Genomic DNA, 72,089 nt, shown 5'->3' with positions numbered 1-72,089 from the left:
GTCATTTTGATCCCATAGTATTATTAACCTCAATAACCATAATTTACACTCATTTTCAGTCTATTCTGAACACCTCACACCTCACAATAATATTTTTAGTCCTAAAATTTGCACCGAGGTCGCTGGATGGTTAAGCCAAGCGACACAAGTGGCCGACACAAACACCTGGCCCATCTAGGAGTGGCACTGCAGTGTCAGGCAGGATGGCACTTCAAAAAAATAGTCCCCAAACAGCACATGATGCAAAGAAAAAAAGAGGCGCACCAAGGTCGCTGTGTGACTAGGCTAAGCGACACAAGTGGCCGACACAAACACCTGGCCCATCTAGGAGTGGCACTGCAGTGTCAGACAGGATGGCACTTCAGAAAAATAGTCCCCAAACAGCACTTGATGCAAAGAACAAAAGAGGCGCACCAAGGTCGCTGTGTGACTATGCTAAGCGACACAAGTGGCCGACACAAACACCTGGCCCATCTAGGAGTGGCACTGCAGTGTCAGACAGGATGGCACTTCAAAAAAATAGTCCCCAAACAGCACATGATGCAAAGAAAAAAAGAGGCGCACCAAGGTCGCTGTGTGACTAAGCTAAGCGACACAAGTGGCCGACACAAACACCTGGCCCATCTAGGAGTGGCACTGCAGTGTCAGACAGGATGGCACTTAAAAAAATAGTCCCCAAACAGCACATGATGCAAAGAAAAATGAAAGAAAAAAGAGGTGCAAGATGGAATTGTCCTTGGGCCCTCCCACCCACCCTTATGTTGTACAAACAGGACATGCACACTTTAACGAACCCATCATTTCAGCGACAGGGTCTGCCACACGACTGTGACTGAAATGACTGGTTGGTTTGGGCCCCCACCAAAAAAGAAGCAATCAATCTCTCCTTGCACAAACTGGCTCTATAAGGCAAGATGTCCACCTCATCATCATCCTCCGATTCATCACCCCTTTCACTGTGTACATCCCCCTCCTCACAGATTATTAATTCGTCCCCACTGGAATCCACCATCTCAGATCCCTGTGTACTTTCTGGAGGCAATTGCTGGTGAATGTCTCCACGGAGGATTATAATTGATTATAATTAATTTTGATGAACATCATCTTCTCCACATTTTCTGGAAGTAACCTCGTACGCCGATTGCTGACAAGGTGAGCGGCTGCACTAAACACTCTTTCGGAGTACACACTGGAGGGAGGGCAACTTAGGTAGAATAAAGCCAGTTTGTGCAAGGGCCTCCAAATTGCCTCTTTTTCTGCCAGTATACGTACGGACTGTCTGACGTGCCTACTTGGATGCGGTCACTCATATAATCCTCCACCATTCTTTCAATGGTGACAGAATCATATGCAGTGACAGTAGACGACATGTCAGTAATCGTTGGCAGGTCCTTCAGTCCGGACCAGATGTCAGCACTCGCTCCAGACTGCTCTGCATCACCGCCAGCAGGTGGGCTCGGAATTCTTAGCCTTTTCCTCGCACCCCCAGTTGCGGGAGAATGTGAAGGAGGAGCTGTTGACGGGTCACGTTCCGCTTGACTTGACAATTTTCTCACCAGCAGGTCTTTGAACCTCTGCAGACTTGTGTCTGCTGGAAAGAGAGATACAACGTAGGTTTTAAATCTAGGATCGAGCACGGTGGCCAAAATGTAGTTCTCTGATTTCAACAGATTGACCACCCGTGAATCCTGGTTAAGCGAATTAAGGGCTCCATCCACAAGTCCCACATGCCTAGCGGAATCCCTCTGTTTTAGCTCCTCCTTCAATGTCTCCAGCTTCTTCTGCAAAAGCCTGATGAGGGGAATGACCTGACTCAGGCTGGCAGTGTCTGAACTGACTTCACGTGTGGCAAGTTCAAAGGGTTGCAGAACCTTGCACAACGTTGAAATCATTCTCCACTGTGCTTGAGTCAGGTGCATTCCTCCTCCTTTGCCTATATCGTGGGCAGATGTATAGGCTTGAATGGCCTTTTGCTGCTCCTCCATCCTCTGAAGCATATAGAGAGTTGAATTCCACCTCGTTACCACCTCTTGCTTCAGATGATGGCAGGGCAGGTTCAGGACTGTTTGCTGGTGCTCCAGTCTTCGGCACGCGGTGGCTGAATGCCGAAAGTGGCCCGCAATTCTTTGGGCCACCGACAGCATCTCTTGCACGCCCCTGTCGTTTTTTAAATAATTCTGCACCACCAAATTCAATGTATGTGCAAAACATGGGACGTGCTGGAATTTGCCCAGATGTAATGCACGCACAATATTGGTGGCGTTGTCCGATGTCACAAATCCCCAGGAGAGTCCAATTGGGGTAAGCCATTCTGCGATGATGTTCCTCAGTTTCCGTAAGAGGTTGTCAGCTGTGTGCCTCTTATGGAAAGCGGTGATACAAAGCGTAGCCTAGGAACGAGTTGGCGTTTGCGAGATGCTGCTACTGGTGCCACCGCTGCTGTTCTTGCTGCGGGAGGCAATACATCTACCCAGTGGGCTGTCACAGTCATATAGTCCTGAGTCTGCCCTGCTCCACTTGTCCACATGTCCGTGGTTAAGTGGACATTGGGTACAACTGCAGTTTTTAGGACACTGGTGACTCTTTTTCTGACGTCTGTGCACATTTTCGGTATCGCCTGCCTAGAGAAATGGAACCTAGATGGTATTTGGTACCGGGGACACAGTACCTCAATCAAGTCTCTAGTTGCCTGTGAATTAACGGTGGATACCGGACACACGTTTCTCACCACCCAGGCTGACAAGACCTGAGTTATCCGCTTTGCAGCAGGATGACTGCTGTGATATTTCATCTTCCTCGCAAAGGACTGTTGGACAGTCAATTGCTTACTGGAAGTAGTACAAGTGGTCTTCCGACTTCCCCTCTGGGATGACGATCGACTCCCAGCAGCAACAACAGCAGCGCCAGCAGCAGTAGGCGTTACACTCAAGGATGCATTGGAGGAATCCCAGGCAGGAGAGGACTCGTCAGACTTGCCAGTGACATGGCCTGCAGGACTACTGGCTTTCCTGTGTAAGGTGGAAATTGACACTGAGGGAGTTGGTGGTGTGGTGTGCAGGAGCTTGGTTACAAGAGGAAGGGATTTAGTGGTCAGTGGACTGCTTCCGCTGTCATCCAAAGTTTTTGAACTTGTCACTGACTTCTGATGAATGCGGTCCAGGTGACGTATAAGGGAGGATGTTCCTAGGTGGTTAACGTCCTTACCCCTACTTATTACAGCTTGACAAAGGCAACACACGGCTTGACACCTGTTGTCCGCATTTGTGTTGAAATAATTCCACACCGAAGAGGTGATTTTTTTTGTATTTTGACCAGGCATGTCAATGGCCATATTCGTCCCACGGACAACAGGTGTCTCCCCGAGTGCCTGACTTAAACAAACCACCTCAGCATCAGAATCCTCCTTGTCAATTTCCTCCCCAGCACCAGCAACACCCATATCCTCATCCTGGTGTACTTCAACAGTGACATCTTCAATTTGACTATCAGGAACTGGACTGCGGGTGCTCCTTCCAGCACTTGCAGGGGGCGTGCAAATGGTGGAAGGCGCAAGCTCTTCCCGTCCAGTGTTGGGACGGTCAGGCATCGCAACCAACACAATTGGACTCTCCTTGGGGATTTGTGATTTAGAAGAACGCACAGTTCTTTGCTGTGCTTTTGCCAGCTTAAGTCTTTTCATTTTTCTAGCGAGAGAATGAGTGCTTCCATCCTCATGTGAATCTGAACCACTAGCCATGAACATAGGCCAGGGCCTCAGCCGTTCCTTGCCACTCCGTGTTGTAAATGGCATATTGGCAAGTTTACGCTTCTCATCAGACGCTTTCAATTTTGATTTTTGGGTCATTTTACTGAACTTTTGTTTTTTGGATTTTATATGCTCTCTACTATGACATTGGGCATCGGCCTTGGCAGACGACGTTGATGGCATTTCATCGTCTCGGCCATGACTAGTGGCAGCAGCTTCAGCACGAGGTGGAAGTGGATCTTGATCTTTCCCTATTTTAACCTCCACATTTTTGTTCTCCATTTTTTAATGTGTGGAATTATATGCTAGTATCAATAGCAATGGCCTACTACTATATATACTGCGCACAACTGAAATGCACCACAGGTATGGATGGATAGTATACTTGATGACACAGAGGTAGGTAGAGCAGTGGCCTTCCGTACCGTACTGCTATATATACTAGTGGTCACTGTCAGCAAACTGCAAAACTAAAATGCACCACAGGTATAGAATCTAGATGGATAGTATACTTGACAACACAGAGGTAAGTAGAGCAGTGGCCTTCCGTACCGTACTGCTATATATACTGGTGGTCACTGTCAGCAAACTGCAAAACTAAAATGCACCACAGGTATAGAATCTAGATGGATAGTATACTTGACGACACAGAGGTAGGTAGAGCAGTGGCCTTCCGTACCGTACTGCTATATATACTGGTGGTCACTGTCAGCAAAACTCTGCACTGTACTCCTCCTATATAATACTGCTGGTCCCCAGTCCCCACAATAAAGCAGTGTGAGCACAGATATATGCAGCACACTGAGCACAGATATGGAGCGTTTTTCAGGCAGAGAACGGATAAAACTGGTGGTCACTGATCAGCAAAACTCCGCACTGTACTCCTCCTATATAATACAGCTGCTCCCCAGTCCCCACAATTAAGCAATAAGCACAAATATTTGCTGCAACATTAATAAACGGAGAGGACGCCAGCCACGTCCTCTCCCTAACATTTCCAATGCACGAGTGAAAATGGCGGCGATGCGCGGCTCCTTATAGAATACGAATCTCACGGGAATCCGACCGCGGGATGATGATGTTCGGGCGCGCTCGGGTTAACTGAGCCATACGGGAGAATCCGAGTATGCCTCGGACCCGTGTAAAATGGGTGAAGTTCGGGGGGGTTCGGTTTCCGAGGAACCGAACCCGCTCATCATTATTTAAAATTAGCTAAAAACCAAGTCCATATATCAGAATAATGTTCAATAACAATAGGACTATTGAGCCATGCCGGGCGTCCCCAGAATTTTGATTTAATTGGCTTTGTTAGCTACTAATAGTAAATGATGATACAATTGTTGCTGGTCGCTATCATAAGTAGCTTATAATTACCAAGTTCAGGTGGATGCCGACATGAAGCTGCAGAAGAATAGGCTGTTTATTCTAGTGTTTGTAGGGCCGTAATTGAGCTTGATATAAAGTTCCCCACAGGTGTAGACGACTATATCCTGCAGACAGACAACCCGAGAGTTCAGCGCCGCTGATTAAACAATATAGGACTGCTGTCAGATTTTTAAAGCCGCTGAGCACACCAGTATGGAACAGGTCCTGCAATGGATAAATGGATTATAATCCTGGGTGCCGGTCAGCGGGGAGCTAGCTCTCCGTCTCCCCGTGTATACCTGGAGCTGTCTGTGTGGTGTACGGGATGCTTACACAGGTACGGATCAGATTCTCACCGTCAAATGTACAAGCTGGAGGGGGAATTTGCCTCCCGTCTCCCATGCGATGCTTGAAGGTGGCTTGAGCGGTGTCTGAGAAGGTCCACCTGAACCTGTTAGCAGTGTTATGGGGGGAGTTCTGACGCGTTTCGTCACGGCAACACGTGACTTTTTAAAGTCCTTGCGCGCATAAAACGGGGTATTGAGACAAGGGACGAGGATGTAATCCTGCCGCTGTACAAATCATTGTACGTCCGCACCTGTAATATTGTGTTAAATTTTGGGCACCATATTATAAAAAAGATATCTGGGAACTCGAAAGAGTTCAAAGGCGAGCTACTAAACTAATTAAAGGGTTAGAGACACTGGCGTACGAGGAAAGGCTTACTAGCTTAAATATGTATACACTAGAAAAAAGGCGTCTAAGAGGAGACATTAATATCTTCAAATATGTAAACATAGGCGTGCGCAGCACATTTTATTAGGGGGTGCACCGTCAGAGGGGTGTGTCTAGCACCGCCTTTTGGGCGTGTCTAGCACATCTATTGACGGTCAACACAATATAAATATCTACCCTTGTACCAATCCTAATAATGCAGATACATTGTCAGATGTTGTTGTGTGCACCAAACAAACACCCCTGATGGCACTCACTGCAATTACACTGCTCCTCCTCAGCCTGGTCTGGCTCCCCCTCTCTTTCCCCTGCAAGCTGCAGCATCTTACTTACAAGTCAGTCACTCACTGACACTGACAGTCGCAGACTAGTACTGCTGCTGCTGCTGGAAAAACGAGTGACGCTGGCCAGTATTGAATTTGTCTTCCTAAGAGGAACGCTGGCTGCATGCTGATCCTCATCAGTGGCTGGCATTGGCATAGCATAGAAGGAGAGAGGTGGGCATGTGGCGGGTGTGGCAGGTGGGTGTGCGAGCAGCATGATGTAATCACATCACATCATGCTGTTTTTGTACATGGAGGTGGAGTCGGGAGTTTGTGTCACCCTGGATTAACCCAGGCATCCGGTCAGTAATGCAGTCCTGACAGGGTGCAGCGCAGAGGGAGCAGTAATCAGCCTGCTCGGCGATCGCTGCATCAGGCATGTGAGATCGGGGTGCCGGACATTAGGGGGTGCCTGTGCGCACCAGGCACCCCCCCTGCGCACACCTATGTATGTAAAGGGTCATTACAAGGAGTTAGCAGGGGAGTTGTTTATTAATAGAACTCTGTATAGGACACGCAGGCACTCGCTGAGGCTAGAGGAGAGAAAATTTTGTACACAACATAGGAAAGGGTTCTTCAGTGCCGTAAATAGCTATGGGCCAGCGGTGCCTGGCACACAGCGCAAAAGCACTGAGAGCGCAGGACTGCCAGCAGAACCTGCAGGGCCGCGACCACTGCCGCTAGCTGTATTGCTGCCCGCGGTAAGCTTCAGTACACTTGGCCAGGCAGGCAGTCACTGGTGTGGATGAGGATCACGGGGATGTCTCCCTTTTTATCCCGTGCCGGCCGCAAACCAAGAATCTCTGCCCTGCCTCCATAGCACAGCACACGCTGGACAGGAAGGAGCTCTACAAACTGGAGAGGAAAGCTGCTACAGGGGGAGAAAGGTGCCGACCACCGCCACTACTGTTAAAAGAGGGGCGGCGGGGATGCAACTGATTGCTGCCGCTGTGCTGTGGGGAGAAGAGTGGGACACAGTCACCACGCCACCACTCTCCTGGAAGGAAGGAGGAAAAAACAATGCTGATGTGTGTAGTGCGGTCAGGTGAAGGGAGACTACCGCTGCTGCAAGGCTGGCGATGGCTGCTGTATGTCTGCGCGGGACGAGGGGAGATGTGCCATTGGTGCTGTGTGAGTGGAGCTGGGGTGTCGGACGCAGGCTGCTGTGTGGAGCAGTGGAGAGGGGGGTTTGAATTGCAGCTGTTGTGTCTATTGGGGGTGCGTGTGTGTGTGTGGTATTTCTCTGGTCGCAGATACTGTATACTAACAAGGGGAGTGGGGCAGTGTAGTATGGCTGCTGTGTGTGGTGGTGGGGGATACTTACTGTGTGGTGGGGTGGGGTGCTCCCTGTATTGCCCCCTATTCCTCTTAGCCTCTAAAAATATATAAAATTTTTTAGTAATTTGTTTATTCACATCATGCTGCACAACCTGATGAAAAGGCTGTACTGACCTCGAAACGTCGTATTTGCACTATGCTGTACATTTGAATACATTCTGTTCATTCAAGTCCGTGGAGTGCCGTCCGTGTTTTCTTCCACAGAGGCCTTATTCAGGACCCAGGGAGGATTAGTTTTTTTTTATATATACAATATATATATATATATATATATATGTATATAAAATATATTGTGCTCTGTTGCACACTCTCTCCCTGGCACCCTCTCTCTCTCTCTTCTCTCTCACGTTCCCTCTTTTTCCATACAAATCCTCTTTCTTGCATTGACACCCTCTCTCTCTCTCCCGACACAGTCTCTCTCTCCCTCTCTCTCATTATGTGTAAAAGGGGACTCTAGCTGCAGTACTGTGTAAAAGGGTACTCCACCTGCCATAATGTGTAAAAGTGGACTCTACCTGTTGTTATGTGTTTAAATCGGAGCGCTGCCTGCTGTACTGTGTAAAAGGGAGCTCTGCCTGCCGTAATGTGTAAAAGGGTGCTCTGCTTGCCGCACTGTGTAAAAGGGAGCTCTGCCTGCTGTTCTGTGGAAAAAGGAAGCTCTGCCTGCCGTAATGTGTAAAAGGGAGCTCTGCCTGCCGTAATGTGTAAAAGGGAGCTCTGTGGCCACGCCCCTTCCCCATAAACCCATGCCTCTATATTTTTGTTGCGCGCCTGCGGTGTGCACTAGCTCTTTTCTATATATGGTGGTGGGGGAAGGGGGGGGCGCCGATGCTGGTTCTTGCATACAGCTCTAAAATGTCTAGTTACGGCACTGGGGTTCTTCACTGTAAGGGCAATAAGGATTTGGAACTCCTTGCCGGAGAAGGTAATAATGGCGGACTCTGTAAATGCATTTAAAAATGGATTAGACAGCTTTCCTGATGAAAAAAGTATCCATTTAATATATTGACATTAAGTATCTGGGAGCGGTACGAAATATAGTTGTCAACTGGTATGAAAATATTACTTCAGCTGGTGCTTTATAATGTGCACAGCTTAATACAGTAAAGGTTGAACCCGATGGGCATTTTGCCTCTTTTCAACCTCATTAACTATGTTACTATGTTATTATGCAGAGCTGTGAGGATATATAAAGAGATGCAGAGCTGTGATAATATATATAGATGCAGAGCTGTGATGATATATAAAGAGATGCAGAGCTGTGATAATATATAAAGAGATGCAGAGCTGTGATAATATATAGAGATGCAGAGCTGTGATGATATATAAAGAGATGCAGAGCTGTGATAATATGTAAAGAGATGCAGAGCTGTGATAATAGGATTTTGGTACCTACCGGTAAATCCTTTTCTCATAGTCCGTAGAGGATGCTGGGGTCCACAAGTGGTCAGGATCTCTAGAAGGCCGCAGGTTCGGGATTCAGGACTGGGTCCTGCTAACAACAGATGCGAGCCTCCGAGGCTGGGGAGCAGTCACTCAAGGAGTAACCTTCCAAGGACGGTGGTCAAGCCTGGATGCCGGCCTGCCCATCAACATCCTGGAACTAAGAGCCGTCTACAATGGTCTTCTTCAGGCGACCCCTCTTCTGAGAAATCGGGCCATCCAAGTGCAGTCGGACAACGTAACAACAGTGGCTTACATAAACCGACAGGGCGGGACGAAGAGCAGAGCGGCAATGTCAGAGGTGACAAGAATACTCCTCTGGACAGAAAAACACACGTTAGCGCTGTCAGCTATCTTCATTCCGGGAGTAGACAACTGAGAAGCAGACTTCCTCAGCAGACACAATCACCATCCAGGAGGGTGGGGACTCCATCCGGAGGTTTTCAAGGAAATAACAGATCTTTGGGGATTGCCCCAAACAGACATGATTTCCTCTCGTCTCAACAAGAAGCTTCTGCGTTATTGTTCCAGGTCAAGGGACCCACAGGCAGTGGCAGTGAACACCCTGGTGTCTCCGTGGGTGTTCCAGTCAGTGTACGTGTTTCCACCACTCCCACTCATCCCAAGGATCCTAAAGCTCATAAGGAGAACAAGGGTTCAAGCGATCCTCATTGCCCCAGATTGGTCAAGAAGGGCTTGGTATGCGGACCTTCTGCATCTATTGCAAGAAGAAACAAGGCCTCTTCCTCTTCGGGAGGACCTGCTGCAGCAGGGGCCATTCGCTTATCAAGACTTACCGCAGCTACGTTTGACGGCATGGAAGTTGAGCGCCTGATTCTTGCTCGGAAAGGTATTCCGAAGAAAGTTATTCCTACCCTCATACAGGCTAGGAAAGGAGTAACGTCAAAACATTACCATCGTATCCCAAGAAGTTTCCTGTGGTGGAATTTCAACTGGGACGTATTTTCTTTCAGAAGCAATTGCCTGTCCTCCCTGAGGTTCAGACCTTTTTGAAGGGAGTTCTGCATATCCAACCTTCCTTTGTACCGCCTACGGCACCATGGGACCTTAACGTGGTGTTGCAGTTCCTCCAGTCGGATTGGTCTGAGCCTCTACAGGAGGTGGAGCTCAAATTTCTTACATGGAAGGCGGTCACTTTGTTGGCCTTAGCTTCTGCTAGACGTGTCTCCGAGCTAGGGGCTTTATCCTGTAAAAGCCCTTACTTGATCTTCCACGAAGATAGAGCTGAGCTCCGGACTCGTCAGCAGTTTCTTCCGATGGTTGTGTCGGCATTACATATCAACCAACCTATTGTGGTGCCAGTGGCTACTGACTCCTCAATTACTTCAAAGTCCTTGGATGTCGTGAGGGCTCTGAAGATATATGTGACGAGACCTTCTCGTCACAGGAAGTCGGACTCTCTGCTTGTCCTATATGATCCCAAGAAAATTGGGTGTCCTGCTTCTATGCAGACTATTTCTAGCTGGATTAGGTTCCCTATCCAGCACGCTTATTCTACGGCAGGACTGCCGTGTCCAAAATCTGTTAAGGCCCACTCTACTCATAAGGTGGGGTCTTCTTGGGCGGTCGCCCGGGGTGTCTCGGCAGTGCAACTTTGCCAAGCTGCATCGAACATGTTTGCAAAGTTTTACAAGTCCGATACTTTGGCCTCTGATGATCTGAAGTTCAGTCAATCAGTTCTGCAGGAGCCTCCGCGCTCTCCCTCCCGTTCTGGGAGCTTTGGTACATCCCCATGGTACTAATGTGGACCCCAGCATCCTCTAGGACGTAAGAGAAAATAGGATTTGGTACCTACCGGTAAATAATTTTCTCGTAGTCCGTAGAGGATGCTGGGCGCCCGCCCAGTGCTTCGTTTTCCTGCAATTGTTGTTGGATTCAGTTCAACTTCATTTTAGTTGCATACTGCATTGTTACTTGGTAAGTAATGTTTCAGCTGTTGCTGAGTAGTTCAAGCTAGTTGTCTTGATGTGCCTTGTATGTGTGAGCTGGTATGAATCTCACCACTATCTGTGTTAAGTCCTTCTCTCGAAGTATGTCGTCTCCTCGGGCACAGTTTGTAGACCGAGTCTGGTAGGAGGGGCACAGTGGGAGGAGCCAGCTTACACTCTTAAAGTGCCAATGGCTCCTGGTGGACCCGTCTGTACCCCATGGTACTAATATGGACCCCAGCATCCTCTACAGACTACGAGAAAAGAATTTACCGGTAGGTAATTAAAATCCTATTTTTTTTCCCCATGTTACAAGTCGTAAAGACATTTTTTGCTTTATTTGTCTTTCTGCATTGGTTATATTAAGCTATAATAACAATATTCTAAATCTTAGGCTCTAAACATTCCAGATTTTAGGTTCTTAACTGGAGGATTGTGTGAGCAACACTATTTATCCGTGTCCTGATAAAAGTTTTGATTAAACACAGATTCAACCTATTACATTTTAATAAGCTTTTACAACTCTGCAGAAAAGGTATGCTTTGACTAAAATAGTAGATTTTATAGCTAATTTATGCAATTAACAGATCTGAAAAGGAAACCGCTTTATGATTACAAATCAATTATTATTCCTGCATTTTATTATTTCTATTTTTTTTAAGGAAAATAAAAAAGCCTATGTGAAAAATAAAAACATATGCAAATTGATTTCCTCTGAAAACACCAGATTTCTATACAGGTTGAGTATCCCTTATCCAAAATGCTTGGGACCAGAGGTATTTTGGATATCGGATTTTTCCGTATTTTGGAATAATTGCATACCATAATGAGATATCATGGTGATGGGACCCAAGTCTAAGCACAGAATGCATTTATGTTACATATACACCTTATGCACACAGCCTGAAGGTCATTTTAGCCAATATTTTTTGTAACTTTGTGCATTGAACAAAGTGTATCTACATTCACACAATTCATTTATGTTTCATATACACCTTATACACACAGCCTGAAGGTCATTTAATACAATTTTTTTTAATAACTTTGTGTATTAAACAAAGTTTGTGTACATTGAGCCATCAAAAAACAAAGGTTTCACTATCTCACTCTCACTCAAAAAAGTCCGTATTTCGGAATATTCCGTATTTCGGAATATTTGGATATGGGATACTCAACCTGTAATAGCTCTTAATCAATAATGCATTGACACAAAGGTAATAGCACAATAAAGTGATATGTACTTTCTGTAATTAAAATTATGCTTTTGTCATCCCATATGATATTAATAACTGCTTTATGTCATAGCTTTAGGGATTAACCATTTTAAAGTGAGTGGCCCATCTCTAAGATATTATATTATGCAGATATTTGCTTTAAAATAAGTTGTCCATTTTTTAAGAAGCTTTTTCAGTAAATTGTGCACCCACGTAAACAAGCCCACTCCCACAGGAAGCAACCCTGTTACTGATAGCCAGACCACAGCAAAGGCTACACATTGTCCCCGGCATGTTTCTCAGGTCTTCAGTATGTACTAACGTAGACAGTGCCAGATTAAGGTCCAAATGGGCCTGGAGCTGAAATTTCCAAAGGGCCTATTATGCGCTGCTGCTGGGGGTGTGACTTATGATGTGGCGGCATGACCAGTGGTGTGGGGGAGTGGTCTGCGTCAATGGGCTGTGGCACGTGCCTTCCTTCAATCACCTTAATTGCCTTCTGTGCATCCATTAACCCATCTCTAACCAATTCATTATCAATCCCTTCTCATAGTAGCCATTAGCACATTCATCCACCCTATAAGCTCCCCACACACAGCAGCATCCATTACTACCACACTGCAGAAGCCATTACTACACACACCGCAGAACCCTTTACTACACCCACCGCAGAACCCCAAACTATGCACACTGCAGCACCCCTTACTACATACACCGCAGAACCCCTTACTACACACACAGCAGCATCCCTTACTACACACCACAGCACCCGTTACTACTCGCACAGCAGCACCTGTTAACTACCCCCACCTAGAAATTGATTAACCATTCATTAATCAATTTCAACATCCCAGTGCCCACATATATACAGGTTGTGTATCCCTTATCCAAAATGCTTGGGACCAGAAGTATTTTGGATAAGGGATTTTCTGTATTTTGGAATAATTGCATACAATAGTGAGATATCATGGTGATGGGGCCCAAGTCTAAGCACAGAATGCATGTATGCTTCATATACACCTTATATACACAGCCTGGAGGTCATTTAATACAATATTTTTAATAACTTTATGTATAAAACAAAGTTTGTGTACATTGAGCCATCAGAAAACAAAGGTTTCACTATCTCATTATCACTTAAAAAATTCCGTATTTCAGAATATTCCGTATTTCGGAAGATTTGGATATGAGATACTCAACCTATATATATATATATATATATATGGGTGGTCTTCAGTATGCCGGATCCCGCATGCCGACACATTTTCTCCCTCTTGGGGGGGTACTCGACCCCCCTGGAGGGAGAATAAATAATGTGGCGTGCCTAGCGCATCACCGTGCCCGCAGCACTTGCCACCTGGTTCTTATACATCGTAAGGAGGGAAGCGACAGCCCCACTCCAGAGGACCTTTTGCATATGTGTATATATATATATATATATATATATATATACGCACACACACACAAATAAAGTACACACACTCACCCACAACCACATACACACACACATACAGTACATACACCACACATATAGTACACACATGCACACAGTATACACACATACAGTAGACACACACACACACACACACACACACACACACACACACACACACACACACTAATTGATTCCACTAAACAAGAAGCCATTAACCACTTGCCTGACATGGTGACATCAGATGCGACCATGCCTGCAACTGCTCTATCTGACCTGGAGGCACAGCATGCGACCGTGCTGCCAATCACTGCAGGATACCCCCCCCCCTTCCAGCGGCTGCAGACAATGGCAGCCGCTGGGGAGAGCAAATAAACCCTCCCAAGCCACCCCCTGACCACTCCCTGCATACCTGCAGGCTGCCTCAGCTTTCAAAATGCTATAGTCGCAATGTTCCCGATGTTCCGATGGTCATGATGTTCCCGATCGATGTCTCGATGTTGGGGGGGGGGGGGGTTAAATAAATAAACAAACATTTTTTTTTATTTTTATTTTTAACTAAAATCATTTGGGATAGGGTTAAAGTCATGTTCTTCACTTAATTCACTCATAAAAATACCCGACAATTTCAGAGCGGTTTTCGACAAAATAAATCGTCAGTCAAGTGGTTAAACTTACCAGGCTTCCTTCATCAGCAGCAGCTACCCGTACAGAATGGGGGTGGAGCTTGGGACTGTGACAGGCTCAGGTCCGAGTGAGGGAGACACGATTTTGGCGGGACAGTCCCGTTTCTCACGGTATGTCCCGCTGTCCCACCGTGGTGAGGGGGGGGCAGTTGAGAGATCCCCCCATGAAGGTCCCTATCCCTCTATATTACACTATATGCAGGTCCCTATCACTCTGTATTACGCCGCACGCAGGATCCCCATCCCTTTATATTACAACACACGGAGGTCCCTGTGCCCACTTTTCTTCATTCTCTCTGCTCTTCCTTTCTTTTCTCTATATCTTACTCACATGGTTTCATTTCTTGTCTCTCACATAAGTGACTTCCTTTCTAATCTCTCACATAGAGCATCTTTACCTCTCTCTCTCTATTACCTACTTTTCTTTGCTGCCTCAGGATCCTTACTCTTTCTTCTCACTCCACTCTGTTTCTCATTACTAGCCCACATTCATCTCTTTTCTCTCCCTCACCCCTTGCTCTACTTCATGTTTTACTCCCTTGCACTGGTTTACCAGAGGCTGCTACTGTACCTCTTCCTCCTGCCTCTTCAGTCTGTGTTGCTAGTCACAGCAGGCTCACAGCTCATGCAGGCTTGCAGCAGTGCCGAGAGATGGCCCCGCCCCCGCATGACGTCACGCGGGGCGGAGCTTGTAGAATGAGGAAGTGCTGCGCGGATCTCAGCATACTGATAGCTTCTGTGCAGGGACTGTTTCCTAGGCTACCTGGTCGGAGCTGAACTCTAATCATGGCAGTCGGAGGGGTGAGTCAGCCCACTAGAGAGTGCTGGAGCTAGAGTAGGAGATGCACGGGAGAGGATGTCCGCTGGCAGTCTGTGACAGGAAACAGATTTTACCTGTCACTGCTGTCACTTCTGTGGGCCTATTTTCAATGAGGGGCCTGGAGCTGCAGCTCCATCCGCCCCATTGTTAATCCGGCCATGAACGTAGATACTGTAGAGTGAGTGCTATTGTTGAACTGTCTAAGATCACTTGTGCAGAGTGCTGTAGGTTCTTAGCCTTAGGCAAGAGTGGGGAACCCAGCTGTACAAAGGGGGGATGTTTTATTGAGGAGGTATTCTCCATAAGTCAGTGAGCTCTTTCACTTTCGCTATTGTAGTTAAGTCACTTTACTTTTGTGCTGTGCTTGTCCTAATGCCCTGATTGGATACATGATGATCTGGCTATGGAAACACTGTAATGCTCTGATTAGACTCAGACATACTTACCTACTCTACCGGAATGTCTGTGAGACTCTTGAATTTCGTGGGGCTCTCCCTGACTCCCAAGAGAGTAGGTCAAGTGAAGTGGGCAGTCCGGGGGCACGACAATGCAATCTGCACTGAATTGCATCATCAAGGCAAAACCCTCTGCTTTACAGTGCCACAAATCACTGGTTTGTATAGCTGCGGATAGGGCCGTAATAATGCAATCCCCACTTATACCTGAATCAGGATTACCTCGCCCTGTAAATATTCTAAAGCACTGACTAGTCAGCCTTCTGATTGTTCTATTGTAGAGGCTTGGATCTAAATCTGCCTACTCATGCTGGCCCACAACGTGCAGCCTTGGTAACTCCGAAAATACAGAATGGAAGTATTGACCAAAAAGGCCATGCACTGCATAGTAACCTGCTGCCTCATCTTAGAGTTTAATGTTTTGCAGTAATCAGACCATGTCACAGAGCAGCACATCTCTTTCAATTGCACTGCTTTTGCATATTTCTGCGTGATGATGTTGATGGGAGCACACTCATGGACTGGATGCATTACCCGCATGTTTAATGTCAGTGCTATTGCATTTCTTCTGATGTTCTTGTCTGCGATACAGCACTATTAAACCGGCAGTTGAAAGGAACACCATTTTAGACACCACAAGCAGCACACACCCCAAAATTATGATGCCGGACGCACTGGCCTTTCCCTTGATGGTACTGGGGGTGCTGACCTCCCTCATATTGGTGCTGGGGGTACTAGCCTCTCCCACAGTGGTTCCGGTGACACTGGCCTCGCACATGGTCGTGCTGGGAGTGCTGGCCTTTCCAATGGTGTTGATCTGGGTCCTGGCCTCTCCCATGGTGGTGCTGGGGGCCTGGGCATCTCCCACTGTGATATAGGGAGTGCTGGCCTCCCCTACACTAGTGCTGGGGTACTGGCCTCTCCAATGGTGGGTTGGGAGTGCTGGCCTCTGCCAAAGTGGTGCTCAGGGTCCTGGCCTCTCCCATGGTGGTGCTGGGGTCCTGGACCTCTCCCACTCTGATATAGGGAGTGCTGGCCTCTCCCAGTTTTTTGCTAGGGGTACTGGCTTCTACTAGTCTGCTGTTGGGGGTGGTGGCCTCTCCCAGTCTGGTGCTGGCCTCTGGCATTCTGGTGCTGGCCTCTACTAGCCTTGCACTGGCCACAGCCAGATTCTGTGACTGGGGGCTCTGGCGTCTCCCATTCTGGCACTGAGGTCTCTGGCCTATTGCAGCCTGGCACTGGGGGCTTTGGCCTCTCCCAGCCTGGCTCTGGGGGTGTTTTCCCCTTCTGGCTAGTTGCTGTGCATCCCGTGCACTCCATATCTGGCGCTGAGGTCTTCGTCTTCTTCTAGCTTGGGCATGCTGAGCTTTGCTAGTCTTGCGCTGTGGTCCTCTCCCGTGTCAGTGGAGATGTTGCTCACCTCTCCGCTGCTGCTCATGGCTATTATTCCAGATAGTGCTTGTGGAAGTTATATTATTAAAAGCCAGGAGCTGCAGCCGCACAGTTAGTCCTGCGTCTAATTGAGTCTGTCCCAAAGTGTAAGTGATTGTTTGATGGCCCTAACCTTTGCTCATGTTATTGGTCTTTCTCCTACCCTACATATGTGGTGATACATATATAGGCACTCACAGAGGAGGGATGTGTCGGGGGAGTGTAGAGATATCAGTGTTCCGTGCCCTAGGATTTTTGTTGCTGGCCCTGCGGATAGTAATTGTAAAAACAGATACTAATTGATCAAGTCTGATTATATGATAAAGTCACAAAACAGTACAGTACTAATAATTAATGTTTTCCATGTTTGGTGTTCTGATCTCTTTGGACAATATGGTGTCCTATGTATTAAAATTATTATTATTTCTATTACGTCCTAGAGGATACTGGGGTCCACATTAGTACCATGGGGTATAGATGGCTCCACTAGGAGTCATGTGCACTTTAAGAAATCAATAGTGTGTGCTGGCTCCTCCCTCTATGCCACTCCTACCAGACTCAGTTTAGAAAATGTGCCCGGAGGAGCCGGTCATGATTTGGAGAGCTCCTGAAGAGTTTTCTACTTTTATTTTCAATGTTTTTTATTTTCAGTCAGGGCTGTTTAGGCAACAACTGCTTCATGGGACTTAGTGGGAAGAACGGCCTAACTTCCTTAGAGTTAATGGTCCCGTTTCTCTGCTGACAGGACACTGAGCTCCTGAGGGAGTCATTCGCAAGCCACACCATGGTGCAGCGTACCCTCCCGCAGCACGCCGCCACCTCCTAACAGAGCCTGAAGACAGAAGAATGGTGAGTACGGCGCAGGCATCCCGGTTAGCGGGTCGCTGGCGGGAATGGTGGCACTAGGGTTGGAGCGCAGCTCTGAGTGCAGGCTGCGCTCTGGGGAGGCTCAGGAGGACACACGCTGCGGCGGGTCCCGCAGTGAGGGGCGCGCTGAGCCACCTATGATACCCACACTGACCACACAATTCTAACAAGGGTTTATTCACTTGGTTAGACATTTTTTACCTCAGGGCCAATATGGCCAATATAAAAAATGCGGGAAGCTGTGCGCCATTACAGGGGGCGGGTCTTCACTATGAGGAGATTCAGCTGCTCACCGGCGCCATTGTGTATCTGCAGCTCACACTGGAAACGCTTGCAGGGAAGCACAGCTCCTCCACCAAAGGGGAGAGCAGTATTATAAGTAATAAAACCCTATTAAGGGTACTTAGTCTGCGCCCAGCTGAGATTATTAGTAGCTAATCTGGCGCTGTGTGGCTGGTTTCCTCATAACTCTGTGTCTCCCTAGAGTGCTCTGTTGGTTAATTGTGCTTAACCTGTATTCTTGTGTGTGTGTAAACTTCCACATTACATTGGCCCTCATTCCGAGTTAATCGCTCGCTGGCTGCTTTAAGCAGCAGTGCAAACGCTAAGCCGCCGCCCTCTGGGAGTGTATCTTATCTTAGCAGAAGTGCGAACGAAAGGTTAGCAGAACTGCTCGGAAATATTTTCATGCAGTTTTTGAGTAGCTACAGACCTATTCCTTCCTTGCGATCACTGCAGACAGTTTGGTTCCTGGTTTGACGTCACAAACACGCACTGCGTTCGGCCAGCCACTCCCCCGTTTCTCCTGCAATTCCTGCGTCTTTGACTGGCACGCCTGCGTTTTTTAGCACACTCCCTGAAAACGTTGAGTTGCCGCCCAGAAACACCCACTTTCTGTCAATCATACAACGAACACTCGAGCGACTGAAAAACGTTGTTCGAGACTCTGTAAAACTAAAAATTTTTGTGTGAAAGTTCTTAGCGCATGCGCGCGGCGTACCATGCGCATGCGCATAAATGCCTATTTTTCACCTGATTGCTGCGCTGCGGAAAACGGAAGCGAGCGATCAACTCGGAATGAGGGCCATTGTCTAAATGCACAACAGAGTGTTTCTCTTCCCCTGTACTGTACTCAGTACACATTCTCAGGTTAGTGGGTCTGACCCTGCAGGTTAGATTCCATAAAGGGGATGATTCATAATATTCAAATTAATTATCCCATAATAAGACGCAATACTTCAGAAAGTCTGTGGATGACCTGATGAATAGAGATTCAGTTCTCACACCAGCGCCTCAAACCCCTACCATTGGTCCACAAATGCGTACACTGGCCCAGATCTTGCAGGCTGACATTGATGATGATGCCTCAGATGCGGGGGACAGTGAGGTGAATATAAGGGGGGGGGGATGCAGCTCTAGATCAGGGGGTGCAAGCTCTGATAGAATCTATTAGCGATATATTGCAGATTCCTGATAAGGTGTCAGAGACAAGGAGGAATCTTATTTTAATGAAAGGAAGGAAAGGAAGAAATCCTAAGCTATTTTTCCTGCATCAAAAAAATTTAAAATTCTCTGTTTGAAGTAACTTGGGTAAATCTAGTGAAAAAAGTTTCAGACCCATAAGAGGTTGCTCATTTCCTTCCCTTTCCCTCAGGCGGATAAGAAGAAATGAGAATATCACCGATCGTAGACGCATCTGTATCTAGATTGTCACGTAAAATTATTTTACTTGTCCCAGGCGCAGCCTCCTTAAAGGACTCGGCTGACCACAAGTTTGGGACCTCTCTCAAATCCCTGTACACAGCTGCGGGGGTGGCCCAGAGACACACTATAGCTTGTGCATGGATCTGTCGGGCCATTGCGAAATGGTCAGGTAATCTAATTGACGGTTTAGATTCCTTATTCAGGGAGGAAATAATTTACTCCTACATTATATAAAGGATTCTGCTGGCTTTATGGTGGAGGCCATAAAGGAATTTGGTTTACTCAATGCACGCACCACTGCTATGGTAGTGGCAACACGCAGGGGCTTGTGGCTATGCCAGTGAACTGCGGATGCGGATTCCTGGAAAGGCATGGAATGTCTACCTTTTCGCAGGTGAAGCCCTTTTTGGAGATGAACTGGATACGTGGATATCCAAGGCTACGGCGGGTAAGTCTACAAACCTTCCTTCCGCAGCTACCCCGGCTAGAGAATCCTACACTGCTCATACTCTGCAGTCCTTTTCGGACAGCGAAGTTTAAAAACAAAACCAACGATTCTTCTACGGCCTTTAAAGGCAATAGAGGTAATCCCAGGAAACCAGCAACTGCAGGTTCACAGGAACAGACCTCCGGTTCTGCTTCCTCAATGCCTTGTGCATGATGGTGGACCACACTGCCTGGAAGACAGGCAGATGGGAGCCCGACTACGTTATTTCAGTGGAAGAAAAACGGGGAGTAGGCAGGCACACTGGTATAGTCACCCAGTAAGCAGGTGAGATGTTAGTAGAAAACCGGAATACAACAGAATAAATCTATTATTTTTAAATCATATCCAGATGTAAATATCATGAAAGTCTCAAAATAGGAAAAGAGTCCTCATATAGATGCCAGTGGTGCTCGCTAAGAGTTAGAACAGTATGTACAAAAAATAAGAACAAAAGAAAACTCTCTTTTATGGGGCACTCTTCAATTATATTGCTAAATCTTAACTTTTATGTATGGACTCACTTGCAGACAAAAAACATTTAACATATAAACTATGACTGGTTAGGTCAAAATTTGTGGACAAATTGGGTATTAACATCCATAGAACCCAAAATTTATCTTATCTTAAATAATTTTAGCAATGCGGGTTGTTATATATTGTGCAAAGGACACTTGTTCTACTAGATGTTACCTGTATTGGCAAAGTATAATTTTTGTGTTGCCCATGAGTTGAATTATATTGCCATATGTTGGGTCAAATTCCTCTGTAGCACCACAGATTACAATTTAAACATTATTCTTGCGACATCAAAATGGTACAGTTTCTATATACAGTAGAAGACTTTTTGTGCAGAAATCAATCATCTAAGCATAGTGCATTAAAACAGTACTGTCACTGAAAATGTGTCTGCTATACAGTGCAACAATGTACAATCTTATCCACATACATGGAAAAATGGCAACAAAATAATCCAATTCAAGTCTCCATCAAATGCTGCCACTAAACTGATAATTTATCACATTTGTGTCCAAATCAATAATCATGGTTTAATTACAACCTGTTCCCCTTGGTAAAAAACATTTTTGTACATTTTTTCATGCTGTGTGTTGACATCAAATTGTTTCATGTTTATTCTATATGAAAAATGTATATAGAATAGGGAAGGACACTGAAAGCCAGTAGGAATAGGTAAGTGATCGAGCCTCATAAATAAATATCATACACCGCTGCTTCACACCATCATATTACCAACAATTGCAACATCGAATGGCCAGTGAGCGAGCGCAATATAATTGATATCCTTCCATGAGTTGTTATGCACTGCTGCTTCTCACCGTCATATAATAAATCATTGGAACATTGGGTGGTCAGTGAGCGAGTGTGATTGATATTTGGAAGGAAGGAAGTAAAGTGCATCTACTGTCGGTTGCTAGTGGTAACCGTCTGCATGCAATTTATGCAACCGTTGAGAGTGCACTATAAGAACAAAAAGACAGAGGCTGTAGTATTTCACTAATCACCAGTTACAGGGGAAAAAAATTCTAGAAGGCGCAAAGTTCCCCCACTTGTTACTCTGTACTGATGCTTCTCGCCATCATATCTTGAATAATCAAAACATCGAATGACCAGTGAGTGGGTACCATGAGTGACATGAGAGAATAAAAGGAAAGGAAAAGGATTACTGGTGTGCTGTTAGATTAGCAAAGAGTAATAAATGTCAGAGAAACATAAAGGTTGAAAATAAGTATTTTCTGTGACATGCTTTCAGTAAAGTCGCTGTACTTCCCTTGAGATGTGGTCTTTACATGATGAACGTTTAAAGGTTCCTAGCTGCTGGTATAGGCATGCCTTGTGTCCTTTCTGAAAATGGTCAGGTAACCAGATGATGCCTCCCAGAGGTGCTTTAAGAGAGGAGGGGACCCGCGTGCAGCCTCCGTCGCGGGGCCTCTCCTCTCCGGCAGCAGTAGACGCTGGCATAATGCCAGAGTCTACTGCGCATGCGCAGGTCTCCGTGAACATGGCGGCCGCGCCTTGTTCCCGGGAGGGACACCTTCAGTGCGCATGCGCAAATCACTCAGAAAGGGCCGCGGCGGCCATTTTCCGAGTGATTTGTGCCCGCACAGCAGTGACACCGTAGCGGGACTCCGGAGGGTAAGTATAATGTATGGGTGCAGTGTGTGCGGTGTGGGCCCCCCTGGACCCAGGGGCCCGTGTGCACCGCACACGCTGCACCAATTATAGAAACGCCAATGATGCCTCCTACGTGCATGTTTCACCAGGGTGGCTTCATCAGGGAGTAAGTTATTTAAGTTACATATGGGCAACATCAGGCCAGGATCCCTGGGTCTCAGGGTTACAGACTGGAGTTTCAGGAACTCTTACCTCACAGATTCTTCACATCAGGCTTACCAGCTTCTCCAGAAGCCAGTATGGCTTTACAGGCAGTGATTCAAAGACTGTTACAGACTCAGGTCAGTTCCTCTTCAACTACAAAACAATTCAAACCTGTTTGTGGTACCGAAACCGGACAGCTCGGTAAGGCCCATTTTAAACCTCAAGTCACTGAACCCGTACTTACGAGTGTTCAAATTCAAGATGGAGTCTCTGAGAGCGGTGATCTCAAGTCTGGAAGAAGGGAAATTCCTAGTGTCTCTGGATATCAGGGATGCGTACCTTCATATCCCGATTTGGCCGTCTCATCAGGCTTATCTAAGGTTTGCATTACAGGACTGTCACTACCAGTTCCAGGCCCTGCCATTTGGCCTCTCCACGGCACCGAGTGTGTTCACCAAGGTAATGGCTGAAATTATGTTTCTCCTACGCAAGCAATGAGTGAACATAATACTGTACCTGGACGTTCTGCTGATGAAAGCACCATCCAGGGAGAGGTTGTTGGATAACATTGCCCTCTCAATGCGACTTATCCAGGATCACTGGTGGATTCTGAACCTGCCAAAATCTCTCCTAGACCCGACACGGAGGCTTCCGTTCCTGGGGCTGATACTGGATACGGAGGAACAGATATTCCTTCCATTGGAAAAGGCAATGGTAATCAAGTCAATGGTGTGGGATGTTCTAAAACCAACCCGGATATTGGGGCATCTATGCATTCGGCTTCTGGGGAAGATGGTAGCCTCTTACGAGGCTCTGCAGTATGGAAGGTTTCATGCATGGCCCTTCCAGCTAGATCTGTTGGACAAATTGTCCGGATCGCATCTTCACATGCACCAGAGGATACGTCTGTCGCCAAAAGCCAGGATTTCTGTTCTGTGCTGGCTTCAGACTTCTCACCTGACCGATGGTCAAAGGTTCGGGATTAAAAATTGGATTCTACTAACCACAGACGCAAGCCTCAGAGGTTGGGGTGCAGTTACCCATAGAGGAACAGTTCCAAGGAAAATGGTCAAGTCAGGAAATTATCCTTCCGATCACTGTTCTGGAGCTAAGGGCCATATACAATGCCCTTTCTACAGGCATCGCATCTTCTTCAAGATCACGCCATTCAAGTTAAGTCGGAGCATTGTAACGACAGTAACGTACATAAGCTGACAGGGCGGAACGAAGAGCAGAGCAGCAATGTCAGAGGTAACAAGGATTCTCCTCTGGGCAGAAAGACACATGGTGGCGCTGTCGACAATCTTCATTCCGGGAGTAGACAACTGGGAAGTGGACTTCCTCAGCAGACAGGAGAGTGGGACCTCTACCCGCAGGTGTTCGAGTCCTTGACATGTCGGTGGGGAATTCCACAAATAGACATGATGGCCTCTTGTCTCAACAAGAAGCTCAAGCGGTATTGTTCCAGGTCGAGGGACCCACAAGCAGTGGCGGTGGACGCTCTGGTGACTCCATAGGTCTACGAGAGTGTTTACGTGTTACGCCTCTTCCATTGATCCCCAGAATTCTCAAAAGAATAAAAAGGGAAAAGGTTCAAGCAATTCTCATTGCTCCGGACTGGCCAAGAAGGGCCTGGTACGCGGATCTACTGGAGATGCTCCTAGAGGACCAGTGGCCTCTGCCTCTTCAAGTGGATCTTCTACAACAGGGGCCGTTCGTCTATCCAGACTTAACGCGGCTACGTTTGACGGCATGGAGGTTGAACGTCAAATCCTAGCCCGGAAGGAAATTCCGGACAAGGTTATTCTGACCCTGATGTAAGCTAGGAAAGGGGTAACATCTAAACATTACCACCGTATTTGGTAAAAAAATATGTCTCGGTGTGAAAACAGGAAATTTCCTACAGTGGAATTTCAACTAGGACGTTTTCTCCTTTTTCTACAGTCAGGTGTGGATGTGGGACTACGTTTGGTTTTCTTAAATGTCCAGATTTCGGCCTTGTCCAGTTTTTTCCAGAAACAATTGGTTTCCCTCCCTGAGGTTCAGACGTTCTTGAAGGGTGTTCTGCACATCCAACCGCCCTTTGTGCCTCCCACGGCACCTTGGGATCTCAACACGGTGTTGCAGTTTCTACAGTCAGAATGGTTTGAGCCTTTACAGGAGGTTGATGTAAGTTTCTTACGTGGAAGACCGTTACCCTGTTGGCCTTAGCTTCCGCAGGGCGTGTGTCGGAACTGGGGGCGATGTCTCGCAAAAGTCCCTATTTGATTTTTCGTGTAGAGCTGAACTAGTGTTAGGACTGCTGTTATCGAAGAAGCCGTGAAGTGGCTCAGCAGCTTAACATGTGTTTGCAAACATGTGTGACTAATTCTCTGAATTTCTCTTACCAGATAGGTTCAGGGATGGGTACAGGTAATTTTTAGTGTGCTGAAGGGAAATTTAGGGGTGGAGATTTGCACACACCCCCACTCTGTCTGTTGTTTGTCTGTGACCCCTACCCCTTTCCAGCACCTGATACATAATTATCTCCAGGTATGACCGAGCAACTGCCATTGTTTGTCTGCTTGTGTGCAAGAGGCATTGAATGGGAGCTGTATTTGGAAGGCATGCTGTTCCTTGTGGTGCCAATGGGAGATCCTGGGGGTGGCTCCCGGGTAAGTTAGCTCTCTGTCTGGATGTGTTTTAGTAATAGCCTTTATCATGAGGCCTACTGTGACAAATTACATGGCCCTATGTGGGCACTGCTATTATGTAGTGTTAGGACTGCTGATATCGGAGAAGCCGCGAAGTAGCTCAGCAGCTTAACATGTGTTTGCAAACATGTGTGACTAATTCTCTGAATTTCTATTACCAGATAGGTTCAGGGATGGTTACAGGTAATTTTTAGTGTGCCGAAGGGAAATTTATGGGTAGGGATTTGCACCCCCCCCCCCCTGTTTGTTGTTTGTCTGTGACCCCTCCCCCTTTCCAGCACCTGATACATAATTATCTCCAGGTATGACCGAGCAACTGCCATTGTTTGTCTGCTTGTGTGTGAGAGGCATTGAATGGGAGCAGTATTTGGAAGCCATGCTGTTACTTGTAGTGCCAATGGGAGATCATGGGGGTGGCTCCCGGGTAAGTTAGCTCTCTGTCTGGATGTGTTTTAGTAATAGCCTTTATCATGAAGCCTACTCTGACAAATTACATGGCCCTAAGTGGGCACTGCTATTATGTAGTGTTAGGACTGCTGATATCGGAGAAGCAGTGAAGTGGCTCAGCAGCTTAACATGTGTTTGCAAACATGTGTGACTAATTCTCTGAATTTCTATTACCAGATAGGTTCAGGGATGGTTACAGGTAATTTTTAGTGTACTGTCTGTTGTCTGAACTCAGAACTCATCAACAATTTCTTCCTAAGGTGGTGTCTGCATTTCATATCAACCAACCTATTGTGGTTCCGGTGCTTACGGACACCTCTGCTACCTCAAGGTCCTTGGACGTGTTGAGGGCTTTGAAGATCTATGTGAAGCGGACAGCTCGTCACAGGAAATCTGACTCGCAGTTTGTTCTCTATGATCCCAAGAAAATTGGGTGTCCTGATTCAAAGCAGTCTATTGCTCGCTGGATCAGGCTTACTATCCAGCAGGCTTATTCATCGGCAGGATTGCCGGTTCCTAAAGTATAGGCCCACTTTGCTAGGTCGGTGGGTTCTTCCTGGACAGCTGCCTGGGGGTGCCTCGGCTTTACAGCTCTGCCGAGCAGATACTTGGTCAGGTTCGAACACGTTTGCTACGTTCTACAAGTTCGATACTTTGGCCTCTGAGGACCTTCAGTTTGGTCTATCAGTTCTTCCACCCGGTTTGGGAGCTTTGGCACATCCCCATGGTACTAATGTGGACCCCAGTATCCTCTAGGACGCAAGAGAAAATAGGATTTTAATTACCTACCGGTAAATCTTTTTCTCGTAGTCCGTAGAGGATACTGGGCGCCTGCCCGGTGCTTCGTTTTTTTCTGCACTGTTACTTGGTTAAGTATTATTGTTGAATCAGCCGTTGCTGTTCCTGTTCAAGTTTGGTTAGCATGGCTTTACTCCTGTTTGTGTGTGCTGGTTCGATTCTCACCACTGTTCAGTTAAATCCTTCTCTCGAAGTATGTCCGTCTCCTCGGGCACAGTTTCTAGACTGATTCTGGTAGGAGGGGCATAGAGGGAGGAGCCAGCCCACACTATTGATTTCTTAAAGTGCCCATAGCACCTAATGGACCCGTCTATACCCCATGGTACTAATGTGGACCACAGTATCCTCTACGGACTACAAGAAAAGGATTTACCGGTAGGTAATTCAAATCCTATTTTTTTCATGTTGCAGGTCGTAAAGACAATTTCTGCTATATTTGTCTTTCTGTATTGGTTACATTAAGCTATAACAACAATAGTCTAACTAAGTCTAAGGTTCTAAAACATTCCAGATATTGCACTGATGGTTAGGAATTGAATTTGAAATGCAAATGAGCAATGCGGCCATTATTGGGAAGCACAGTTCCAGGGACAGTTGGTGGCTATTCTCTCTGCTCAATGGTGGTCATTCCGAGTTGTTCGCTCGCTAGCTACTTTTTGCAGAAATGCAAACGCAAAGCCACCGCCCTCTGGGAGTGTATCTTAGCATAGCAGAATTGCAATCGAAAGATTAGCAATTCTGCTATTAAGTATTTCCTTGCAGTTTCTGAGTAGCTCCAGACCTACTCCTAGATTGCGATCACCTCAGTCCGTTTAGTTCCTGGTTTGATGTCACAAACATGCCCTGCGTTCGGCCAGCCACTCCCCCGTTTCTCCAGCCACTCCTGCGTTTTCTGCTGGCACGCCTGCGTTTTTTAGCACACTCCCGGAACACCCACTTCCTGTCAATCATTCTCTGATCAACAGAGCGACTGAAAAGCTTTGTTCGCCCGTGAGTAAAGTAGCATAGTTTTGTGTAAAATTGCTTAGCGCGTGCGCCCTGCGGTGCATACGCATGCGCAGAACTGACGGATTTTAGCCTATTAGCAATTCAGCTAAAAAGAGCAGCGAGCGAACAACTCGGAATGACCACCAATGTGCAGCATGGTAGCAGCAGCACTGGGCTGTGTGTGTGGTCAGGACAAGATCCGAAAAACAAATATAATTAATAAAGTGTCACTTCTGTGACCTCACACCAGCTGTGGCCAGTGACCTCAGTGGAGCTGGATGTAGTCACTGAGATTTCTCTAGGTGTCTGAGCAGAGGGTGACAAGTGTCCCCAACAAATACAAATTGATATATATCCTAAGCCTGTATCTTTAAGACTCTATATTATTGTTTTAAGAAAAAAATAATTTTTATATAACAGTTCAAAATATACCAAGGATACCACTGCCAATACGGTTCACAATATATTTTTTAATAACTGCATGTACTCAATTTGAACACATTGTATAAAAAAATATATATACAGTATATGAAACTTTTTTTTATTAATCCCATCCGACATAATTTTTTGTTAATCCCATCCGATATCATGTGTCGGAATGTTTACATGCACACCAAATCAGGACGCTTACTTTCTGAAGAGGTCCTTCTAATCTGTGGGGTTAGAATGACAAAGAAAGTGTTAAAAATGTGTATACTGAGCAATAAAGCAGGCAGCTTCCTCCTCTTTCATTTATCCTGGTCACCCCCGCTATGTAAATAATGTTTGTATGCAGAAGGATTACCAGCTCCTCACACAGCTTGCAAAATTCCAGCAGGAGATTTCAGTTTTATAAAACAAGGGCTAACTCAAAGGGATACGGGAGGTCCATACCACAGGGAATAATAGATTAAATATTACATTATTAAAGTAGCAGGTTCAGACTTTTTATCTTTTGATAGCTCTGCGCACACCATAACTAGGTGTGTGCGAGTGGTGATGCCACACAGATCCCAGGGCTCTGTTGGTGGTACTGTCACTGCCCCAAAGTACCGGAATTTGGCTAGCAAGGTGCATAGAACCATGGCCGGATTTTCGCGGGACAGTCCCATTTTTTTGAGACTGTCCCGCTGTCCCACCCGCGAGCAGCAGCGGTGGGGGCAGTTGGGAGGCTCCTGTCACTGCTGCCGTTTATTCACTAGAGACAGAGGGATAGGGGCATGCCAGGAGCTCACAGAGCGCTAGGCATGCCCCCTCAGTGACTAAAACGGGGGCGTGGCCCACGATTGCGGGCCCTCCCATGAAGCCACGCCCCCTTTTCGGGCGTGCGCACTACGCACACATGAAGATGTCCATCTTTGCAACTGTCAAATGTTGGGAGGTATGTTAAACATTGGGGGGACCCGGGGCACTTAAGACAGGTGGTCCCTACTGCTCCTACCAGTGCCGTAACTAGCTATGGGCCAGCGGTGCCTGGCACACAGCGCAAAAGCGCTGAGAGCGCAGGCCCGCGACACCGACCACCGCAGATTGCTGCAGCTCCCCTACCACTCTCCGGCCGCAGCACTTCCGGTTTCAGCTAACAACGTGATAGGTACCAGGGAGCGGATTATATGGAGGGCGTCGGGGACGGTCGTCCCGGGGCCCCCCCACAAATAGTATATTTAGTTACGGAGGGCAGAACAGCATCTGCTGTCTGCCCTCCATTTCAACTCCGCTGTCCCCGCCCCCCTCCTGAGCGATAGATGCGGCGCAGAGGAAAAGGAAGAGAGGCCAGTGACCCGCCTCTCCCCACCACCAATTAAGATGTCATAATAATTACCAATTATAACCCCCGCTCTGCCGGCAAACAGCAGTGCGGGGGCCATCAGTAAAACAGCGGGGGGGGGGGGGGGGGGATATGGATGCCGGGATGAGTCTGCAGGGCAATCTCACTGCTTATTAACTTTGTCTGCAGGGCAATCTCACTGCTTATTAACTTTGATAACAATAATTATCAGTTATTTCCAGTCAATTTTGACTACCTCACAGATCATAATATTGCAGCGGCACAAACACAAGACCGTTATTTCTGCTTAAAAATGTTTTGCAAATTAGTAATGTAGCAATAACAATCAAACCAACTTGCAAGTACTTTCAATAGGCAACAAGACAAGACAGAAATTTACTAAGAATCATGTGTGGAATATCATTGCTCTAAAGTAGTAGTAGTTAACAAAGAGCAAAGAAAAAACCCTAAATCATGTGTAAAATAGCATCAGCAGATGTGGATGCCCCCTACACAAGTGCATATGTCCCCAGCACATGCCTATTCTCAGTGCCCAATCTGTAACTCCCTCCTGGGGGTCCTGGGCCACTGATGACTGGCACTCTGTGCCCATGTAAAGCCCTGATCAATCAGCCTTTTTGTTGAGCAGTTCCCCAAAATCTCCCTAACCATAAAAACAGAGGCCCTCATTCCGAGTTGTTCGCTCGCAAGCTGCTTTTAGCAGCTTTGCACACGCTAAGCCGCCGCCTACTGGGAGTGAATCTTAGCTTCTCAAAATTGCGAACGAAAGATTAGCAAAATAGCGAATAGACACTTCTTAGCAGTTTCTGAGTAGCTCGACACTTACTCGGCATCTGCGATCAGTTCAGTGCTTGTCGTTCCTGGTTTGACGTCACAAACACACCCAGCGTTCGCCCAGACACTCCTCCGTTTCTCCAGCCACTCCCGCGTTTTTCCCAGAAACGGTAGCGTTTTTTCGCACACACCCATAAAACGGCCAGTTTCCGCCCAGAAACACCCACTTCCTGTCAATCACACTACGATCACCAGAACGAAGAAAAAACCTCGTAATGCCGTGAGTAAAATACCTAACTGCATAGCAAATTTACTTGGCGCAGTCGCACTGCGGGCATTGCGCATGCGCATTAGCGACTAATCGCTCCGTTGCGAGAAAAAAACACTGAGCAAACAACTCAGAATGACCCCCAGTGTTCCATACCTGCAGGTCAGATACATTGCTGGTCGGATACAATGCAGGTTACAGTGCAGGTCAGATATAGTGCAGGTTGGACACAGTGCAGGTCGGACACAGTGTAGTCGGATTCAGTGTGGGTTGGATACAGTGCAGGTTGCAGACAGTGTGGGTTGGATACAGTGAGCATTGGATACAGTGTGGGTTGGTTACAGTGCGAGTTGGATACAGTGCAGGTCAGATATAGTGCAGGTTACAGACATTGTGGGTCGGATACAGGGGGTAATTCAGACCTAATCGTACCAGGAAATTTGTTAGCAGTTGGGCAAAACCATATGCACTGCAGGGGGGAAGATATAACATGTGCAGAGAGAGCTAGATTTGGGTGGGCAGTGTAAAAATAAAGCAGGCAATATTTAATCTGCACAGAAACAAAATAACCCACCCAAAATCTAAATCCCTCTGCAATATATCTGCCACACCTGCAGTGCACATAGGCCCTCATTCCGAGTTGATCGCTCGTTAGCTACTTTTAGCAGCCGCGCAAACGCATAGTCGCCGCCCACGGGGGAGTGTATTTTCACTTTGCAGGAGTGCGAACCCCTGTGCAGCCGCGCGGCAGCAAACACATTTTGTGCAGAACAAGACCAGCCCTGTAGTTACTTATTCTGAGCGATGATTGCTGCGACGAAGGTCCCGGAAATTGACGTCAGACACCCGCCCTGCAAACGCCCGGCCACGCCTGTGTTTTTCCAAACACTCCCAGAGTTGACACCCATAAATTCCCACTTCCTGTCAATCTCCTTGCGTTCGCCGGTGCAACTGGAATCATTGCTAGAACCTGTGTAAAACCACAAAGCTCTTTGTACTCGTACGATGCGCCTGCGCATTGCGGTGCATACGCATGCGCAGATTTGCGCCGTTCTGCCATGATCGCAGCGCTGCGAAAATCCATAGCGAACGATCAACTCGGAATGACCCCCATCGTTTTGCCCAACTGCTAACAAATTTGCTGCTACGATCAGGTCTGAATTACTCCCACAGTGCGGGTCGGATACAGTGTGAGTTTACAGTGCGGGTTTGATACAGTGCAGGTTGCAGACAGTGTGAGTTGGATACAGTGTGGATCAGACACAGTGAAGGTTACAGACAGTGTGGGTCAGTTACAGTGCATGTCAGATACAGTGTGAGTTGGATACAGTGTGGATCAGATACAATGCAGGTTACAGACAGTGTGGGTCAGTTACAGTGCATGTCAGATACAGTGTGAGTTGGATACAGTGTGGATCAGATACAATGCAGGTTACAGACAGTGTGGGTCAAATACAGTGCATGTCAGATACAGTGTGAGTTGGATACAGTGTGAGCTCGATACAGTGCAGGTCAGATACAGCACAGGTAGGATACAGTGGCGGTTAGGTTGGAAAAAGTGTGGGTCGTCTACATTGTGGGTCGGATACAGTGCAGGTCGTATACAGTGTGGGTTGGATATAGTGCGAGTCAGATACAATGTGAGTTAGATATAGTGCGGGTTCAATACAGTGCAGATCGGATACAAGGTCATTAACAAATGTGGGAAACTTACTTCACTATAGTTCAGGGTTCCCCAAACTCGTCCCTCAAGGCACCCCGGTTTTAAGGATATTCATGCTTGTGTAAAATCAAACTGACTGAGGTAAAGTACTAATTAAGTCACCTGTGCTAAAGCATTGATATCCCTAAAACTGGACTGTTAGGGTGCACTGATTACCAAGTTTGTGAGGAAAGTGAAATTTCAGTATGCAGTGTGTCACTGATATCCAACCCATCCTCACATTTCTGCTTCAGAGACTTAAAAATCCCAGTCCCAGATATTATGGAACTTTTACATTTTCATGGTTTGGGGTTGTGATTAGAAAATGTAATGTTTCCAATAGAAATAGATTTGATATGATGGAGCTGGCGATTTCTTAATAAAATAAGTCAGGGGTTTTAATAATATTGATGTGAATTGAATAAGAAGGTACAGTCATGATCAGAGGATGCAGCATTATTTACTGTAGTGTTTAAGGTGAACATTTTTAAGCAAGAGTCTAGGACAGGTGTATACTGTACAGCAAGTCAGAAGATGTGTAGCTAACAAAACCACACATAAAAATAGTTTCCATTTTTACTAGAGGCATTCTGTTTTGTGACTGTAGCACATGCCTCCGGTTTACCTCAGGCACATATCTCTCTTGCTCCTACATTGTAAATCATTTATTAAACGCGCAAAAAACATATTCACCATTGAGCATTAAGAGGCTGAGCCCCATTTAACAACAACACATAACCACTTTAGCACTCACTAAAGGAATATAATTTCAATATTTAACAATCAGTGGTAAGCTGAGCTTATTGCTGTTTGCCCCTGTACCGTTTACGGCATCTATAGACGGCAGGAGCTATATAATCCCCACTGTCAACAAAGGGGACCCAGCAGCAGCATTTCTGGCTTCCATGCACTGTCAGGTCCCAGCTGGGTGAATGTGTAATGCACATGCGCAGACTAGCTCTGGTGCATGCGCTTGACATGTATGGTAGTACCAGCAAACATCACTGTCATCATCCACCATAGCTGCCCCTGACCACTAGTGAATAATACAGCTTTCCAAGGTATATATGAATCTTTTCCCCTAGATTGAATGAAACATAGAAACATAGAATTTGACGGCAGATAAGAACCACTTGGCCCATCTAATCTGCCCTTTTTACTTTTACATTATTTTTTTTATCTCTAACCTTATTTGATCCTTATTTCTTTGTAAGGATAGCCTTATGTCTATCCCATGCATGTTTAAATTGCTCTACTGTCTTAGCCTCTACCACCTCTGATGGGAGGCTATTCCACTTGTCCACTACCCTTTCTGTGAAGTAATTTTTCAGCAAATTTCCCCTGAAACCCCCCCCCCCCCCCATCCAGTGCATGACCTCGTGTCCTATTGCTTCTCTTCATTTGAAGAATGTTTCCCTCCTGGACTTTGTTAAAACCCTTGATATATTTGAAAGTTTCTATCATGTCCCCCCTTTCCCTTCTCTGCTCCAAACTATACATATTGAGATTTCTTAGTCTTTCCGGGTATGTTTTGTGATGTAGGCCATGCACCATTTTAGTTGCCCTTCTTTGTACAGTCTCTAATGTATTAATATCCTTTTGAAGATATGGCCTCCAGAATTGAACACAGTATTCTAGATGAGGCCTTACCAGTGACCTATACAGTGGCATTACAGGTTGAGTATCCCATATCCAAATATTCCGAAATACGGAATATTCCGAAATACTGAATTTTTTGAGTGAGAGTGAGATAGTGAAACCTTTGTTTTCTGATGGCTCAATGTACACAAACTTTGTTTTATACACAAAGTTATTAAAAATATTGTATTGAATGACCTTCAGGCTGTGTGTATAATGTGTATATGAAACATAAATGAATTGTGTGAATGTACACAAACTTTGTTTAATGCACAAAGTTATTAAAAATATTGGCTAAAATGACCTTCAGGCTGTGTGTATAAAGTGTATATGTAAGCCGCTCATAACTTTATTGTGATTACATAAACCTTTTACTTAAGCTAGCTTATCACTAAATAAAACCACACCACACACTGAAATAAAGACACGGACACAGTAGCTGGAGTTAAAGGTCAGACGATGTTTATTAATCGCTGACCAACTCTTTAAACTAATAATTGAGGCCGAATTAGAATTGAATTGAATATATATTAACTTTAGTTTGGAGGATGGCAAACAGAAAACCGCTGCCAAACACCAGCACCCGTCACCTAGATGACAAACCACCAAACCAAGGAGGGGAGTACACATACCCCGCCTCCTTCCCGCATAACCCGCATTGTGCTGGCCTTACCCCTCTTTCTCTGGCAAACGTTCGGTTCCCGCAGGGGAACGTCTAAATGTCCAACCGCAAGAAAAGGACACACCTGCCGTCCATTTAAAGAGGGAGCCCCACAATGACCACTTATGCCTGTGTGACAGCTGGTTGGCAGCGATTTCCCGCCAATCTGGCTTTCAATAGCCCACAGCAAGAACAAAAAACGTAGACGCATTCTGGGAGGGCGGGCGGGCATAAACTGAAAGGCAAGAGGGAGTCTAGCAAGATGGCCACCCCCTATATACTAACCTAAGACCCTCCTCTTCATCCTGATGCACAACCCCTTAAACCAATAGGAAAAAACCAACCGGGAAAACTGATCTGCCTAGCAACTGCTTAGTCATTTAGCAACCAATCACAAAAAGTTGATCGCTTATATGGCCTCAGGCTTATGCAGCCTTCAGCTTATCTAACATAAATGCATTCTGTGCTTTGCCTTGGGTCCCATCACCATGATATCTCATTATGGTATGCAATTATTCCAAAATACGGAATAATCCGATATCCAAAATACTTCTGGTCCCAAGCGTTTTGGATAAGGGAGACTCAACCTGTATTACTACTTTCTTTCTGCGGCTGATTCCTCTCCCTATGCAGCCAAGCATCTGACTAGCCTTCCTCATTGCTTTGTTACAGTGCTTACCAGCCTTTAAGTCACCTGAAAAAGTGGACGTAACATCCTACAGTAGATCCCTTTCCTCCTCAGTAGTTTCCAGTATAGTGCCATTAATACTATATTTAGCCTTTTAGATTTTTGAGACCCAGGTGCATGATGTTACATTTTTTGGCATTAAACTGTAATTGCCACAGTCTTGACCATTCCTCTAGTCTACCTAAATCCTCAATCATTTGTTTTACCCCTCCTGAGTTCACAGCTTCGCGAGCAAGCCCTTACTGTGCTTGGCCTACTTTAGAAAATCCCAGTCCTGCCCCATTTAGCCCATCCTGTTCCATGCAGGCACAAGTGGCAGAGTCACCTAAATTTGTATGGGCACACATGAGTAGGCTTGCCATAAATGTCACAGATTAAAGAGATATAATGGCAAGCCTACATGTGAGTGTGTCCACTGTCATGGTGACAGGAAATGAGCAGTTCTGAAAGACACACTGTGGTAGCTGGCATGGTACTCACTCTGGGGCTGATTCAGAGGTGGCCACAAATGCTGTTGCAATCCCGTACACAGGAGATCTGCAAAGAAAAATGTGAATGTTGTCGATTGGATTTGTACATAGATGCACCATCAGCAACATGGATCGCAACATCGACCTTCTAGGTAACCTAAAAAACACTCATGACACACCCACATTTAACAAGCCACACCCCATTACTTCCCATAAATTACTGTCACTCACTTTGCGAATAAATCCTCACTGCATCTGCCGTTGCTAGTCAATTACCATGCATGCGCACAGAGACTGTGACATGTTCGCAGTGTGACTGTGACACATGTGCAGTCACAAAAACAAAATCACTCAGATCTGCAAACATCAGCATTGCGTCCATCGCTGAATCATGCCTTCAACATCCTAGAAAACGATTGCGACACGACTGCGTTTGACAAGCAAACTCCCAGTTGTCTCCCATAAATGCACACTGTCACCCACTTTGCAAATAAATCCTCATCACTCACCATCGCTAATCAATCGCCACACGAGTGCAGTGTGACTGTAACGCATGCACACGCTCAGATCCGCAAACATCGGCATTGCGCCCCTATCTGAATCAGGCCATCTGCATCAATTCCAGAGTGTTTTGCAAAGTTATTTAATGACCATCCATTTATTAGAAAATTGACAGTTGAGACTTATTTATTGCTTAGATGAGGAGATGCTCACACATTTCAAGCTGTGCGCCTCATATTATCACATATACAAAAAAATAATAATAATCCGAATCAAAGCTTCATGTAGACCAGCAGGTGAGCACCATCTAGTGGACTTCTTCTTAATTGCTTTGCTGCAAGCAAAGCCAGATTAAAACAGAAATCAGTGTATTACTATGCTCTGTTCTTTCTCTGACTTTTCATCATGGTAGCATATTGCTCTGCATTTTGTCCAATTCCTAAACCACCACTCAGATCAAGAGCTGAATTATATGATTGATGCTCAATTTAGCCATACGGATTCCAGTTAGAATGTCGTCAGGTTCTGAATGTCGACATTCCGGATATCAACATGTTTAGATTTGTTGACTGATAAAATGTTGACATCCACAATATTAACACTGACATAATGTCGACAACATTGTGAATGTCTATAGTCACAATGTCGATACATGCAATTAGGGTTAGGTTTTGAGTTACAGTTAGGGTTGGACTGCAATTAGGTTTGGGGTTAGTTTTAGGACATTATGTCAGTGTCGACATTGTGGGTGCCAATACATTATGTTATCTGTTGAGTTTCTGAACATGTCGATATCCTGAATTCTCACCCAACCATGCATAGAGATTGGGCATGTAGGCTGGTTCCTTTCTTCATCACCAGATGACTCATACTTTCCAACTTTGAAGTTCACCGGAGAGAAGATGAGTGCTGTAACTAGACATTTTGATGCCCTGTGCCAGAAAGAGAATTGCTTCTCCCAACAGAGAGAGTGCACGCCGTAGACTCGCACCAAAAATAAAGGGGTGTGTCTTTGTAGTGAAGGGCGTGGCCACAGAATAGTACAAACAGCGCCGTAACCAGGTGTGTGCAGAAGGGGCATTGCCCACAGCGCACACCTAGTTAGAGCGCATATTTCCCCCAGAGCCGGCTGTCAGAAAAGGGCCCCCACCACCCGCCGGAGATCGGATCTCTAACTCGATCCGATCCACGGCAGTGAAATGCGCTGCACTGCCCTCCCCTCCCCACTGACAGGCCGGCCCCGCCGTCATGCTCTTTGCAGCCGCTGGCGCTGCAGAGCATCCTGAGTGACGTCTAATCCTCCCAATGGGAGGAAGTCATGCTCCAGCCTGCGGCTCAGTGACTGACTGAGCACGCAGGCTGGAAGGAGGAATTCCCTGGCAACGTGTGAACTGGAGTCTGTGCTGGACGGGCGCTCTTCACACCGTCGCAAGGGGCTACGCCCCCTTAACCCTTGCATGCCTTTCTGGGGTTCAATATTTGTATTATATAGAGTATTACCTGCATTCCTTTGTTAGTGGTTAAATATTACACAATGAAAGGGCGTGCGATGGTGAAGGAGGCGCAGCCTCTTGCGACGGCATGAACAGCACCTGCAGGGCACAATGTACAGAATGTAGCGGGTGCGGGGGGGGGATTGCGGATGGGGAGGGTGTCTAGATGCTGCAGGTGGAGGGGGGGCGGATGTGAGGGGGGGGCGGATGGGGAATGGTCGGGAAGTGCTGCGGGTGGGGGAGGGGCAGAGGAGTGGGGGCTGCAGATGGGGGAGGGATCCGGAGGCACTGCAGGTGGGGGAGGGGCAGGGGTGCCACGGGTGGGGGAGGGGCAGGAGCGGGGATGTTGCGGATGGGTGAAGGGTTCCGGAGGTGCTGTGGGATGGGAAGGGCCAAGGGTGCCGGGGGTGGGCTTGGGGGTCCGGAGGCGCCGCGGGTGGGGTAGGGGCAGGTGCAGGCCAGAATAGGGTTGACAGGGCCAGTATAAGGGTGACAGGGTCAGGATAAGGGTGAAAGGGCCAGGATAGGGGTGACAGGGCCAGGATAAGGGTGAAAGGGCCAGGATAAGGGTGACAGGGCAAGGCCAGGGGTGACAGGGACATGACAGAACACAGGGCACGGGAGAGATTGGTATTAGGGACAAAACAGTGGTGACAGACAGATGTGTCTTACCGGAGTCACTGCTGCTGGCTGCTGCTGTTCCACTCCAACCTGTTGGGATCTGCTGCTGGTGGAGACTTGGCATGGCTGACTCTCTCAGGCTGGAGTCCTGCTTCCTCTGCCCGCCCGCATCCCTCCCCCCACTACTCAGTCACACAGCGTGGACCTCGCGGCTGCCGGGCACTGTGGTAAGGGGAGACTGGGAGTGACTGGTTAGCCCCTAGGAGACGCTGCAGCTGGAGGGAGGAGGGGGTCATAGCATGCACGTGGCGCGGACCTCGCGGCTGCCTGGCACTGTGGAAGGGGAGACTGGGAGTGACTGGTTAGCCCCCAGGAGATGCTGCGGCTGGAGGGAGGAGGGGGTCGGAGCCTGCAAGCAGCGCGGACTTCTGCAGCACTGCCCACCGGCTAAAGTGTGTGAAGGAGCTGGGCGCACCTCACTGCGGGGGCCGGCGCTGCAGCTAGCGGTGGGGTTGCCGGGGCTGGAGATAACAGAGGCAGTACAGAACCTGCACAGCGGCAGGTGCCCCACAAAACTGCAGCTAAGAAGCGTGGAGTGTGCCAGAAAGTGACGCTCCTCCGCGCCAGAGAGCCCCTGCTGAGTATGCTGATGTGGGGGGTCAAGCACAAAGTGAGCCGGTGCCCGTCTGACTGTACGGCATACTCCCTCACACACCCCCATATCTCCCCACTGTCCCGATTTTCACGGGACGGTCTCTTTTTTTGGGTCTGTCCCGCTGTCCCACCTGCGGGCCGCAGTGTCCTGCAGTGGGGGAGAGGGGGGGGGGGGGCAGTTGGGAAGCTCCTGTACTCGCTGTTCTGTTCAGTGGAGACAGGAGGAGAGGGGGCATCAGGGGGGACGAATTAAGGGGGGGTCCGGCAGCAGAGCCGGATTAAGGGGGGGGGGGGGGGGCAGGGGGGAAAACGTACCCTGGGCCCCACAGTTTTAAGGGGCCCCCCGGCTGGAGTAGCTCTGTCCCAGCTCTGAAGCTCCCCCGTCCTACCAGCAACAGCAGCAGCATTGTGCTACAGTCAGCACACTCTGCTGCGTGTTGGCAGGTCTGTGGTGTTGCAGGGAGGCAGCAGCCTCCCTGCTTTCTTCTGCCTGTGAGGGTGTGTAGGGGGGAGCGACCACCCCCACTGGATTTACCCCTAGCTGAGGGGCCAAAATCCCATTAAAAAAAAACAATTCCAGGAATTTGCATAAGGGGGTGTGGCCACACAACCCCCGCGATTAGGCCATGCCCCCGAACCCACAGCAGGCACAGCAATGAGATAGGGACCCCCTGTCTCAAGTGCCCTGGGCCCCCCGGACTCATAATCCACCCCTGGGGGCATGCCAGCAGCTCACAGCGCTGGGCATGCCCCCTCAGTGATGAAAATGGGGGTGTGGCTCGCGATCGCGGGTCCTCCGCAAAGCTACGCCCCCTTTTCATTGGCCATGCCCCCTTTTCGCTGTGCGTGGGTCCGTCCTTCTGCCTGAAGAAAGCTGGGAGGTATGCACCCCTGTCTGTGCCATGCCCATAGCATCTGCTTCTGCTCCTAGTCTCCTATAGATTTGCCCAGATCTGTGACTCATTTGACTAACTCCGCCCAGTGTTGTGACTCCGCCCAGCGTTAGCAAATGAGGCACAAAGTCACAGATCTGGGCTAATATATAGGAGGATATATATATATATTGCGAAAAAAATGGAATGACACAGCTCCACTTGTGAGGTGGGTTCTCAGTAAAATATATAAAATATATAAAACAAAATTGCTGATAAAACACACGTAACCTCGCTAGAAGGTGTCTGCCAACCCCTAAGAATGCAGTCCTGGTACAGTACTGCTGGGAAATGTATAGAAATGGGGGGAATAAGGGTACCGGCGACTTGTGTTGCTTAAAATGCAATAGTTAAAAATAGATTTTAAAAGCCAAAAAATATGTAATAATACAAACGAGCTTTACTATCACATAAAAGCGAATTACAACATAAAACGTACTTCAGAATATTAATAAAAGCATAAAAACATAAACATAAAAGGTCTTTGTAAAAAGGTAAGGAAGTTCTGACTTAACTCTTTAAAAATAGGCAAGGGAGTCACCACAGGGAGTCCAACGCGTTTCGTCAGAACTGACTTCTTACAAAGACCTTTTATGTTTATGTTTTTATGCTTTTATTAATATTCTGAAGTACGTTTTATGTTGTAATTCGCTTTTATGTGATATTAAAGCTCGTTTGTATTATTACATATTTTTTGGCTTTTAAAATCTATTTTTAACTATTGCATTTCAAGCAACACAAGTCGCCGGTACCCTTATTCCCCCCATTTCTATATATATATATATATATATATATATATATATATATATATATCCACAATGTTCAGTGTAGCGCAACAGGATCTGCTGTTTCCAGAGTATATTTCCAAATTGAGTGCAGCTTCAAATCCCCTCTATGCCACTGGAGTATTGGTAAAGACTGTCAAAAAATGGAGAGCGCACTCTTGAGTGTATAAAAAGTAACAAATTTTACTTGTAACATCTGATTACATACATTGAGGTTAAAATTCAACAGCACAGGTGTTTCCACTGCGACTTAACCGTTCACGTCTCCTGGTCCACAGCTTGTCTCACCACCGGCTCTGCATCCGGAGGATGACGTCACAGCGTCCATGTCAATCAGCCACGGCCAACGCGTTTCGTACTTCAGGTACTTCGAAACGCGTTGGACGTGGCTGATTGACGTGGACGCTGTGACGCCATCCTCCGGAAGCAGAGCCGGTGGTGAGACAAGCCGTGGACCAGGAGACGTGAATGGCTAAGTCGCGGTGGAAACACCTGTGCTGTCGAATTTTAACCTCAATGGGCAATACTTACTAATATTCGTGTTTGATTCGGTTTGTGTAGTGTTTAAACTCGTTTTGTATCGGGTGCATTTTCATGCAACTTTTTGAATCCATATACGCAAAGTTACGAAGCAGTCGACTTTATGGTTTTCGTGTTTTCCGATGTTGATGCCAGTCGTATTTTTTTTGCACATTTACGGCCGTCATTGTCGTTTGCGTACGTGTTTTTGTTGTATTTGCTGTTTTTTTCCCAAAGTTAAACGCGGCAGGGTTTTTCTTTTCCCGCGGCCGCATTTTCACTTTCAGTTTCGATTTTCATCCCCGTTCGTGATTGGTTGTGTTTCAGATGGTAGGAGTGTCTGTGCGCAACAATATAAATACGCCCCAAACCGTCCGCACCTCGTGGGTTTAGTTAGTGGTGAGGAGGAGGGAGGTTGTGCTGTGGAGGTAGGTGAATTTGTGGTTTGGTAAGGAGTGTTGGTAGCGATTTCTGAGTGTGGTATTGTGTTTGAAAGTCGTCTTGTCATTCTTGTAGTCTTGTATTTTGTGGTTTTGTTTCATTTTTAGTCCAAGTTATTTTTCTTTATAGTCCCTTGTCAGTGTTTGTGTGTGTGTGTGTGTGTGTGTGTGTGTGTGTGTGTGTGTGTGTGTGTGTGTGTGTGTGTGTGTGAGTTGTGTAGTGGTAGTGGAGGAGTGTGTTGTTTGTCTTTTTTTTTTTCTGTGTTAACTGTTTAGACACACAATTATGTGTGACTCAGAGGTGGGTGAGGTGGAGGGTGTGAGTGAGGGGGAGGAGGTTGGTCAGGTGGAGGAGGTGAGTGTTAGTGAGGTTAGTGAGGTGGAGGAGGTGGGTGAGGTTGCTGCAGCAGCCTCAAGTGATAGTGACAGTCAGAGTGCTCCGCAGCCACGCACCACTACTAAGACTGGGCGGAATGTAAAGTTTAGTTTTGCAGAAAATGTGGCATTGGTGCGTGAGCTGATGAAGTATCAGAGGCAGCTATTTGGCACTGAGTCCGCCAAGGTGCCAACACGAAGGAAGACGTTGTTGTGGGAGAAAGTTGTTGCTGTTGTCAATAGTGAGGGGGTGGTCAAGCGGACGGAAGACACGTGCTGCAAACTGTACTATGACATAAAGCGACGTGTCAAGTCCAAAATGGCCAAGGAGGCGAAGTCGGCTTGAAAAACCGGTGGTGGGCAGCCCTATATTGCAAGATATCTGGAGTATGAGGAGCCCATGCGGAGTGTAATACCTCCTGAAGTTGTCTCTGCAACCCATGTCCGGGATTCAGATAGGCCCAGGAAGAATGGTGAGCATGTGTATTTGCATTTACATTCTATGTGTTACGTTCCTGGTGCTCAGAACTAGAGAGATGTTGCGTAGTGAGTCCAGAGCACCAGGACGTGACGCTGAAATAAGGTGTGGTACGGAAATAGCCCCTAGCACCCTACCTCCATTGTCTCACCCGTGTGGTCAGTTCACGCCTGAGTGACTATGGTTTCTTGGGCCCACGGCAGCCGCGTTTGAAGGGCGGATTAGGTCTGCCCAACTCCAATGCCCCCAGGTCTTAGAGTGAGACAAGGCGTGAACCGAGACAGGATAATAACAAGGGGACCTCTAACTAAAGCAAACAGAAGGCTAGGGGCTACTAACAACCCTAATACTAAATATATGCGCGGCACGCCGCCAAAGGAAAAGAACAACAAAAGATACCACTGTCCACACCCCCACACGGCACCGTCGTGTACCGGGGAGGACAGTGAAAAGCGGAAACCTCCGCAAAACCACCAGTACAAAATAAACGCAAGGACTAAGCGGCCTAGGCCGCAACACGCGGCAGAAGCCGCTACTCACGAAACCGGGAGAGAACCCCAATAAGCGAGAACCCCCAGATGACTGCAACAGGTTCACTTGGACTGGAAGGATTCCCAGGACCGGCTTCAGAACTCCAGGACTCTGGAGCACAGGGAGCAGGATCGACCAGATACAGCTGACCAGAAACAAACGTTGCAAGGCAGGAACAGCATACAGGAAGCTATCACCGGCGAGGCTGCAGTGTACTGGCTCCCATAAAAAGGCCCTGCTGGCCAATGACAGGAGGGCCAGCAAGACCAGCCCCCAGACCCTAATGACTAGTTGCCGTGCAGCTGCCCTGCTGCATGAACAACTAATCAATTTTATCTGGCAACGGTGAACGCGGTCCGCCAATGGCGTCCCCGTTGCCATGGACCCAGCGGCTGTAAACGCCCGGCGTCCTAGCGTTGCCAGGGACCCGGCGGCTACAGTACGCACGGCGTCCTGGCGTTGCTAGACGCCGTGCGGGCAGGGAGGGAGGTGCGGCGGCCGTGAGCGTCGCTCGGAAGCAGGCCGAGCGGGACCGCGGCACCTAACAGTACCCCCCCTTGAGGAGGGGTTAAGGAACCCCTAAAGCCAGGTTTCTGAGGAAATTCCTGAAAGAATAATCTCTTAAGTTTAGGGGCATGTAAATTGTTATCCAGGACCGAAGACCTTTCTTCCGGGCCATAGCCTTTCCAGTGAACCAAAAAATAAAGCCGGCCCCGAGAAACTTTGGAATCTAAAACCTTCTCCACCAGGAACTCTTGTTGCCCCTGAACATTCACCGGAGATCTACCCTGGGAAGTCTTCCGAGGGAATCTCCTGGAAGAAATATATTGCTTCAGAAGGGAACAGTGAAAAGTATTGCCAATTTTGAGTGTTTTAGGCAAGCGTAGCCGAAAAGCAACTGGATTGACCTGCTTAACGATAAGGAACGGTCCAATAAATTTGGGTCCCAATCTAGCCGAGGGTTGTCGGAGCTTGATGTTGCGGGTTGACAACCACACCTTATCTCACACCTTAAAAGTGCATGGGCGTCGGAATCTATCAGAAATTTTTTTTTCTCGGAAGGCAGCCTTCTTAAGGGCAAGGTGCACCTTTTTCCAAATCATTCTGAGACGGGAAGTTAAGGTCAACGAAGAGACTGGAAAATGAGGGTAAAAAGAATTGGCTCTAGGATGAAAGCCCAAGACCGAAAAGAATGGGGACTCCTTGGTGGAAGAATGACAAGAGTTATTATAGGCAAACTCGGCCAAAGGAAGAAATTCAGACCAATCATTCTGAAGTTTGGCCGAATATAGCTGTAAATACTGTTTTAACGACTGATTAACACGTTCAGTTTGTCCGTTAGACTGTGGATGGTACCCAGATGTTAAAGAGAGTTTCATATTTAATGAGGCACAAAAACGTTTCCAGAAACGGGCAATGAATTGAGGTCCCCGATAAGAGACAATATCCATGGGTAAACCATGGAGCCTGAAAACATGGCGGAGAACCAAAACTGCCAACCCTTGAGCGGAGGGTAATCGGGAAAGAGCAATGAAGTGGTCCATCTTACTAAAACAGTCTACTACCACCCAAATGACTCGGAACCCAGCTGAAAGAGGAAGGTCCACCACGAAATCCATGGATATATGTGACCATGGCCTGAGAGGAACGGCTAGAGGCATGAGTTGCCCGACCGGCAACGATCGAGATACCTTGTACTGAGCACAAACCTGACAGGAACGGACAAATTCCCTTACATCTTTAGAAAGATTAGGCCACCACACTGAGCGAGAGATTAACTCCAAGGTCTTAGTGATACCCGGATGACCAGAAACCTTATTATCATGAAACTCAGTTAGAACAGTGCCTCTCAGAAATTCAGGGACGAAGAGATGATCTGCAGGAGTGACATTGGGAGCCTGCTGCTGAAGCTGGACTAGCTGTGAAAATAAATCCTGTGTGAGGCCAGCCCGGATGACAGACGATGGGACTATGGGGGTAGTAGCCGGGTGGTTATTGTGAACCGGAAGAAAACAACGTGACAGGGCATCGGCTTTCATATTCTTGGAACCGGGCCTGAAGGTGATGATAAACCTGAAACGAGTAAAAAACAGCGCCCCAACGTGCCTGTCGAGCATTAAGCCGTTTAGCTGACTCAATATACTGCAGGTTCTTGTGGTCAGTAAACACAGTAATGGTATGCCTTGCTCCTTCCAGCCAGTGCCTCCACTCCTCGAAAGCCCACTTAACTGCCAACAATTCTCAATTACCAACATCATAGTTGGATTCTGCGGAGGAGAATTTTCTGGACATGAAGGCACATGGGTGTAATTCCCGAGACTCCGGGTCTTCCTGAGAAAGGATAGCCCCCACTCCAACCTCTGAGGCATCTACCTCGACAATAAAGGGGAGATCCGGGTTAGGGTGTCTGAGTACTGGAGCTGAGACAAAGGCCTGTTTCAAGGCCAGGAAGGCAGACTTGGCTTTAGGCGACCAATTGGAAGGGTCCGCTCCTTTTTTAGTCAATGCCACAATAGGAGCAACCAAATCTGAGAAGGCATGAATAAAACGCCTATAATAATTTGCAAACCCTAAAAAGCGCTGGATTGCTTTTAAGTTCGTGGGTTGTGCCCAATTTAGGATTGCCTGGAGTTTTTTTGGTTCCATGAAAAACCCCTCTGGAGAAATAATATACCCCAGGAAGGACACTTCTGTGATGTGGAAATCACATTTCTCCAGTTTGGCGTACAAATGATTTTCCCGTAACCTCTGAAGGACCAGTCGTACATGGGTAATATGTTGTTCAAAGGACTCAGAGTAAATCAAAATGTCATCTAAATAAACGACTGCGAACTTTCCTAGAAAGTCGCGAAGGACGTCGTTAATGAGATCTTGAAATACAGCAGGAGCATTAGACAGCCCAAACGGCATCACCAGGTATTCATAATGTCCCGACTGTGTGCTGAAAGCCGTCTTCCACTCATTCCCAGATTTTATTCGGATGAGATTGTAAGCCCCTCTAAGATCGATTTTGGAAAAGATAACGGCAGTACGGAGCTGATCAAATAGTACCGAAATCAGTGGCAAGGGGTAGGTGTTTTTAACAGAAATCTTATTCAGAGCCCGATAATCAATACATGGTCTGAGCGACCCATCTTTTTTCTCAACAAAAAAGAACCCTGCACTCAATGGAGATTTCGAGGGCCTAATGAAGCCCTTCTTCAGGCTCTCCAGTACATACTCATCCATTGCCGTAGTTTCTGGCCCAGACAGGGCATATAGTCTCCCTTTAGGCAAAGAGGCACCGGGAACTAAGTCAATGGCGCAGTCATAGGACCGATGAGGGGGCAGAATATCCGCTTTACCCTTGGAGAAAACATCGGCAAAGTCCTGATATTCCAAAGGAATAAGTTCTGGGGTGACAGCCGCAACCCGGACTGGACGGGAAATACATTCCTTAACACAAAAGGGACCCCATCGGGAAATCTCCCCAGACCGCCAATCTATGGTGGGATTATGAAAGGCAAGCCAGGGGTGACCCAAAACTACGGGGATTGCCGGACAATGGGTAAGGTAAAACTCGATTTTCTCCGAATGTAGGGCCCCCACTGTCAGTTGTACTGGAGGTGTGCGGTGAGTGATTACCCCATTAGAAAGCGGACCACCATCCAAGCCGTGCATGGTGATACGTTTATCCAAAGGTATCTGTGGAACGCCCAAAGCCTGAGCCCAACCAAGATCCATGAAATTTCCCGCAGCTCCACTGTCGACGAAGGCCGACACCAACGAACTGAGACTACCAAAGGAAATTTTTACAGGAACTAATAAGGAATCATTAGAGGAGATCAATTGCAGACCCAAGTGAACCCCCTCACAATTCACTTGGTCAGAGCGTTTCCCTGCTTATTCGGGCAATTACGCGCAATATGTCCCTTGCCACCACAATACAAGCAGAGACCAGAATTTAGCCTTCTGGTTCTTTCCTCTGGGGACAGCCGGGAGAGACCCATTTGCATGGGCTCCTCGACGTCCTCAGGGAAAGTATACACACATGGACTAGGCCTGAAACTAGCTCCTCTTTCAGCCCTCCGCTCCCGGAGACGACAATCAATTTTAATAGCAAGCTCCATGAGTTTGTCTAAAGTCTCTGGAGCGGGGTACTGAAGGAGACTGTCTTTAATAACTTCAGACAAACTGAGGCGAAACTGACTGCGCAGGGCCGGGTCATTCCAGCCACAGTCGTTCGACCAACGGCGAAACTCGGTACAATATGCCTCTGCAGGATTTTTCCCTTGCTTAAGTGCACGCAGGTGGCTCTCAGCCGACGCTTCTCTATCAGGGTCATCATACAAAAGGCCTAAGGACTTAAAAAAGGCAACATCATCGGCTTTTAGCCCAAAAGCCCAGGTTTGCGGATCGCCTTGTAGTAATGACATCACAATCCCGACCCGTTGAGACTCAGTACCAGAGGATCGGGGCCTTAAACGAAAATAAAGCTTACAAGCTTCCTTGAAATTAAAAAAATCCTTTCGGTTACCCGAAAAACGGTCAGGTAGATGCATCTTTGGTTCTGGAATCATACTCGGGGAGGCTCGCAAAAGATCTTCCTGCGATCTCACCCGAAGAGTAAGATCCTGAACCATCTGAGTTAGTTCCTGAATCTGGTTGGCCAAAATATGGCTGGGATTCGGTCCTAAAACTGCCGGATTCATGAGGCCGAATTTCAAGGCCCACCAAATACAAATAACTCTTTATATTTTTTTATTTTTTTTTGTGTGTGGCCGGTGATAATGTTACGTTCCTGGTGCTCAGAACTAGAGAGATGTTGCGTAGTGAGTCCTGAGCACCAGGACGTGACGCTGAAATAAGGTGTGGTACGGAAATAGCCTGAGTGACTATGGTTTCTTGGGCCCACGGCAGCCGCGTTTGAAGGGCGGATTAGGTCTGCCCAACTCCGATGCCCCCAGGTCTTAGAGTGAGACAAGGCGTGAACCGAGACAGGATAATAACAAGGGGACCTCTAACTAAAGCAAACAGAAGGCTAGGGGCTACTAACAACCCTAAAACTAAATATATGCGCGGCACGCCGCCAAAGGAAAAGAACAACAAAAGATACCACTGTCCACACCCCCACACGGCACCGTCGTGTACCGGGGAGGAAAGTGAAAAGCGGAAACCTCTGCAAAACCACCAGTACAAAATAAACGCAATGACTAAGCGGCCTAGGCCGCAACACGCGGCAGAAGCCGCTACTCACGAAACCCCAATAAGCGAGAACCCCCAGATGACTGCAACAGGTTCACTTGGACTGGAAGGATTCCCAGGACCGGCTTCAGAACTCCAGGACTCAGGAGCACAGGGAGCAGGATCGACCAGATACAGCTGACCAGAAACAAACGTTGCAAGGCAGGAACAGCATACAGGAAGCTATCACCGGCGAGGCTGCAGTGTACTGGCTCCCATAAAAAGGCCCTGCTGGCCAATGACAGGAGGGCCAGCAAGACCAGCCCCCAGACCCTAATGACTAGTTGCCGTGCAGCTGCCCTGCTGCACGAACAACTAATCAATTTTATCTGGCAACGGTAAACGCGGTCCGCCAATGGCGTCCCCGTTGCCATGGACCCAGCGGCTGTGAACGCCCGGCGTCCTAGCGTTGCCAGGGACCAGCAGCTACAGTACGCACGGCGTCCTGGCGTTGCTAGGCGCCGGGCAGGCAGGGAGGGAGGTGCAGCGGCCGTGAGCGTCGCTCGGAAGCAGACCGAGCGGCGCCGCGGACCGCGGCACCTAACACTATGACCTTTTTTTTTTCTTTTATGTGTGTCATCTGACGTTGCATATTACTCCCATCTTCAAGTGTGTGTCAGCAAATACATTGTTTTGGTTCATGTTTTATACAAAAGCCAATGTAACATCTTACTTTATTGTATGATTGTCATGTGTTTTTATGAAAGATATTTTGCAAGTGTAGTTTGGACTTGGTGTGTCTCTGAATTGTCCTGCAATAATGTTTTCCTTTTGGGCCTTTTTTTTTTAAATAATTGTGACTATGTTTTATATTTATGTGATCCATGTGCAATGTTTAAAAAACAGTGGTTGTCATGTTAGAGGCTGGAGTAGTGGAAAGTGGTTTGGAAACCACTTACATGTGTAATGTCATTATTAGATAATGTAATATTTTTAAACCAAATAACACTATTTCTTTGATAATTTTTAGCTTGTATTTGTACCGTGACACCACACTGCAGTGTAATTTTTAAAATATTTATACATTTTGGTGTGGCTCATATAGTGGTAATGTGTGTTTGGAGTGCCACATCACAGAGCAATTTATATATTGTATCTGTAATATTTTTCCTTTCAATACAAAATGAAGATGTGTGTGTTTTTGTTTGGTAATGTTTTTTTTTTTTTTACTTGTGGCCTATGTCAGTGTCCTGTACATGTTTCCTGTGTTGATTTTTCCATAGTGCATATGTCTATTGGACAATGTTTATTGTTTTATGTTTTGTTTTTTTTGTTTCTGGTCCTTATGTTTTTTTTTTAAAATAAAGCAAGCATTTCTTAAAGAATAAATGTTTATAAGCATAATGGGTGGATGTATCAACAATAGCATGAATAATTTTTATTTTTATTTTTTATACAGTGTTTGAAAAAAGCAGTACTACTTGTCGGCCAGTAACTCCTATCACATCTGATGATGATGACGCTGCGGAAGCAGGTAAAGTGTCCATTGTAGTATAGGGTATGTTTGTAAAGGAATGGCCATAACAAAATTGCACTTTCATTAAAAGGTCCATCAAAAGAAGTATGGAGCAGCAGAAGTGGGACTTCTGTAAGACATCACCACAAAAAACCTGTGGCCGAAAAGAAAGCAAGGTCGTATGTCCCGGCCCAACCACAGCAGGCTACCCCGCCACGAAGATTATCGTCCGTATGTTCTGGAAAAGTGGAAAAACACACTACAGGCTGATCCAACTTTGGGATGTAATGTCCTTAAAACAAGTCAAAATGAGGCTCAGTAGTGTGTATGGCCTCCACGTGCCTGTATGACCTCCCTACAATTCCTGGGCATGCTCCTGATGAGGTGGCGGATGGTCTCCTGAGGGATCTCCTCCCAGACCTGGACTAAAGCATCCGCCAACTCCTGGACAGTCTGTGGTGCAACATGGTGTTGGTGGCTTGAGCGAGACATGATATCCCAGATGTGCTCAATTGGATTCAGGTCTGGGGAACGGGCGGACCAGTCCATAACATCAATGCCTTCGTCTTGCAGGAACTGCTGACACACTCCAGCCACATGAGGTCTAGCATTGTCTTGCATTAGGAGGAACCCAGGGCCAACCTCACCAGCATATGGTCTCACAATGGGTCTGAGGATCTCATCTCGGTACCTAATGCCAGTCAGGCTACCTCTGGCGAGCACATGGAGGGCTGTGCGGCCCACCAAATAAATGCCACCCCACACCATTACTGACCCACTGCCAAACCGGTCATGCTGGAGGATGTTGCAGGCAGCAGAACGTTCTCCTTGGCGTCTCCAGACTCTGTCATGTCTGTCACATGTGATCAGTGAGAACCTGCTTTCATCTGTGAAGAGCACAGGGTGCCAGTGGCGAATTTGCCAATCTTGGTGTTCTCTGGCAAATGCCAAACGTCCTGCACGGTGTTGGGCTGTAAGCACAACCCCCACCTGTAGATGTCGGGCCCTCATACCACCCTCATGGAGTCTGTTTCTGATCATTTGAGTAGACACATGCACATTTGTGGCTTGCTGGAGGTCATTTTGCAGGGCTCTGGCAGTGCTCCTCCTGTTCCTCCTTGAACAAAGGCGGAGGTAGCTGTCCTGCTGCTGGGTTGTTGCCCTCCTACGGCCTCCTCCACGTCTCCTGATGTACTGGCCTGTCTCCTGGTAGCGCCTCCATGCTCTGGACACTACGCTGACAGTCACAGCAAACCTTCTTGCCACAGCTCGCATTGATGTGCCATCCTGGATGAGCTGCACTACCTGAGCCACTTGTGTGGGTTGTAGACTCCGTCTCATGCTACCACTAGAATAAAAGCACCGCCAGCTTTCGAAAGTGACCAAACCATCAGCCAGAAAGCATAGGAGCTGAGAAGTGGTCTGTGGTCACCACCTGCAGAACAACTCCTTTATTGGGGGTGTCTTGCTAATTGCCTATAATTTCCACCTGTTGTCTATTCCATTTGCGCAACAACATGTGAAATTGATTGTCAATCAGTGTTGCTTCCTAAGTGGACAGGTTGATTTCACAGAAGTGTGATTGACTTGGAGTTACATTGTGTTGTTTAAGTGTTCCCTTTATTTTTTTGAGCAGTGTATATATATATATATATATATATATATAGTGTCCTTAGTATGGGCGGCACTCAGAGACTTGAAGAGTAATAACCTTAGTGAACAAAAGCCCCGCAGGGCATATTTATTGTAACGTTTCGGGGTCCTCAGCCCCTTCCTCAGCGGACCCCGAAACGTTACAATAAATATGCCCTGCTCTGAGTGCCGCCCATACTAAGGACACTATCTACAGATGCAAATCTGAGCGCAGGGCACCGGAGCAAGTTTAGCATAAGACCGGAGTGCCAGGGACAATTTTGCATTGATATATATATATATATATATATATATATAATGTGTTTATACAGGTGTGTGTGTGTGTGTGTGTGTGTGTGTGTGTGTGTGTGTGTGTGTGTGTGTGTGTACATATATATATATATATATATATAAAAAAGGGGACGCTGTCTGCCATAATGTGTAAAAGGGGGACGATGTCTGCCGTAATGTGTAAAAAAGGGGGACTCTGTCTTCCGTAATGTGTAAAAAAGGGGACGCTGTCTGCCGTAATGTGTAAAGAAGGAGACTCTGTCTGCCGTAATGTGTAAAAAAGGGGACTGTCTGCTGTAATGTGTAAAAAGGGGATGCTGTCTGCCATAATGTGTAAAAAAGGGGACGCTATCTGCCGTAATGTGTAAAAGGTGGACGCTGTCTGCCGTAATGTGTAAAAAAGGGATGCTGTCTGCTGTAATGTGTAAAAAAGGGGACTCTGTCTGCCGTAATGTGTAAAAAAGGGGACGCTGTCTGCCGTAATGTGTAAAAAGGGGAATCTGTCCGCCGTAAGGTATAAAAGTGGCTCTACCTGGTGTAGCGGAGTTACTGTGCAGCGTATTTGAATAATGGAGACTACTGCGCACCCCTTCCCCACAAAGCCACGCCGCTATATTTTAGGCACGCGCCCAAGGCGCGCACTGCCCCTGTTTTTGCTTGGGGGGGTGCCGATGCCGTTTCTTGCACACAGCACTAAAATGTCTAGTTACGGCACTGAGTACAAATTTACATTACAGCACACAGTAGTGTCTGTTACCCACATAACACAGCACAGTAGTGTCCTTTATGTACGTTACCCCGGACAGTAGTACCCTTTTTACATGTTACACCGAAGAGTAGTACCCTTATACACATTACACCTCACAGTAGTAGGGGAAAATGCAGGATTTTTTAAGGGGGGTTTCCATGTAATGATGAAGTGCTCTCTTCCAGACTCTGTGTCACCCCCCCCCCCCCCCCCCCGTGTTCCTGCACAGCCACTCTGTCACAATACCTCCCTCTGATTCTTTTCCTGTCACTGTCAGCCCCCACTTTGTGTTTTCTCACCACCACTATGTCTCAACCCCCCCCCCCCCCTCCTCTGTGTTCTGTCCCAGCTACTGTCACCCCCCCATGTTCTTTCACAGCCACTGTATCACCCCCCATGTTCTGTCTCAGCCACTGTGTCATCTCCCCACTGTTCTGTCCCAGCCACTGTGTCACTCCCCTCTGTGTTCTGTCACTCTGTTATACACCCCCCCACCCTCCATTTCTGACCCAGTTACTGTGTCACAATTCCCTCCCATACAGTATCTATTCTCTATCCCAGCCACTGTGTCACAATTCTCCCCCCCCCCCCCATCCCATGCCCTGCCCTAGCCATTGTGTGTCAGACACAGCCTCCCCTGTGTTCTCTCCCTCCTCCTTCCTGGATTATCCGCGGCTTGCTGTATGCATATTCCCCATAAAACTGCTCTGCATACCTGATCCAGCAGCTGCAGCCCCTTCTCTGTCTGTGATGAGTTGAGGTGCCCCGCCGCCATTCTCCTGCTGGTCACTGTGCATACAGGTGTCTCACCTGCTCGAGTCTTGCTGCCTCTCAGACACCGGCACCCATGTGCCATGTAGTGCGGAAGTGATTTGGGGCACCCGGCAAACAACTTCCCTTTCTGTCCCAACGCCATGATGCTATTGGCTGCTGAACCTGACGCTCTGCCACCATGCAGTCACATGAACTCTGACGGACCACCGGATCTGGTCAGCCAGGTCCAAAATGGGGGAGACATGCACTTGTTTTGTAAAATGGATAGGTCTCCTCCTCATTATTCCTCCCTGCCAGCTGCTATGAATCATCATCATTCCTCTCCATCATTGCTCCTTCTCCTCCTCATCATCATTAATTCTTCTCGTTGCTGTGCTGCTTACAGTACCTTTCCTGTTGCGCCAGGCCATGGATCGGCTTCCCACCGGCAGTCACTGTTACTGTAGTTCCAGGAGACATTGCGGGAGACAGCAGAGCAGGGAGGGAGCGGAGCACATGGACAGGTAGCCCTACATACATTACAGTGGACAGCACTGCAGCTGGTGGCGGCGGGTGGATGCGATCACGGGTACTGGGTCACAGTGGATGAGGGGGTACAGGTGGTTCTCTGCCCATAGGGCATATATGCTGGACATGTGCAGTGTACTGAGCACACTCGACACCACCCTAGTTACATCCCTAAGGAGATGCAGCTGGGGCCAGACTCCCAACGATTTGCTTACTTTAGCATTGCCCCTCCATACACACTCGCACATCCAGGTATTATCTCTCCATCCTCCCCACTTCACTAGGAAGTAGGCAGGATTCGGGTGATCTGCCGGGGGTGCGGGGGACTTTCCCGAAAAATCAGGAATCTCCTGCAACTTCAGGGAGAGTAAGGAAGGATGCGGATGACTGCACACACAGACCAAACTGCTCATTCTCCAATAAAGGATTGAGTCAATTTTGACAGATTGTTATCATGCATTGCAGTCATGTAGGAGACATACACATACACAACCACAATTTGCTCTCTACTGCCAGGCCAGGTATATTACAGTGGGTGCTAAGTCAGCATTACTTAACTGTGCATGCAACACCATTACTTAACTGTGCATGCAACTACCCAGGGCCAAACCTAGGGTAGTGTGACTGGTGCCACCACCCAGGGTGCAGGGATGAGGGATGGCACAGTTGGTGCCCAGAAGACACCTGTCTCCAGCTTGTGCACAGAATTATCCCAGCTAAGTGTCTTATAAAATAATGCTGCACTATGTGTTTTAGTCTAACAATCCGTTTTAAACATACATCAGCACAAATTGGGAAAGTTTTCATTTGAAAGAGAAAATAAAGTTGATTCTCAACCTGTGTAACATCTTACAGTTATAAAAAGCGTTTTCTTTCAGATAATTAGGCTTGAGCAAGGCACCTCTTCTGCTCACTAGGTAATTTAAGTACCTAGGAGGTTTCACTAGTCTTTTTCTCATTTTATATTCATGATCTTCTCGTCTTCTCTCGCCAGGAGATTTTCTTTGTTCAGACTTTCAACTTCCGAGTGTGTTTTATCTATATCATTTATGGATTACGGTCTTCGTGAATCTTTGCTCTGTCCCTCTCAGCCTTTTATCAAACCACAAGATGCCGCATATCTGTCTGCATAAGTGCAATAATTACATTTCTTAATTATATTCCTGTAGAGGTTGTTTTATTAAGACAGGGTCAATGCTAGCGTTTTACAATATTTATGTTGAGAATTTAAATGGGAAAATCACCCATATAAAATAAGTGTCAAAAGAATGCGCGCTCAATGTGGATTCAAAACCTACTGGTAGGTCAACTAGTTTCTAAATAAATGTGCCCCTAGTCTTTGTGTGTTTGTGACTCTTCTGGTGCGCAAGTTTCACAAAGGCAGCAATTGATGTGTCTGCATAACCTGATATGAGACGCAGTAAAGGTTGGTGCTATATAAATGAAGGATGTTAAAATAAATATTATATTTTACGTTGGGTCCCTTCTTACCAATGTGGATGATGGATTCTACCCCTACTCATAGCAGTGTCATATCCCTCTGGGTCCCTACTCCCAATATGTCTCGCTCAAACCCCATAGCAGTGTTATTAGCCCCCTGAGCCCCCACTCACGATGTGTCTCTGCCTCGAGTTCCCCTCAATAGCAGTGTCATCAGCCCATTGAGCTTCCACACTCCCATGTCTCTGTCTTTTCCCATAGCAGTGTCATCAACCCCATGTGCACCCTCTCCCAATATGTATTCTACCTCTTCCTCATCCAGCTCTCACCATTATCCTGTGTTGATGGGACAGAATTCTGCAGCTCTGCACGTGTTGCCTGACTTTCTCTACAGCGGCTCAGCCCAGGGTTGGGTTACAAATAATCAATGGTTTAATGCCAATGTTAGATCGTTTTGTCATCGATGGTAAAAAAAAAAGTAGTAGAATCTATATAACTCAGGACATGATTCTAAATTGTATAGTATTGCAGAGCCACAGGGAAGCAGCTGTGCAATACCTTACAAATGAAATGCAAATGCATCAGGAGGTGTCTGTAGGAGATAGACACATCCTGCATGCATCTGTGATACGAGTGGCAGCACACCACTGGTCGCAGCACTTGGCTAGTCTGTGTAAGTCAAAGCTTACTCTGACGGACCATCAGATATGGTCAGCCAGGTCCAAAATGAGGGAGACATGCACTTGTTTTGTAAAACGGACATGACTTGCAGAAAGCGTCTTGTGCGTGCGCATATCCCCAAACGTGTTGAAGGGGTTGATTTCATAGTCGATGAGAAGGCTCCATATCTCCATAGGGGAAATAAATGTTGGCCCCTTTTGTGAAGAAAATAGATTATATCATCCATGACTGCTGCAGTAGCATGGTATCGGGATCAAGGCACTTGAGAGGCCGGCATTCAGTATACAGACAGCGGCATCCTGACACTGAGGACCCTGACACCTACTAAATAAGTATGCTTTCCCTAATCCCAAGCCCCCTAACTCTAATCTTCACTACCCGCTTCTTAACCCTCCCCCACCACCACCACCACCACCACCACCACCGTGACCTAATCCTCCTCAGTGGTGCCAAAATCTAACCCCCCATCCCTGCTGCCTAAACCTAACCCACCCTCCCCCACAGCCTAACTCAGTGGTTCACAAACGTTTTGAATTGTGTAGTAAGAGACATGATTTGCTTCTGTTTGTCCACACATTCTATGATTGACAGCCACCAGCAATTGGTCCTGGACCACCAACCCAAGGCACGCCTGGAAGTGCCCTGAGGCACCCCAGTATGTCTAGGCACACAGTTTGAGAACCATTGGCCTAACTCTAACCCTCCCCAGTGGTGGCTAAACCTAAAACAGCCTTAACATAACCCTCCCACACGTGCAGCTTAACCTTAACCCTCCCCCTACAACCTAAACATAGCCCCCCCCCCCTCATTACGTACAGGATTCCGGTGCTGGCATTGTGATCCATGTTGGTATTCCCGGCGGCGGTATTCTGACTGCAGGATTCCGAATGCCGCCATCTTGACCGGATCCCGCTACAGTTGATTCCAAACCAGAGTAGGTTTTGTTGAAGATAACAGGATACAGGTGATAGAAGATAAACAACAGTCATTGTGATAATGTATCAATCACCTAATGGGCTAAGTACTGTACAGCTGTGATGTTATTGTGGCTGATGAGTTATGCACAGTAACACAGACGTGATGTTATTGTGTCTGATGAATCATGCATAATAACACTCAGTTAATAAGCAGCTTGTAGCTTTTAACCAAATAACTGCATATCAACAAGAAAGGGGGTGGGCAATAAACAGTTTGCTGCTGACAGGATGTGTGCAATTAGTATACTGGAGAATGTGCTCAGGTTATGGGCAAATAACATAAAACTAACACTCAAGGCTCCTTAACCACTGAAGCCTCAAAGAGACTGTTCAGAGATCAGTGTTTGAATCAGGGGGCAAATATAGAGCAGGACCACCATATATATTAAACATGGACCCTCCACGGATGTAGTTTCTCCAAGAGTCTGAAAAAACAGAGGTAAACATTTTATTAAGCCTCATCGGGGTGTAACATAACAAGTAGTATAGTTTATAAGTAGCTTCTTTGGTCTTGGTCATGATAGAGCATTTAGCCAGTCCCAGTCTTATGTCCACCCTGGCCTCCTCATCTGGTATGGGTTTTAGATCCTTCTGCCATCCTTCTGACTTTATAGTAGTTCTGTGAAGGTAGGACAGTCTTATAACATAAAATTGTGAGATCATGGTTTAGGAAGACCAGTTGGTTAAAGTTTTCTTTAAAGAGTAGCTCATCTCAGGAGGTAAGAAAGTCTCTGGTACTTGAGTGAGTAAGTATGCTAGGGTTTGACATGAAGCAACATGACCTCAGGATTGGAATACTTGATTTTTTAACCCATCAGGGTGCTATATGTTTTGTTTTGTCTTGTATAGGTTAGGCAGAGAGATTTTAGACTGGGACAGTGAGGGCAAGATGTTATCTATAAAAAGTGAAATATTGGACTTGATATCTCCCACCTGCACCCTGTGGATATCTGATTTACAATGCAATGGATTCAAGGGTGATAGTGGACATCTCTGTCTGCCATCGCAAATTAGGTCCCTGTCCAAAGGGGTACCATTGTTTAAACATTGGCTGAGGACTTAGTATAGAGGGTGAGGTACAAGTCATGATTATATCATTCATTTCATGAGAGTCTATTAAACACGTTCTCAATGTTAAGCAAGATATAGTAGGCTCTCTCCTGGAATTGGTAGTCAGTAGTTTAGTATACATTTTAACATCAGTGTTTAGGAGAGAGATGGGCCTATGACTAGTGGGCTTATGACTAGCACAGTTACATAAATCCGTGCCTCTTCTTGTGATTCACTCTTATTCTGGTCTCCAGCATTTCATGCAAGAATGGGTCTCCTTTAAGGATTCTGTTGAGTAGAGAGCGCAGGTGGAGCACCAGCAAGTCAGAGAATTTCTTGTAGCATTTCTTGTAGTAAGCCCATTTGGGCCTGGAATTTACAATTCTTTTTGGTCTTTAGTAATTCTCTCTGTATCCTCAGCTGAGATCTCCCTGCTCGAATATTTTGCCAATCTGATGGTTAATTTAGAGAGAAGTGCCCCTGCAAAGAAGTTGTTTATTAACTCATCAGAGGGTTACTGTGAGTGCAATAGGACTAGTGGGAAAGTTATTGTTGCTTTAGTACTTTGACATTCCGATCTCATCCCTGTTGGGTTATAAAGGAGCTGGTGTTGTGACTGTTTCATGGTTTCAATGTTTTTATGGGTTTTTGGTAATCTCAGTCTTGCCACTAACATTTTAGCAGCCTTGTCCGTCCTTCTCAGAGTGGCTTTATCTGAACCACTTGAGGTTTTTGGCCAATTGATTAGAGAGAAGGTGGGGGATGTCAAGCTCAGCTTTAGTTTTTCTCAGATCAGCAAGTGTGAATGGGTCAGTAGAGAGTTTGTATTCCAGGCTCTGGAGCTTAATGTACAATTAATCTTGGTGAGAGATTGCTTTTTCATTCTGTCTCTTTAAATAAAAATTGTGTCTGTGACATAAGAGGAAGTTGACATATTGCTTAAGCCAAACCCATGTGAAAACGCAATTGTAAAGAATACTTGTTTACCTCATCTCCCTGTCAGATGCACTAAAATGGAACAAGAAGTGTTCATAATAACAAATTGCAAAAGCCAGTTAAATACTGTAAATGTACAAATACGGGCCCTCAGTTAGATGTAGACAAAGTAGCGGCTCGTGCAGTAAAGTACCGATGTACTATGTGTATGCGATGGATGAATACTGCACATGTGCAGTAGGGGTCGCTCTATGTCAGGCATTTCCAACCTCTGTCCTCAAGGCAGAGTAAACAGTGCAGTGTTTAGTGATATACTTCAGTAAAGATGGTTGAATCAAAATAACTGAGATATTAACTAAAGGGGTTATTCAGGGCGCATCACTAACCTCGTTACTTGCAACAGTGCGTACGCGCAGGTCCCGTCCTGCGCGACCAGCCAATGGGACCTGAGACAGAGGAGTTTGCAAGGCAGGTGGGGTGTGGAGACGGAGTGTTGCAGGGTGGCGCGGGGAAAACGGGGGGCGGGGTGGTGCATTTTTTGGGCGGCTGCGTAACGTCACATGCGGCTACTGTGATGAGAAAAATGGCTAGCTGCGGGTGCAGGGGGTCGTCCACAGTTGCTGCGACCACAATTAAATTGTGCAACCCTCTAAAAACACAAGCTAAAGAAAAAGAAATAGAAAGCGCTACTAAGCACCACTCACCACATATAAAGGTCAATACAATTTAATACACAATACATGGCAATAATTAAAGTAAATAGTAGCTGAAGGTTAATCACACTGCACAAAGATATGTTCATATATAAAAGACCAATAGTTATCGCAATGGAGTATTACCCAGTCTCTGGAAAATATTTGCACTGGTAACAAGATATTGAGTTCCAGGTCCAATGTGAATAATGAATGAAGAATAAACTAGTTTAAAATCTCTGTGAGAGACTGCTGGTATTGTCTCATCAGTCTCTTTTATAGTAAATGAGCAGTGCACTCACCCACTGAGTACCTGGGGGCGAGCTGTGTAGCAGCTATGATGAATGAGGTCCTCTGTAAGTAAAGGTGACATTTTGCTATTGGGTGGCTCCAATGGCTAACAGAATGAATGCAGCGATACTGCTGTTAGAGAGCCACTGTTTGTATGTTAGGCTCAGGGCCGGCTCTTCCATTAGGCAGCTTTAGGAGGCCGCCTAGGGTCGCCGGCTCTTGGAGGGCGCCACTGAATTCATCAAGCAATAAATTGAAGGATGTCTCTGTATGAGACATCCTCCTTTTACACTGCACTGGCAGCGGCTGCAGGTCTAATCAGGTACAGCTGCCGCTACCAGGATGCCCTGCGTAATGCCTCAGCGCTTGAAGGCACATACGAGGCAGATGTAACTATGGCTCCCGAGGGGTGCCCCCACTGTCAGTCCTCATAGCCCTGGATCCCAGCTCTCCAGCAGCAAGTTGAACCTGACTACATGTCTGCACCCAGCAGCATCATTGTAATGCTGCTGCCGACTGTAAGAGGAACCCTGCCAATGTTGAAGGAACACAACATAAGGTGAGTAACCCATGGGAGTTTCTGCAGGAGCACAAAGGGTGGGCGGTTTGTACAGCACATTAGAGAAAACACAGGAACATAAAAATATATGTAGGTGCGTATATATGTATGTATTGTATACACATACAATTAAATATCCCCGTCAGATGTATATCAATCAGTATAAATGTGAAACTGGCCTCAGTGTCCTATTTGTTCCTAACATGCCACCTAACATTTATAACATATTACAATATATCTTTTCATTTTAAAAGTCCTTGAGTGTCACCCCTTTTCTCTATGTATAATGATACCACTGGGAGGTGGTGAGGGGGGGGGATTTTTGCAGATTAGTGGGCGCTAGGCTGAAACTTTGCCTAGGGTGCAGAGAGACCTTGCACCGGCCATGGTTAGGCTCGCACGGCCAGAGATGCAGTCAGAGCGTGGCTTGTGAGCCGCTGTCCGTGATTGCGGCTTCGCCGTAGCCAGCGATGATATTAAGCAGCGTCTGTCACAATGGTGGAGGCTTCTTACCAGCAGCTTTTCAACCCTGATGGGGTAAGCGAGAACAGATGCTGCTACTGATGGTCACTTGAAATAGCTCCGAGAACAGGTACCGTATGTAGTGAGTGATAACGATCAGCAAACGTGAAGAGATTACTTTCACTGCGTTTCCCTGCACCATGCAGCTTCTTCAAGAAATAAATTCTGCATGCTGGGCTGCCTTGCCCTGCGATGGGCGGCCTCCCAGTCTACTTTTTAGCAGAATCTGCAATCCGTACTGAATAACCCCCAAGTCACCTGTGCTCAAGCATAGATATCACTGACACCTGGACTGTTAGTGTTCATTGAGGACCGATGTTAGGAATGCCTGTACTAGAGCATCAGACTGTCAGTAATTGACAGTCTGATGCCATTTATGGGTGGGGAGGGGGTGCCAACGGTCTTCTTTTCTCCAAATAAAAGCATATACCACCGTTACATGGGAGGGGCAAGTCCAGAATCTCTGTCAGAGGACAGAGATTTCCTGGCCTCTAGGTAAGCAGCGATAGCTACTCCAACTATATCTGAATCAAGCCCACTGTGTATATGGTGTTGAGTCAGTTGGCTATAGCTCAAAGGTTCTCAAACGCTGTTCTAAAGGCACCTCAACGGCCCAGGTTTTAGGTACTGTATATCCATGGCTGAGCACAGATTAAATAAAATTGACTGAGGTGCTAATTAATCTACCTGTGGGTGGCCAAGCATGGATACACTTAAAACCTGGACTATTGAGGTGCCTTGAGAACTTCTGCTTTAATGCAGAATTGTAATGTTAGTGTATACTTCACCTTAAAAATGTGTCCACACAGTACTGTTTCAGCCTGGGAATTTTGTCTAGGCTGTAATTAGTTTGTTAGGGATAGGCTGTAATTAGGGTTCATTTTATGCTAAAATATCAACATTGTGACTGTCGACGTCATCTGTCAACATTCTGAACATGTAGACATCCTGAATGTTGACATTCTGCACATACTGTAGTGACAGAGACAGGTTTAAATTAATTAAGTGTTCATTAAGAATGAAAAAAAAGCTATATGAGTGATATTGAGAACCAAATTATAATCTAAATCCCAAAAATATTTGAGAAAATTATGGCAAATTTTGTATCCAGGAGTCGCTGGGATGAAATGTGCTAATTATAGAACCCTAGGACTAGACAATGAATATGAGGGAAATGTAGTAGGGTCCGATTTTGCAGAGGTCCAGGATTTCGGACGAGATTGTCTTGTATCTTTAAAGCGGCAATCATTTACAAGGGAAAACTAGGTTGGTTTTGCCTGGTAAATGATTGCTGCTTTAAAAGTACGGGCAATCTCGGCCAAAATCCCAGACCTCTGCAAACTCGGACCCTATAACATTCCCCCCTTATGTCAGATTATAGCCATAACCTCATATAAGACATAGGAGATGGTCAGACCAGGGCCGTTTCTTGGGGCAGGCGAGCAGTGGCTCCCTGCTTCCCCCTCCTATTTCTCCCCGAGTAACCCGCACGGAATGACGCTGTCGTTACGTCACGACGCAACCCCGTCACTCCGCGAAACTCCCCCCCCCCCCCCCCCCGTGCGGAGTACAGAGGGGGATCCAAGTTAGGAAGAGGGAAAGGCCGGCGCGAGGAGCAACTGGTGAGGCGGGCCGAAGAGCGGTAATCACCTCTGTAAGTATTCTCTCTCTCTTTCTCAATGTGTAAAATGGGGACACCTGCCGTAATGTGTGAAATGGGGACTCTTGCCTGCCGTAGTGTGGGGATTTAATGTATCAAGGGCATTGCGGTGTGTGTGCAGGGGGCATTACTGTGTGGGGCTTAATATGGTAGAATTTTTTTTTCCTGTGGTGGTCGTGATCTGTTGGAGCAGGGTCAAAAACTGGATTGTGAGGTAGTCTTTTCAGACGAGGCCATGCCCATTTAAATGAGGCCACACCCATTTAGATGAGGCCATGCCCCCTTGCCGGGTGCGCACGCAAGTTTTTTTTTTAATCTAGGTGTGTGGGGGGGGGGGGGGCACATTTTTGTATGTCATGGGGGGGGCGCATTTTTAAATCTCGCACTGGGAGCCAAATTGGCTAGAAACAGCCCTGGGTCAGAAATACTGCAGCTGCTAGATAACAATGCTATATGCATCTCAGAACACTGCTAAATCTAATGAAGAGGTCTGCGAGTGCGATAAGATAGCTTCAGATGGATTGAAAGTGCCTGCAACTTTAAAGGCATTTGTGAAAAAAAGAAAGAAAAAAAAAAAGGCCCGTCATTAACAATTCTTTAATACATGCAATTCTGGTGAGTTTAAATCATGTTAGTTCTTTGAAACAGGCCACAGAAAGTCTCTCCCACTTTCTAAATCTTCATACAGTTATAAGCATTCTTTTTACTTTTGCCATGATCAAAGCAACTGCTCTCGGTTTGCTTGTTCCTCTGATAAGTGATATAAGATGTCAGGGAAACTAATGAGAAATGCCTCTAGCTTTTTTCATGAACCCTGTAGAAAAGAATTGCAAAGTACTATTAAACCTACCGCCTTCTGTGGGAAGAAAAGAAGGAAGACAAAGAGATATATGCAATTGAATCAAATCAGTCATAAAGTTTCATACTGCATACCTCCCAACTTTTAATCTGTGTGGATCGGGACAGTCGCGCGGCGTAGCCGTGCGCGTCCCAAAAAAGGGGCATGGCCTCGGGTGGGTGTGGTCCAGCGCCTTGACCAAGTGGGCGTGGTCCCACGCAGAGGACCCGTTTTCTGGTGTTTTGGGGGCTTGCCCAGCGCTCCCCGAGCAGTGCACACATCATGTATTCAGTGATCACCGGCTGCTTTGCCGAGCAGAGCAGCGGGTGATTAAAGCCTCCCCTAACTGCCCCCCCCCCGCGCCCGCAGGACACTATGACCCACGGGAGGGACAGTGGGACAGTATCCAAATAGCGGGACTGTCCCACTAAAACCGGGACAGTTGGGAGGTATGATATTGTAACGTATGGCATTACTTTTCTAGGTAAGCCTGGCTGTGCCTGCGTTGAACCACAACTACAACATTCTCTGACATTACAGTCCAACAACTAGCAGGAACTGTCAGCAAAGGTTTGGTAAAATTTTCTCATGGATCGAGTTTCAGGTCAGGGCCAAGGTCACTGAGAAGTATGCACAGAGTAAGTGGGTCCCAGTAGGGGTGTGAGTCTGGCAAGGAGGCGTAAGTTTACCCCGAAGGTGGCATGGCAGCACCCTTTTGTGAATGCACACAACTATATCAATCCTTCTAGTACAAACACCTCACCAATCTCTTGGCAGCCATGTATGGAACAGACAATTTGTAGAGCTGTGAAGCTTCAACAATTCAATCTGCCATTGTGCACTGTGTACAGGGTCGGTTGTAGACCTTGTGGCGCCCAGGGTGAAAGTTTCCTGTGGCGCGCCCCCCCAGGTAACAGAGTTTGTGCGAGCCGCAGGCGCACGCCCAAGAATAGGGGCATGGCTTCTTCATAGGGAAGGGACATGGCCACAGTTATCCCCCTGTAGCTGTGACCCCCTGTAGCTGTGCCCCAAGTAGCTCTGCCCCCTGTAGCTGTGCCTCCAGTAGATTTTTCCCCTGTAGCTGTGCCCCCTATAGCTATGCCCCCAGTAGCAGTGCCCCCAGTTGATTTGCCCCCTGTAGCAGTGCCCCAGTAGTTGTGCCTCCTGTAGCAGTGCCCCAGTTGCGCCGCTTACAAACACTCACTCCTGCTTCCCAACCGCTGCTGCGATGCCCTCCATCTCTGGCCGCCCGCTGCTCTCTATGGGGGAGACGTCATGACGTCTCTCCCATAGCAGCGCCGCACAGACACTAGAGGTCAATTATGACCTCTAGCGTCAGTCAGTGGCACCTGCTGCAGCCGGGGAGCGTTGGTTCTAAATCGGAGTGGGGTAAGGGACCTTTGACGTCACCAGGGGGAGGAGCCGCGCCCGAACAGGGTACCCGAAAAGTACCCTCGCGGGCTCGCTTCGCTCCTCACGCTTCGGGCTTGGTGGCTCGCTCTGCTCTGCTTCACTCGCAACCGGGTTTCTAAAGGTAATAGTTGGTGGCGTGGATAGTAGAGGAACTATCCCGCTGCCCTAGCTCCTACTCCTGGTGATGTGGCTCCTCCCCCTGACGTCATAGGTCCCTTAGGCCACTTGGATCTAGCATCTACCAGCCGGGGAGTGGGGATCAGGATGCAGCTCTTGCCATGGCGGCGGAGGCGCCCTCGGGACAGCAGCGCCCCGGGCAAAAAGCCTGCTTGACTGTGGCAAGATCCGCTACTGACTGTGTATATAAATTATTATTTCACCGAATAAATGGCACTCGCTAAAAGGGTTATGTCCGTCTTTCAGTATTTAACAAACAGTGGTAAGCTAAGTTTACCGCTATTTGTCACTGTACCCCTTATGCCATCTATAGATCAGGGACGTGTGGTGAGGTAAATGGCTCAGGAGGCATTGGCCAGTACCAGAGACAGATTTACACACAATATATGAGCCAAAAGGTACATGTGGGCATTATACACAGGTGCAGCAGTATAAACTCCTGGAAATTTGGTGAGTGTTGATTAGAGCTGTGCAGAAAAGATAGGCAGTGCCTCACCTGCCATAGAATTTTTACTCCGGAGTTTTGACTATAAAAATGATTAGAGTAATACAAACTTAAGATGATATTTCTAACATATTCTTTGTATTTTTTATATACTTTATACAGTCAAAACTCTGGTGCAAACATTAGTATAAACAAAAGGGAGATGCCCAAATACCCAAATAAGATATATTTGTTTTGGGTATCAGTGAATCTTGAAGGAACCTGTGCAAGCAGCATGTCAGTGTATGAACTTACAGGGGTATATTCAATTAGGGTCGGATCAATTCCGACATGCATTTGTCGGAATGGATCTGACAAGGGCTATTCAAAGCCCATCTCATTTCGACTTTAAAAAAGTCGAATTGAGATGAGAGGGGGGAGAGCCGTGGGCAGACGGGGGAGATCAGCGCTGCAGGAGGATGTGTAATAGCAGCCAGACCTCACGGCAGCGTCCACCAGGCTCCAGCAAGCGGGACCTCACATGCTGGAGCCGGGTGGATGCTGCCGTGAGCGGCGGCTATTACACATCCTCCTGCAGTGCGGTGCTGTAGCGCTGCTGTCCCCTGTCTCCCCGCTGCTCTCCCCCATCTGCCCGCAGCTCTCCCCCCTCTCCTCCTCTCAGGTCCCACATCTCAGTTCTACTTTTTTTCAAGTTGAACTGAGATGGTCGGAAACGGCGCCAAAACCTGTCGAATTTGGCCCCCGTTTCCCGCAGAAATACGCAAATCGGCAGCTATACCGCCGATTCACGTACTATTCGACAAGTCGAATTCCCCGACTTGTCAAATAAAAATGCTCGGGACTGAATAGGTCGGAACCCTTCCGACCTGAAAAAGTAGACAACTGCCATCTTTTCGACAAGAAAGCAGTTTCGACCTTCATAGAATATACCCCACAGGGTGCAGGAGGATAATATGACATAAAGTAGAAAGTGGAATTGCTCTAAGTCAGTGGTTCTCAAATTCGGCCCTCAAGACCCCACACAGTTTACCTGGAGCCAGACTGTATAAGTATATACTGTATAGTGTACCCTACAGTCCCCACAGCACAGCAGTGCTGCTAGCTGCACTAAAGACTGAGGATACAGTATGTATGATGCTAGGGGCCCCGCCCCTGATCCCACACCCTGCCAATCACGCTGCGCAAATCATATAAATAGCTTTTACCATCAAATTCTTTGGTTAGTTACCATCACATTGAAAGTGTCAATGGTGGAAGCCCAGCCATCATTTGATATTGGGCTTCCAATGTCCATCCCTACCGGAATGCATATAGGAACTGCAAGAAGAACCTGACAAAGGAACTCATGCTGTTTGTCCAGCAATTATTTTATTTATTTATTAGTAACCAGTTGTTTAAATAGCGCACACATATTCCTCAGTGCTTTACAGAGAATATTTGGCCATTCGCATCAGTCCCTGCCCCAGTGTAGCTTACAATCTATATTCTCTATCATATGTACACGCACACATTCATGCTAGGGTTGATTTTGTTGGAAGACAATTAACCTACCAGTATATTTTTGGATTGTGGGAGGAAACCGGAGTACCCGGAGGAAACCCACGCAAGTACGGGGAAAATATACAAACTCCACACAGTTAGGGCCATGGTGGGAATTGAACCCATGACCTTAGTGCTGTGAGGCAGTAATGCTAACCATTACAAGGTGCTATTGTTGCATAAAAGCTAAAGTCACAACAATTACTACAATACATAAGAGCAGGGCCTCAGTCTCATTCACAGTGATTTGTATGGGACTATGAAATTTCCCACATCAGGGTGCAGGAGATCCCACAGTGACGTTTACAGATGATTCAAGATATACAGTACAAGAGTTTACTGCTAATATAGTGCAAAGCTGAAGTATTTTAAAAATGACAGGAAACAAATTTCAGTGAAATACACTTACATTTTGAAGGGACAATGGAGGTGAATATACTGGACACAAAACGGATAACTTCTTAAGGCAACACATCACAGAGCATCAAAAGTTAGTTCTAGATACACCAGAGAATATTTGGGAAGCTGAAAGGAAGACTAGAACGCTGACTGAAACCATCATACGCCTGCTAAGACTCCTGAATTCTGAAACATCTTGGGGGAAAACAGCAATGACAGCTACTTATAAAATAAAGTATTCTCCAGAATAATGACGTTTAGCATGGTGAAACATAGTAAAAGACACATCAAAGTTTTTGAGTGTAAAGTATCTTATTTTAGTAAATAAAAGTATGGATACAGTACTGTACAAAACTTAGCTGAAGAATGAATTATTTTTTGATACAGTGAGAATTACAAATGATGCTAAATACTAGACATAGGAACAGACAAGATGAATTCATCAACATGGATGATACAATGGTCTCATTACACTTAGGTATGGAGAAGAAATCCAACATTAAACAAACTACCAATATATTATCTAAAAAAACAATGGGCAAAATTGGCTGAAGAAGAAATAAAATCCATGAAAGACAAACCAAACCGGATACTTAATTATCTGTTAGCCCATCGGGTACAAATGGGCATGTAAAGACAATTACAGTATACTCCTGGTACAAAGACTCTACCTTTGGAAAAAAAATCACAAGCTACTAAGAAAAATGAGCATGAGGAACTGAAGGTGGATGTACAACGGGTCGTTATGGGGGAGAAGCGGTATCAGTGTCGTTATGTGCGCTGATATCACTTCTCCATCATGTATTCCAGCGGCGCTGTGCGCTACATGACAGGGGTACTATGCTCCTCTGTCTATATCGCCACTGCTATCTACAAAATAGCACGCCGATATTGTGGGCAATGTCAGTAGCACTTACCGTTCCGATACCTGCAGCTATAGATTTCCACAGCTGCAGGTGTCATTACCAATACACCTCAGCCGGGGACAGCGCTGTTCCTATCTGCGGCGGGTGCTGGCTCTGGGCTGCATGTGAGATCTTGTGAGATTAGCGAGATCTCACTCATGGGCACTGGAGCATGCCGGGGGAGAGACAGAGCGCATTAGCACTAAGCTGATGCGCTGTGTGCTCTAGCAGCGGTCACCAGAGGGGGCAGTTTTCACTCTCCTGCTTCGGCATTCGAGGTATTTATACATCTTGGCACTGCTGCTTCCTTCTTCGCCTCAGTAAAGAGGCGAACCAAGAAGCATTATACCCACACGATAAGTGCGGGTTTAATACATTGATACATTCACCCCTGAGTATTTGATGTTGAGATTGGGTGTTGGGAAGCAGCAATATCGACAGGCTAGTTGTGACTAGCACTTAGATTAGATAGTCAGCAAGTGGTGGTATATCATAAATAATGACTATGTAGACTCATTGTTTGTTATAGAGTAGTCATTATGAATCTTGTGTGTTAATCTTTTTTAGTAAATAAATATTTTAATCTGCATAAATAGCAAGCATACAATAAAACAATATATTTTTCACAGTAATATCCCATAATCTTTGCTACGTGTTTGATAAATTAACAAAAAAGCATATTCTGCAACATTCTAAGCTGTCCTAGGAAGTTAGTTTTCAGTCATATGGAGGGGGACCCACAATCATTTTGAAGAGTTGACTCAAGAGTCACATTGGGCTGAGAGAAGCAGAATCACGTTAACTTGTAGTGTTATAGTATTATATTGTGGATTAATCAGCAGTGAAACCTGCAGTTGTGGAGCACACCTTACTGTCATAGGGTGGAATATGGCATGCTGAATGCAATACATCCCGCCACTGTTTTGTAATGCTGTATGAACAGTATGTACAATAGCATTTATGACTCAGGGCTCTTTTTGGGCCATCAGCTAGCACATGCACGTGTTGCGGGTGACATTGGGAGGGATAAGAAGCCCCAGTGGCGTCAGAAGGCGGGTGCAGGGGGTGTGGCCCGCACCCAGGTGTCACCCTCGGAAGGGGTGACACCAAAGTGCCAGCTCTTCTGCAGTGACAGGAGCCGAGTGCTGCAGTGTGATAATCTCCTGCAGCACTCGGCTCCTGTCACAGATAAGGAGCCGGCACTGCACACTGCCCAGTCTCCGGGGGCAGCCAGCATCTCTGGGAAAGCTGGACATGCTCCTGGAGTGAAGAAGAGGAGACCCGTGAGGCCACACCCCTTTAAATTAGGCCATGCCCCCTTTTTGGACGGCCGCGGCTCCAGCGGGGTGAGTGGGGGGTGTAATAATACAGAATGCGCACACCTGGTGACGCCTCTGAGAAGCCCATAGGCTTTTATTACACAATGCCATCTACAGATAGTGTTGCCTACCAGGTACAAGCAGTTTTGCTTTCTGGAGCTTCAAACCTATGGGGAATGCGGTCACAATGCTAAAAACTGTAGTTTTCTGAGTTTTACTCCATTTTTCCATTGATACATCCCACCCATAATGTACTACTATTGTAGATTCAAGAAGTGGAAGAATGGCCCAGCTGCCAAGTATGAAAATTGTATTTGTTTTCCTTACAAAGTGATGTAATGTTTATAGACGCCCACACAGCACTGGCCACACCTCCTACCCTTCTCATAATAGGCCCTTGAACATGTTCATTCTCAGGCTCATGTGGCCCTTTATGGAGCCATACTAGTGGGACAATGGTGTGATATTTGAGCACTTCACTTGAATAAAATAAAATAAAAATGTTCCTAAATGAGAGGGGGCACGTGCCCTGGTGTCTCCCCCTGAATCTGCTTATGCTTGCATACACTGTTGTCATGACACTGCCACCACACACCCGATAAAGACACAATGGGGGGAATTCAAATGTTTGAAAAGTCGGTTGGGAGTCTATTTTTTCTTGTCTATTAGATAGGAAAAAACAGACACCCAACTGACTTTCCAAACAACTGAATACCCCCCAATGTGTGCAAGTGAGACAAACGTAAGTCTATAGTGATCCCAGTCACACGGGCACTGTGCGAGTGGGCTTCTTATGCGTTAGACGTATCCTTTCGATCTTTAGGAATTTTCATATTGCGACATCTTCGCACTTTTGTTAAGATATCTGTTTTTATATTTTAACGGTATTTCATTGCTAAAATAACTATTACTCAAATACATAACTAGAAGATACTAAAACAGACGGATGAAGTAAAAAATTGGGAAAGAAAAAAATTTAATCATTTTATTTATATTAATAATTACTCGGCAACAACCGTTAGGCACTGCTAATATCTATGTAATTCAGGTTTGCAAGTTGAGCAATTGTGGGGGTAATTCCAAGTTGATCGCAGCAGGAAATTTTTTAGCAGTTGGGCAAAACCATGTGCACTGCAGGGGGGGCAGATATAACATTTGCAGAGAGAGTTAGATTTGGGTGGGTTATTTTGTTTCTGTGCAGGGTAAATACTGGCTGCTTTATTTTTACACTGCAATTTAGATTGCAGATTGAACTCACCACACCCAAATCTATCTCTCTCTGCACATGTTATATCTGCCTCCCCTGCAGTGCACATGGTTTTGCCCAACTGCTAAAAGATTTCCTGCTGCGATCAACTTGGAATTACCCCCTGTGTTGCTATTCCTACAGTTTAATAATTCTTTAATAAATCTGGCAGTGTGAAAATGGCTCAAAACAACCACAGAAAAGAATCAATTTCAGAATAATCCTGCCCTGATCTGCCTGCCTCCTTCTACAACAATACACTAAATCTATCCACTGCATCGTCAGCAGGGCCACTATTTGCAAAAGGGCTTCACAGCAAATCTCACTCCAATGTTGACTTCCGTCACCATCAGTTCATTTTGTTATATTATTCCCACTAGTGACAGGAATAAAACCTCCTTGCTCCTGCCCAGGGGCAGTTTACCAGTAGAGGGGACCCATTTGGAGAACTGTGCCAGAGTGGACTGCGCATGCGCAGGCCCCCGGGAACATGGCACCCCTGATTTTCTAGCATGACCCAGCTATACAGCCTGACATCCTTTAGAAAACAGGACCTTTCACTTCTTCTTTGGTAGAAGAAAGTGAAAAACTAAAGTGCTCTGGGCCATCACCACTGGTGCTTGTGACATCATGACATCACAGACTACGCACCCAGAGCAGGAATATGGGTTCCAAGCTCACCAAAAGGACTGCAAGATGGTTTAGTGGTTAGCATTACTGCCTCACAGCACTGAGGTTGTGGGTTCCATTCCCATCATGGCCCTAACTGTGCAGAGTTAATATATTCTTCCTGTACTTGCGTGGGTTTCCTCCCACAATCCAAAAATATACTTGTAAGTATGTGTGTACATGCACAGACTAGGTAGGCCAAGTGGTTCTTATCTGCTGTCAAATTCTATGGGCGAGATGTAATACCACCCGAGTTCGGCGGATGTGCGGGATGCCGGATGAACTCGATGTTCTTTTAAAGGGGCACTCACTTACAAGGCAAAACCATGCCTTAAAAGTGATTGCCCCTTTAAAAAAACGCATGGCCACTGAACTCGAGTGGTATTACTTATCGCCCTATGTTTCTATGTTTAACCCTGCATCTTTCTGTGTAGCAGCATGCAGGGGCGCTTTAAGAGAGGAGGAGGCCCGGGTGCATCCTCCTCCGTTCGGGGCCCCCTCCTCTCTACCGGCAGTGCTGAGACTCTGAGCACTAGAGCACTCAGACTCTACTGCGCATGCGCAGATCTCCAGGAAAATGGCGCGGTGGCCATTTTCCCTGAGATTTCTCTACTGCGCATGCGCAGAACTCCATGAAAATGGCCGCTGGGCCATTTTCACAGAGTTTTAATACCGCCGTGGACGTCGCCGCAGGACTCTGGAGGGGTGAGTATTTAGAAAATGGGTGCAGCGTGTGCGGTGGGGGCCGCCTCTGGACTCAGGGGCCCGTTTGCACCACACACACACTGCACCCATTATAGAAACGCCAGTGGCAGCATGTCATTGGGTTAGCAACTATGCATGTAGTCTCTGGGAAGTAAAATTAGGTGGATATAGTGTGTGGTGGTAATTAGTATCTGTGATACAATATAAGGTGCACAGCAGGTGGATATACTCGGCCTTGTTTAACTGCTATTACTCACATGCTGATGGCCGCCCAGCACATGGCAAGGCCACCCGGCATGCTAATGGCGGCCAGCGATGCAATTGCATTTAGGATAGACCTCTGCCTCCGCAGCCTGGCTGCAAAGGCAGTCGGCCCGCTGCCATGTCACCAGTTGCAGTGGCCACGCATGACATCATGCAGCTGCCCCAACCCTGGCAACCCTT

The 72,089-nt window shown here is 46.8% G+C and overlaps 1 long non-coding RNA gene across 1 annotated transcript; it reads left to right on the top strand.

The window, feature by feature from the left end:
• Positions 1-14,921: 14,921 nt before the first annotated feature.
• On the top strand, positions 14,922-50,953 carry LOC134970138 (uncharacterized). Its single transcript, XR_010189690.1, has 3 exons — positions 14,922-15,031; positions 49,174-49,248; positions 49,322-50,953. It is a non-coding gene; the product is annotated as an uncharacterized LOC134970138 (long non-coding RNA).
• Positions 50,954-72,089: the final 21,136 nt, after the last annotated feature.

Source organism: Pseudophryne corroboree, chromosome 11, assembly GCF_028390025.1.
Source record: "Pseudophryne corroboree isolate aPseCor3 chromosome 11, aPseCor3.hap2, whole genome shotgun sequence".
Classification (NCBI taxonomy): Eukaryota; Metazoa; Chordata; class Amphibia; order Anura; family Myobatrachidae; genus Pseudophryne; species Pseudophryne corroboree.
The sequence above is the reverse complement of the archived record's forward strand: the minus strand, read 5'-3'. Positions and strand labels throughout refer to the sequence as shown.